General features: G+C 39.3%; 7 protein-coding genes across 11 annotated transcripts in view; 2 read left to right on the forward strand and 5 right to left on the reverse strand.

Annotated features, from left to right (window-relative positions):
• The window catches only part of LOC111238403 (F-box/LRR-repeat protein 3-like), a 5,920-nt gene extending 43 nt beyond the window's left edge, over positions 1-5,877 (reverse strand). Inside the window, exons 1-6 of the mRNA XM_022767882.1 lie at positions 5,593-5,877; positions 3,656-3,860; positions 3,117-3,281; positions 2,860-2,982; positions 2,102-2,273; positions 1-1,656 (exon numbers count right to left, since the gene is read on the reverse strand). The exon at positions 1-1,656 is cut by the window's left edge and continues 43 nt beyond it. Coding sequence (XP_022623603.1) covers positions 1,016-1,656; positions 2,102-2,273; positions 2,860-2,982; positions 3,117-3,281; positions 3,656-3,859 — 1,305 coding nt within the window. The 5' untranslated portion in view covers position 3,860; positions 5,593-5,877 and the 3' untranslated portion in view covers positions 1-1,015. The remainder of the gene's footprint in view (positions 1,657-2,101; positions 2,274-2,859; positions 2,983-3,116; positions 3,282-3,655; positions 3,861-5,592) is intronic.
• Positions 5,878-12,789: 6,912 nt separating this feature from the next.
• On the reverse strand, positions 12,790-26,090 carry tgfbrap1 (transforming growth factor beta receptor associated protein 1). 4 transcript variants are annotated; one of them, XM_022767862.1, is made up of 13 exons: positions 25,892-26,090; positions 23,714-24,424; positions 23,106-23,300; positions 21,883-22,037; positions 21,584-21,666; positions 21,077-21,257; positions 20,829-20,989; positions 20,207-20,264; positions 19,966-20,109; positions 19,155-19,298; positions 17,427-17,586; positions 16,650-17,116; positions 12,790-15,834 (listed from the first exon to the last, which is right to left on the reverse strand). In XM_022767862.1, the coding sequence occupies exons 2-13, from the start codon at positions 24,408-24,410 to the stop codon at positions 15,646-15,648; spliced, it is 2,634 nt and encodes an 877-aa protein (XP_022623583.1). In that variant the 5' UTR covers positions 24,411-24,424; positions 25,892-26,090; the 3' UTR covers positions 12,790-15,645. The 4 variants fall into 4 exon arrangements, with proteins under 4 accessions (XP_022623583.1, XP_022623584.1, XP_022623586.1 ...); XM_022767863.1 differs by having other exon boundaries at positions 23,714-24,429; XM_022767865.1 differs by having other exon boundaries at positions 23,714-24,429; positions 25,888-26,090.
• A 2,052-nt stretch (positions 26,091-28,142) lies between these two features.
• Positions 28,143-37,354, forward strand: cul4a (cullin 4A). The gene is made up of 20 exons (XM_022767847.1): positions 28,143-28,741; positions 30,415-30,530; positions 31,085-31,188; positions 31,846-31,915; positions 32,047-32,120; positions 32,197-32,359; positions 32,451-32,540; positions 32,663-32,745; positions 33,266-33,333; positions 33,696-33,814; positions 33,949-34,141; positions 34,276-34,380; positions 34,528-34,638; positions 35,085-35,170; positions 35,321-35,428; positions 35,541-35,654; positions 35,749-35,854; positions 35,947-36,119; positions 36,215-36,367; positions 36,460-37,354. The coding sequence occupies exons 1-20, from the start codon at positions 28,600-28,602 to the stop codon at positions 36,553-36,555; spliced, it is 2,274 nt and encodes a 757-aa protein (XP_022623568.1). The 5' UTR covers positions 28,143-28,599; the 3' UTR covers positions 36,556-37,354.
• Positions 37,355-38,865: 1,511 nt separating this feature from the next.
• lamp1 (lysosomal associated membrane protein 1) lies at positions 38,866-47,132 on the forward strand. Its single transcript, XM_022767819.1, has 9 exons — positions 38,866-39,269; positions 42,986-43,092; positions 43,195-43,414; positions 43,978-44,139; positions 44,249-44,460; positions 44,579-44,704; positions 44,819-44,885; positions 44,977-45,144; positions 46,011-47,132. Exons 1-9 carry the CDS (start codon positions 39,215-39,217, stop codon positions 46,148-46,150), a joined length of 1,257 nt encoding a protein of 418 aa, XP_022623540.1. The 5' UTR covers positions 38,866-39,214; the 3' UTR covers positions 46,151-47,132.
• Positions 47,133-47,210: 78 nt separating this feature from the next.
• On the reverse strand, positions 47,211-55,272 carry grtp1 (growth hormone regulated TBC protein 1). Its single transcript, XM_022767820.1, has 8 exons — positions 54,676-55,272; positions 52,169-52,320; positions 51,909-52,067; positions 50,642-50,766; positions 49,774-49,870; positions 49,253-49,425; positions 48,116-48,301; positions 47,211-48,027 (listed from the first exon to the last, which is right to left on the reverse strand). The coding sequence occupies exons 1-8, from the start codon at positions 54,744-54,746 to the stop codon at positions 47,935-47,937; spliced, it is 1,056 nt and encodes a 351-aa protein (XP_022623541.1). The 5' UTR covers positions 54,747-55,272; the 3' UTR covers positions 47,211-47,934.
• Positions 55,273-61,748: 6,476 nt separating this feature from the next.
• Positions 61,749-66,292, reverse strand: adprhl1 (ADP-ribosylhydrolase like 1). Its single transcript, XM_022767903.1, has 7 exons — positions 65,471-66,292; positions 63,955-64,119; positions 63,735-63,860; positions 63,423-63,563; positions 63,054-63,181; positions 62,809-62,941; positions 61,749-62,681 (listed from the first exon to the last, which is right to left on the reverse strand). The coding sequence occupies exons 1-7, from the start codon at positions 65,682-65,684 to the stop codon at positions 62,512-62,514; spliced, it is 1,077 nt and encodes a 358-aa protein (XP_022623624.1). The 5' UTR covers positions 65,685-66,292; the 3' UTR covers positions 61,749-62,511.
• Positions 66,293-69,221: 2,929 nt separating this feature from the next.
• The window catches only part of dcun1d2 (defective in cullin neddylation 1 domain containing 2), a 5,516-nt gene continuing 4,861 nt past the window's right edge, over positions 69,222-69,876 (reverse strand). For both annotated transcript variants that reach the window (XM_022767909.1, XM_022767907.1), the window contains exon 7: positions 69,222-69,876. This exon is cut by the window's right edge and continues 125 nt beyond it. The gene's annotated coding sequence lies outside the window, so the exon portion shown is untranslated.

Here is a 69,876-nt window from a genome sequence, read left to right on the forward strand (position 1 = left end):
ACCACCTTCACAAATAGCTGTCCTTAGAAAAAGAGAGATGGAACTGTCTTTAGCCCTGTCCATGTCAAATCAGAGGACGGAGGAAGAGACAGTTCTGTTGTTCTAAATGAGATGCAGTGACTCAGAAACACATTCAAAGACATTAAATAGAGACATGACAATAGACAACAACACATGGAAACCAAAACCAAACAAAAATATATGGATTCAATGTGGAATCCTTATGTGCTATTGCCTACATGACCGTAGTTACATGCTCGACCACCTCTATAACAACCTCCACACAACTGGTGACTGTCCCTTTAAAATAAAATGTTTCTTATTCTTGCACAGTCACAGCGTGTTGTTACTTGGGTTGTGGAGATTTTAACTGAATATCAACAAAACATATTAGCTTATAACGGTGATCATCCCCATCTAATGTGCATCTTTCCATCACACGTGAAGATTACCACAATGCCTGACCTAAAAGCCATTCTGCAGTGTGATGATGACAATCTGTTGAATTTATTCTATACGTTACTATAAAGTGTCTCAGTTAGAGCGATTTGTACTTATGCCCACTCGTCATATGGTAAACATGTTTATGAATCTGTCTGCAGACAATGCACTAATTACAACCTGTGTGGATGAAATAACTCCCAAACTTTCCCAATCATTCCTGTTAATTCCCATGGAAAAGCATCACCCCTGAATAAACTACAAATAACCAATCTGCAGGGTTTCACTGCCCAAGACATATGGCTCAGAGAACAAGGTGCTAAATGTGACAACAAGAAAAACAAATTTAGACTTAAATATTCATTTAAATATAAAAATTCTATACATAGAACAATATGGTAGAGTTGAAATCAATAAACAGATGTTTTATCATATCAAAACTCAAAGAGATGTATATATGGTGCTTGTGAAAGGACTTTTCTGAAAAGCAGGAGAAAGATGAGGACACACACACACACACACACACACATATATATATTAAAACTCATAGAAACTGACACCTTCTCCCAGAGCTCTACCAGGTAGGCATCATGTCTGGGAACCAAACACGACCCAAATGCTTTGACACTTCCCAGTGGATATCATCCAGCCCATAGCGGTGATCTGGGACCAGCACTTCCTCCATGATGGACAGCTGTGTCAGTCTGTCTCCACACATCTTGACAAACTCCACGAAGGCGCTGCAGGACACTTCACACTCTCCCAAGCCGATGGCCGACAGCTGCGTGCAGCGTTGGGCAATGCAAATCAGCTCTTCATCCAGCGGCCGCAGCCCGTTGGCGCACACCACCAGCTCAACCAGACGCGGGCAGGTGAGCCCAACGCGCCCCAGGACGTCTTTACTGACAGAGCGGCCGAAGTATAAATGCGTAACGGGGATTTCATCACGGAAGAAAGGGCCAAACTCATCCTCATAGAGAAAGAAGTACATGACCAGATTAAATTTAGGAGAGTGGCGCACCATGGCGTCCCAGCTGCTCTTCTTGATGGTGTGGAAATGTTGGCCAGGATTCTCACTAACCACGTCGATGCGAAGGTGCTCGAGGTGAACGTGCTTCTCTGAGGACAGGGCGATGAGAAGTTCATCACTCAACAAATGGTAGTTGAGAGCCAGTTCTCTGAGGCCATGGCATTGATCGGCCACACACAGGATGCCTGGAATAGAGAGAATAGTAAATTAGGAGCCTATAGATCTAACCTGCCTGTTTAAGGCTGAGCACAGGAAAAGATGAGGCAATGTTAGCCACCACTGTTATACCTTCCCATAGATTTTAGACTTAGGAAGACTGATTTACTGATCTGATGTATCATAACATTGTAATTAAAAGCCTAAAATATCTAGAATTCAATATCAATCTCCCCTCCCATCTACATTAATGTCCTCTTAGTCACTTCTGCCCAATTAACTCCTTGAACGCTAATTAACATACTTTTATATTCCTTTCACTTTCACCATTCCCTCTCAAGGTCTGCTAAAAACACAGATGTTACAGAGATGAACAAAGATTTGCATCAGTTATAATTGTTCTTGATCAATCAGATTAGTCATTATTAATCATTAACATTCCTAATATCTGTTATTTTTGCTATTATCCAGTACCTGCAGGTGAAACGTGAGGGCAGCTGCTCATTTTCAGCAGTTTGAGTGTGTCGCTGTTATTAGCCACCAGGACTTTGAGGGAGGGGTCGTCAACCGGTGTATCATCAATCTTCAGTGAGGACAAGGATTTGGAGTTGACAAAAACCACTGTCAGTGCTGAGATGAAGTGAGACTGGTGAACAGGGTGAAAGATAGAAACATTTCATCATCCTTTTTTTTTTTCGGTAAACATAGTCCGTCTTTCAGGCAGCCCAAGATGCTAGTTTTATTTCCCAAAGACATCAAGCAATCTGACAAGCAGACGTAGCTAGCGACCTCAGTTTAATTCTACTACACATTTCCACATTATCCCATCACCCCTGTCTAAATGTATGTGCATCTTTGGGCAGGTGCTTGTAAAGTACAAGATGCAAAAAAAACAGACACATGCTCACACCCACTTCTGCCTTAATATTATGTGCATCAATTAAAAAAAACAAACATGCAAATGTGCAGCCATACCACTTTGTTAACGGATTGTTAACAAGATTGACTGTCAAAGAAAATGGCTGAGTGCAATGATTTTAGCTTACAACTTAGAGATCCGAAACTATACACCTTGTCACAGGCACTTGACAATCAGAACGGCAGCATCTTAAGACACTGATCAGAGATTATAGCTTTAAATTGGAGAATTGTTTCACCATGGCAGTTGTTACAATTGTAGGCTTTGCTTGTAGATAGAGATGCACAGACAGAATTATCATGCTGCATCTTACTTTGGGCAGCTCCATGAAACTGGGCCGAGCTGTGGAGATGAGCCCCAATGTTTTCAAAGAACAATTCACGAGCTGAGAGAGGATGTCGCACGCTGCCTCCGCAGACTCTCTGCTGCTGTCCACCTAAACAGTATGGAGATAGAAAAACGAGAACCCACTGACACTTTCATTTGGACAGAATATAAGAACGCACTTCACTACACACTTCATTACTTTACCCATACACTCCTCCTCTCCTTTTCACTATCAGTTCATACCTTGAAGCTGACATATTGCAGGTGGTTGGAGTGCCTTTTGATTATCTGTTTGATGAGGTCTGGGTGTGTGGCCTTCAGGTAGGAGCTGGCTGGCTGGTTTAACTCGAACTCAAAACACCGCCACAGCTCTGGCATGTGAAAAGCCTGGTTCCAACCTCGACACACCTGTAGTGGCAAGATTAAAATCAAAATTTGTTTGTGCTTGACGCCAGCCTTTTTGGTATTTGTAGAAATTTCTGAATTTGGAGAACAATTTATTTTAAGTTTGCATTTCACATACTGGCAGTATTCAACTAAAAACATCCAGTTATTCCATTTAAAATTCAAAATCCTCTAACAGATAAAGGTTGATAGAATAAAGGTTGGTTTAATAAAGTCATATTGAAACAATAATGAAACAATCTCAACGTGCAGTCTGCATTGTTATTTCAGCAGTGTTAAATAAAATCCTCACATGACACATGCCACCACAAATACCGCTTGCTGTCAAATATTATCCACTAAGTGTAGCAATTGATGGGATATTACTACATGGGCACCTGAGAGGCATAAGCCCTGTCCAGTAGAGGCAGGTACTGGAAGATGTGGAGCAGGATCTCCTGAGGCAGACATTCCCAGCGGGCACCCTCCTCCTCCAAATCTTTCTCCCTCCTCTGCTTGCAGGGCCGTTTAAGGGTCTTCTGAGACCCACCGCTGGTGCCACCTCCTTCCTCCTGCTCATTCCCTTGGAGAACTCGTTTCATCCTGGGTAAACAGAAGAGTAGTTAACAAGATCCAGATGGTTGAGACGAGTGAATTTTACAGGGGAAAGAAAGTCTTTATTAGCAGTACTGTTTATACATGGCTTCTTCATCACAAGACCCGACATGCTTGGCAGACTAAATGTTGCCCCATTAAGACTGCAGTCCACGTCTGGGTAGGCTGATTCATGCTGACACATACTGAATACATATATGTGAAATGATGCATGGTTGTAACTGTTTTCATTATCGGGTAATCTATTAATAATCTATACATAAATTAAATATTAAGATAACAAAAGATTTTAATTTCACTATGATATGAAACTACAGCTGCAGCTCCTCATATATATGACACTCCAACAAAGAAATGTTTGGTAGTTTTATATGATAAATGACTTAATTGCAATTAACAGATTTTTTTAAATTGTCATTCATTGATTTTCTTAAGACTTAACGTTAATTATCGTTGAGGCACTGCAGGGTTGCCATACAATATCCTACTTTTTCTACATCGGCTAAGAGTATAATACATTCATGACTGTGTCACCCTGCATCTCACACCCTGCTACTACCTGCTGGACAGGCTCAGGGGCATCTCTGCAAAACCTGCACCTTGGGTCCTGTCTGCTGTGGTAGACCCTTGCCTGTATGGATCTGATGCTTAGGGCCTGTTCTGGGGCTGCTATGAACGGAGCCTGTCCTTCAGGCCGGCCTTTGCTAGACATTGGCAGGATTTCTTGATGTTAGCCATTTCCTTGTTTTCCGTGTGTGTATACTATACACGTTTTTCAGTTAATTTACACTTTTATCTCTGGTTGTAGTAGCCCATTGTTAGTTACTCACTGAAAGTAGACATTCATGTCTAGTTATCCAAGTTAATGTTATTTTCTTATGCAATTAAAAAAACACCAGACAATGATATTGCTACAACTCAGGGGGAAAAAATGGAAGTTGTTGCCTGTTATAGATGTCTGTCAGACTTGATGAACATCTTTCTATTAAGCAACATGGTAACATTTTTGTGAAGAGACTAAGACTGAAGTTAGGGTTTTATTTATCATTTCAGACACAAGTCCTGTTTTTCTTTAGAAGCCGGGAAGGCTGGCCTCCACCTGCCATCTTCTTACAAATTCTTGATTACAGTGACTTATTTAACTTCTTTTCTTTCATCAGTATTGGTCGATATTAATGGGATGTCGTTAAATATTATTTGAGAGTACCAGCTAAAAATGATTGGTTTCCCCTTTATCACGCATGCAAAAATTACACTGTGAAAGTTAGTCCCTTGGTTACAGTGGTGTTTATATTGTATTGCCCAGACCTGCCTGACAGACTGAATTACCTGCAGAGCTGCAAAAAGGCAAATCTGTCTATAACAAGGTGTCTTCTCTGCTCACCTGAGAATGAAATCACAGGACAAGAAAGGCCACGCCTCCCTCTGTCTCAACCTACACCACCGTCAGACAAAGTTCGCTTCTGTCCACAAAAACTGTCTTTAATTACCAATTTCTGCACATAAATGGCGCGATGTTAGCGACCTTTAATGGTTAGTTTACAACACAAATCCATCATACCAAGACAAGAGCTTAGCTTAGCTTAGCCGAACCGAGCCTCGGATCTTGCTAACTACTTAGCAAACAAGTTGTGATGAATGTTAAGTGACAAATGAAAAATAGCTTATTTGGACACGTAGTCGGGGTTCACATGAGTTGTCTACCTAGCGTTTTTCTTACCTGGCTTTCGCCTTCGTCGGATGTTTGTCAGAAAAAACGCTTACTCAACATCAACCGGGACCGACACAAGAAAACTGCGTTCGAGCTGGCCTACCGATCAAACACATTGGACCATAGGACAGCACGGGGTGTCGGGAGGTTAGCAGACACTGATTACAAGCTTATTCAAGGAGGTTTTCAAAAGTCCTTTCGTGTTCCGAGCGCCTGACCTAGTTTCTCTTCACAACTCTGCTGCTTCGGTAGTTTGCCTGTCAGCTAAAGATGGCGTTTGTGTTGTTGTGTCAAGCTGAGTGGGCTGGCCTGCAGCTTCAGTGAACTGTCGGCAGGGGGAGTCATTTCACTGTACTGGAGTTATTCCCCATTGCATTGTAATTGGTTCAGGTTCCAACATTTCAATAAAGATAGTATAATGAATCCAAATATTAGGCAAAGGGTAATCATACTCAACAATTGTACATACAAACAAACAACGGAATATATACACATAGTTAGGGGGCTGGTCAGTTTAATAGTGGTATTTAAAAACAAAAAATCAATTCTGTGTACAAAACACACCCATAGAGTTTCTCCAAGACATAAACTGTACACAAGGACTGCAGACCACACATTTCAGACCACAAAATTCAATGGAGGCACATTGATAGAAATGTGTCTAATCAAATATTCTTGTAATTAATTTCACCAGTGTTACCCCAAAATGTGCTTTCGCTGTTAATTTTCTGCCATTATGTAGGTGATCAGGGTCAGATTTAGCTTCTGCTTTTCCTCCACATAGATGACATTGACTCACAGTGCAGGTGTTTTAGTAAATTGCTGGAGTTGGCCCTGAGTAAATGCAGAGGAGGGTGTTGTGTACTGACATATTGGCAGTTCTGAGGTGGATACAAGGGCATACCAGGACATGCCTGGTACCCCTTATGATGCCCCTAAATCTTGCGTTGTTTTCTCCCTGAAACAGGGAATCCCCTTTTCAATGTAATATTGTGATATTAATAAGAACATTCTTACATGACAGCTACTATATTTTTGCTGTGTTGTGAAGACCATTTATGATCTACTTTTCATGAAGATTCTTTCAATTAATGAAATAGTGTCATTTTGGATTGCAACATGTGGCAACATCAGTTAGTTTGTGTGGGGAAAAGTGTGTATTGCACTTGGCCACCACCATACCACTGCTGCCAAACTCTGAATGGTCAGGAATATTTTTTAAAATGGTTGCGTGAAGCCACATGCATTGTGGCCTCTTACCAAATACTTTTTAGCAGCATTGAAAAAGCAAGCTGGTTTTCAAGTACTGTGTTTTTAAGACTACTTAAACATCATAGAGAGCAGTTTAAAAACCAGAGTTGAATACTGAGTCAACATTAATATCCCAACAATGACACTCATCTTTTATATCGCAGAATACATTCAGTAATAGATCACATTTTAGGAGAAGACATTGTAGTCCAGCACACATCAGGAGACTGGGACTGAAAGTAGACTACCACATCCCAGCTCTGTCACTCAGGGTGGTCCGAGAGCCATGGTCTCACACAGGTAGTGCCGCTTGCCACCACAAATAATGTCATCCCAGGAGTTTAACCAGTCCTTCCCTCCAGTGCCTCTCGGTGGCACAATGGCAACACAGTCTTGTCCTGACAAGTCGGTGTCCCAGTCGGGAACGGCATTGTTTGGCTCCGATTCCTTCCAGTAAATGACATCCCACTTGATAGTGTTGCCATTGACCCATAAATGGGTGCCCTCCTTCACCATGTCCTGCAACCCGATCCACGCTGAATGGAAGTCTTCTTGAGGGTGTGCCTGTACATACTGGAAAGTCATGTTGGTCAAGAATGCCTGGTCTTCAGCATTCAAAACAATAGCCAGGTCACCACCCATGCTAATGCACAACTGGCGAGCAACTTCCCACTTCTCTGCTACTGAGGACAGGAAGAAGCAGCGTGAGGCGTGCTCGACCCAGCCTGGCAGGCAGCGTGAACAGTGCAGTGTGCTTTTGTTGCAGAATCCCCAGAGGAAGGTCAGATGGTTAGAGAACAGGATTGAACGCTGTTTTTGATTTTCTGCTTCCAGCTGCATGGAGGTTTGCTGTTCATTGATTAACAGCTGGTGCAGGCGTTTGTTTTCTGCAGTTTCCGTAGTGATGATTTGCAGTGATTTGTTCAGATGCAGGTTCAGTTGTCTCTTCTCTTCTTCCACAAGGCTGTAGTTTTCCATGGTTGATTTTAGAAGCATGTTCAGCTCTTTGTTTCTCACTTGCAAATGTGTTTTTTCTTGCATTGTATTCTTCAATAGCATGCTCAGCTGTGTTTTTTCAGATGACATCAAAGTCAAGTTGTACAGAGTGGCATTCATGAACAGTTTCAGCTGGCCATATTCACTTCTCAGAAGGGTGATGTTTTCAGTGCAGTTCAGAAGTTGCTTCAGCTCACTGTTTTCTATTTGCAACTGCTTGGTGATGTTCCACATAGTGAATACCTCCTCTGCCGTATACTGAAATCCTGCTGTCACACTTTGGTTTTTATTTATCTGAGTAAAGAGAATGCCGGTCACACCACAAAAAAGCACCATCAAAACAGCAATCAAAATGGCTTGCCACATGGATCCCAGTCTCCTCATGCAGTTGTTTTGAGTGTCTCCTCTGTTTATCTCATCTTGAACTTCTGAGGCATTTTTTTCCGGATCCTCACCAGAATGTTCATTAGGAAAACTAAGAATACAAAAAAGACAAGGGATCAAGAGATGTACTGTAAACAAGAAGTTCTAAAATCACACTACCAGGTAAATACCACATTTTAATTACAAATTGGTGTAGTAGTATGCTCTCAAATTCCACATATCTTCATTACAATTAGCTTCTTATCTGATTGTCCCCAGCAATCACTGGACAAGCACCTGTGAAAACATTCCTCACCTGTTGGACTGTTGGGACTTATATACAATACATTTGATAATTATATTACGTATGGCACGTTACGTTACCCTATGAGGGAGAGAGAAAGAGGAGTGATCAAAAAGCAAGTGTGTCTCGTTTTGCTGCCTCTCTCTCATTGACTCCAAAAGTTCTATTTACAACCATAAAAAGCAGCAGGATAAGAAAGTGAACTAAATCACGTGTTCTGTATGTCTTTCGATCTCCACTACTCTTAAATCACAGACCAGCACCTACACACAACAAGCAGCTTCATTACAATCAGCTGATCGGATTTTGTGTGTGTGTGTGTGTGTGTGTGTGTGCGTGTGTGCGTGTGTGTGTGTGTGTGTGTGTGTGTGTGTGTGTGTGTGTGTGTGTGTGCGTATGCGTGTGTGTGCGTGCACGTGTTGCTATCATGGCTATATGTTGTTATATATGTTACACTGTGGCAGGGCAAATTAAATTTTGGATTCATTTAATACTACAAATAATAAGTTACTATTTTAATGGGAAAACAAGTCAAATATCATCTTGATATTTGCAGAGGCATGACCAATCAGCGATCATTCTGATGATCGTTGATCAGCGTTATCATCATCCATTGGCATAACCCTAATTCCCATCTCCTAAAATATTTGCATATTTCACTTGGATTGGACCAGGGGAAGGTTTAGTAATTTTTGGATGGGGGGAGGGGTGCACAAACTGTTTTTAAGAAGCGAGGCACATTTGAAAAATGAGTAAAAATGTGTTAAGAATTACATTCAAAGCTCTGTTTCTTGGTAATAACAATCTCTATCAACTGCTGTTATTTTCTTTATTTATTACTCAGTGTAGTGAATGAATGCCAAATAAATAATTTTTATTATATTATAATAAAAATAGAAATATTTTAGTATGAAATAATAGATAGATAGATTAAACAACAAGATAAAAGTAATCTAACAAGAAGTAGAGGAAAAGTGTTAAAAATTATTGAAAGCTCAACAAACACTTAATAGAGATTGAATAAAAATAGAGTAGATTTCAGGTTAACACTTAGACAAACCTGCAAGGTTGGACAGTGGGTCCAAGTGGGCCATGCAGGGGCATGGCTGAGAGCAGTGACTGGTTGTGACATCAAAAAGTTACGTAAGTCCTTACGGCTTGTTTATGGCACAAATTCTGAGTATATATTTTATGGATTGAACACTTTGATACTTTAACAGTATTTTTATAGCACCTAGACCTGCTTTATAATCAAAAAAGACATGGAATTCTCACTTTCTACAACATGGGACCTTTAAAGGGCCCAAGCTTCCTCACGAAGTAGGCCCTGCTCTGTCCCTTATACTGTAGACAGCCCATGTCTTGCATTTCAAGTCTGTTGTTAAGGTGGGCTCCAAGGTCTTTGTATCACCTTCACTTTCTCTCCAAGAATGATGACAAAGCTACCAAGCACAAAGAATATAAAAAACACCAGAAAAACCAAGAAAAGTCCTCCAGGCACCCAATATCCATATTAGGGTGTAAAAGCACAGCAAATAGAGTGTTTAAAGATAATGACACAAAAGTACAAAACACAACAACGTTAACTGGATCTATTGCAACAGGCTGCCACTACAGCAGCACCATCTTGAACCAAAATCAATAAATATGCTATTTGTAACTCTGGAACAAGACTAAAAAAAAAAGAGACAAAATGACAACAAACAACACATCCTTTGTAGTCATTTTGTGGTCATTTTGCGTAATTTAGCGGCATTTTGAATGTCTAGTCTTTTTGAGTCAATTTGTGGTAATTTTCGTCTTTCTTGGTCAACTTCTATTTATTTACTTTTTGGTCTCTTTGTGGTAATTTTGCATACAAATAGCCACCCCTCTGATTTCTGTGAATTTTGTCAGGAGCAAACTAACATACAAATAAACAGCATTTGTTAAATAATTTTCTTCTCTGCCCCTTCCTCTCAAATCTTCACTACATCAAACGCTCTCACGATTGGTAAATGTTATCGCCCAATATTCCCACCCTGACTACCTTGTCCTATAAATTATTGAATCCAAAAATAAGTAATTTCTCAAACACTTTAAAAAATGCCAACAGTCAGAAACGGCTCTAAACTTACTGTACCATGTACTTACCTCACTTGGATCTCCTCTGCGTCGCTGTTACTGTGGTTTTCCTCTGGATTTTCTGTTTTTCCTCATTCTTTTCCATTGTATAGCACTTCCATGTTTACTTCGGACCCGTGGTTGGCGCTACATGGAGCTAAAACGCCACCCGGAGCCCATTAGCAGCTCCACCAAGAAATTACCAAATGTTGAACATGAAGGTTCTTCTCTGATTTTCAGCGCCAGTTTCCATAGTAACCTCAACAGCAGAGCGAGATCGCGCTGCTGACGTTTTGCGGGATTCAACGTTATTTACTGGAGTAAACCGTTACCAAACAGTTCAGAGCATCTTTGCCGTTAGTTGGTTTCGGTCTGTGCATGAAGTACAATTCTTCTGCAGTTGTTCACGTTGTATAATGAAAAATACCAGCTTAGGGGCTATTCCCTAATTTCATTCTCCTACTTGGGCTAGTACAAATATATGATGATGTTTGTGAGCTCGTTCTCTATTAGCCGATGCTTACTGAACGTTGTTAACGCTTTGCGTATGTTATTGTCCAATTGAATGAAGGCGTGCAATTCAATTCAGCGCACCAAAGCACCAGTTTGTTCCATTATTCAACTTGTACAATGAAAATTGAACAAGGAAGTCGAGAGCCGGAAACAGAGACAGCCATTCAAGTAAAGGTTGCGCGTTTTGAACAAAGCAGCCAGCACGTTTGTACCGTATGTACCGTTAATTTAAGGAGAGCTAAGGTAAATAAATAAACAAACTGCAAAATAATGAACATAATTCATAACTGTTATAGTCTTTTTCTGCTAGCCCACAATGATCGGGAATATCCAGTGAGCACAGGAATTATTATAAGGTCTTGCGATTCATGTATTCATGTATTTAGACTGACATACAGATAGATCAAAAACTCAATCAATAACTAGAACTGGTTTGTGTTTCATTTTAGAGACTGAACACACAAATCCTCTAAAACAAGCAGGAAGTTAAGCAAAACTTAAAGATTGTGATCATATAACAATAATAATAATAATTGATTGATAAATGAATACTTCAGATCAAATGTGTTGTCAGACTTATTTAACATCAAGATCAATTCTGATGGAGTTCTTATGATCATACTGATCACAAAAGTTTTTTTTTGTAGCTGTGATGTTTGTATAAGCAGAAGAGCCATGATCAAAATGAAGGTGCAGTTTCGTGTTTGACCACAGGGAAGGAGCATATCCTCTGAAAATCAGTTTACATTGAACCACAGGCTGTGATATAATAATGGTAGTTACTTCTGCTATTACTGCTGTCACTGCAGCTGCCAGTAAAATCACTACATGACACCAATGTGACCTATAAGAACAGCATCAGACCAAAGCAGAGAAAAGTTCTGTAGTGTAACAGTTTTATTCCATTGTGACTTATGATATTCACTTCTGCAACAAAAATCAATAAACCAATATATGCCAATCAATATGACAAGCACTAATTCAACACTCTTTCAACAGGGATTACTTTGTTTTGTATTTTGTTATCTTACCATACCATAGTGACAAAGGAAATATCTATAACATAATTGTACAAAATCAGGGGTTTTTAAACCGTGCACACAGTCTTGGATCACTGTTAAGCTTTGTGTTGTTTCTGAAACTGGTTTTACGTAAACCTGTGTATTGGTTACACTGTCATCAATACAGCATCACTGAATGGGAATACTTACTGCACATGTACATGATGACTCATTCAGGTGAAAGATGTTTCATGTATAATGCCAGTATGTTATTAAGTAACTAACAAATACAGACAGTCTTCCCCTGATTCTTCAAAATTCATCACAGTGAGATGTCCCAATAGAAGTGGTGGTTGGCAGTATTTAGTTCACTGTGAGGGAAACAAGGCAGAACAGCTGCCATGTAGACCTGCTGACCCTCAGCTGAGTTAATAATAATTAAGGTCCTAACATTCTGTCTGACAATAATCATGCCAAAACATACATGGGAATTACTTTTCGGTGTGAAATGTGAAATGAAACTCCATGAGTTGATATACAGTTTCATGTTTATTAAAATGGGACGGATTTACAGGTTGTACACTCCATCCACATTGGCATTGATTAAGAAAGCAACAAACAAGTACAAATGCAGTATATACATACCAGTATACATATATTTATAAAATACAATAGCATTTTTTTCACAAATGTACTGTATTTTTATCATTATTATTATTATTATTATTATTATTATTATTACATGAAGTCATTGTTAGGAGGACCTTTAAGCAAGCTACACACAAATTGTTTGGACAGAAAGATGCTGTATATAAGCTGTGAATTTCTGTCATGGAAAGCAAGTCAACCGACAGTATATACAATATTCAGATCTCCATGTTAGAAAAATAGTCCCATGTTTGCACAAAGTCCCCAAAAGAAATTTTTGCTTGCAATTACAGAAGGCTAGCATCAACAGCACAGGCACCAGAGAAACAAGCAAACCCCACAACAGTGATGTGTTTTGATCCGTTGGACAATTGAATATAAGGTTAAAATTAAACATTTAGGGAGGGACACTATCTTTTCTTTTGAAAAAAGTTACAGTCCTTAGAGGCTTGATTTGGGAATCCTGAACAATTTCTCTCTTTCAGAACTAATTTGGATGAATATCTTGCAGATAATTTGTAGTGTGTAAAGGGGGAGGATTCATTTTTACGTCTTCTGATCTTAACTAAATCTGGATGGGCATCTTCAGACAGTGGCACATTTCAAGGACGAGAGACAAGTGTTAAATATGAAAAAGAAAACATGGAGCTGCACTGATTTAAGAGTGTATTCGATGTACAGCAGCTTTATATGACAATGTTGTGTTTTCTCTCAGTGCTCTGTTATGCAATTCATGCGTCCTCTGCCACCTTGGATAACCTCGGTTTTTCAAAGGGAAATAGTTTGACTTAGACTTTTTATTTTAGCAAAGCATCACCTCCAGTGGACACTGAGGAATGTGTCCCTGAATTTGACTGTTCACACAGTTGAGCGACACAAACACATTATGCACCTGCCATTAGTTTTGTGTGTCTGGGAGAAACATTTATCAAGTCCAAGCTGCCCTTTATTATTAACTGACACATACATAATATTTGGAAAGCACTAAAAAGACAAAGCAGTGCTCTGTGATGACAAGTCTGTAAAGAATTCTAGGGCTTCATTATGATAGAATAGGGCTGACTTCTGTTTCTGCAAGAGGTGTCAGGATTAAAAGGTTAAAGCCATAACCCCAGCATTTATGAGGGAAGCAGTTATGACAGCTGAGATGTATGAAGCTGTATTTTCTTGGGCCATCAAAATTATGGATGAAACTGTTTTTTAGTCCTCTCACAATTCCCAAACATTAAAGAAAAGGTTTAAGTGTCATGTGCAGTGCATTATGTGCATTATAAAACCATTTTCTTTGACAATCATTCATTACTTTCATAAGGAGAGTGGAGGAAATGCATCCTCGTCAACATGAAGCATTTAGTCTGGAGGCTTCATACCAATGACCATGACCGTCATAGCATTTCCTTTACACCAAGACCAGGGTATGCGTTGATGGATTGTGGAACAAAAGGAACAAAATGGAGAACATTTGGAAGATTTGTTCCAACCAGCTTTAAATTGTTTTTTCCCCCATTATTCAAAAGGCATATTCAGGGCACTGAGTAGAATAGTAAAGAATACGATAAAGTTATTTCCATAATGCTCCACCTGTGGTTCATTGCATTTGTTTCAAAAACTTTACACATTACTGCCATCTTGTGGTCACATACTTTTTTACAGCTTAAACAAAAATTCATAACAATATGTAAGCTCTGAAAAAGATAAGTGAATTTCTCACAGATAGTAATAACAGATAAAAACTAATTATCTTGTGAAAATTGACAGGGTTTATTCAGCTCTTTGGAACAATTTATCTCCTTTCCCCACCTGAAGTAAATTAAAAATATCTTTTTGTGGCCCTCCTAAATATTTAACCAAACAAAGTGGATCCATGATGGCAGGAGGGCAGTGAAGATCCCTCTAGATTTATTTAATGACTAGTAGTCACTCAAAATGAGACAAAAATCCTGAAGCTTGATTTCATGTTTCATTTCACTTTACATTGTGTGCCATCTATAACTTAGTCATAAAATTTGCTTTCATGTTTCACTTGTGTATAGTGACATATTATCATTAAAGAATATTTGATTTAGAAGGTCAATCAGATTGACCCCTGATGTAGTTTGAGTACTGATCCAAGTCTCCAGTCACACTTAATGATGATTAGTAAGCGAAATGCAAGATTTCATGTAGTGTTTTACACTGTTGATCTACAGACAATAACCCCAATATCAGGACATTCATAATCTAATAGGTTTGTATCAAATTGCTGCTGGTAAGTCACTAATTGAATTACTATAACTATAACCTCCCTTGCTCTTATAACAAAGGGAAAATAAAGCAGCAGTGAGACCAGATCTCAAAGACGGACATAAAACACTCTTTTTCCATCAATACTGATGAGTCTCACATTAAAACCTAACATTGCAATGAGCAAGTTATATTATTCATGCTTAAGAAATGCAACAGAATTCAAATACAGTGTGTTCTGTAGTCCAAGCAGTTTCTCAAATTTAGGTTTAAAACAGTGCGAGCGAAGACAAGGACAGGCTCAGTATTCGACCCACAGAAAAGGACAAGAGCCCATCTTTAATTAATTCTCTGTTTAAATGGATTAAAGGGCAGGGTGACTTAGCTGTTGGTTTTTTACTTCTATAAAAACTTGCAGTCTGAAAGTGTGGTATAACTGTGGCAATAAATAGCTGAAATCATCTGTTTCTCCCTCTCACACACACACTCACACTCGCACAGCTTTCTCTGTGTTTCTCATTAACTCCATAGCAGATTCTACTATGGCAATGTGTGTTCTGTGCTTTTTTTTACCCCCTCAGTCCTCAGTTATCCAAAATCTCAGCACGTCCTGCTTTAGTTTGGTGCCTCCGATCACAGGTCACATGACAGTTTCAAGTCTCACGTATGGTTACTGCTATTAGTTAATTGTCTCTTAGTGGGAGAGTCTCTTACTCTCTGGGCGACGCAGTGAGTGTGGACAGGTACTCCACCTGGCAGACACACCACATCGGGATCACTGAAGGTGTTGTGGCACAGGTGGCATCCCTTCTTTTCAGACACAATGATGGGTTTCTTGCGCTCTTTCAACTGGAGGAAAAAATATTAGACAGAAGAGTTACAAGTTAAAGCAGAAAAGAGCATTAAGACAACACCCTATATGTTAAAATCCCATGAGCAAATGGAGTAATTTATTATATGGGTTCCCTGTAGACAGAAGACACATTATTCACTGATACAATCATATCTGACTCAATCTGCCAATTCATGTCTGGTAAAATTTCAACCATTAAAGATGAATAACATACCAAGATTCTCCTTAAAATTTTGGACACTTTCAATTTTTTTATTTTAGAAAGGTTGTCAAGGTTCAGTTGATGACTGTAAGTGAAGATTATTTTCATTATCAAATAATCCGTCGATTATTTTCTTGATTTATCAATCAAACTTTTGGTCAATAAACCAAAATCAGAAAATGGACGTGCCCCTGGAGATCTTAAAATATCTCATTTGCATTCGACCAAAAGTCAAAAAACCAAATATGTTCACTTTACCATACATTTATCACACTAGAAAGCATAAACTCACATTTGAGAAGCTGGAACCAGCAAAAGTTGCAGATTACCAATTGCTTAAATGTCTAATCTTTGCAGCTCCATTTGAGTTGTTCACTGTTTCAGAGGTTTATTCAGGATTGCTCTATTGGAGAAGTACTTACAGAAATCATGTTAAGTTATCATCATTATTGCTGTTAACCCTTTGTAAAGCTGATGCTGTCTTGTGCTTTAAAATAACAAACTTGGTCACAAAACAAAAAAAAGGTCATAATATAATAAATGATGGTATGGTACCCAAGCCTGTTAAACTAATTTGTGCATTTTTGTATTGTGTTATGCGTTTCTCACCCTGTCATGCAGCAGTTGAAGGTTTTCAGAGTGGGCTAACCCCAGAGCAATCTGGGAGGTGCGGCAGGCATGCATACTGGCCCTGACAGCTCGACCCAGGAAGGGCCGCAGCAGCTGCAGTGACCAGTTTTCAGGGAGCATGCGAAGGACACGGACTGCATCAAACACCTCGCCATGACGATTTAGGAGGTCCACTGCTGCCATCTCCAGATCTCCACTGCCACCTCCTGTTGCTGTCTGGGATTTTCCAGGAAGGTTCCCATCTAGATAAACCCCCAGCAGCAGGTGAAACAACTGCTGTCGGTAAGCAGAATCCCGACAAGATGAGGCCCATATACAGAAGGCCTCAGCAGACGAGAAGTCTCTGAGTTTGTGCACCAATATGTGCAATGCTTTATCATGCTCCTCCAGTTTTCCATGTAGTGTTGCACGCTCTAGCAGCAGTTGTTCACAGTTCTCCATCTTACCTGAACAGAAAAGAACATGAAACATCACCACAATCTCCCCAGTCATTTAGAAACAAAGTCTTGAGAATAACGCATTGCTATGAAGGTATTTCCAGTCGCCTTTACACCCTGAACTGCACTTAAATCTGCATTGCATTTATGGTGTTATAATCTGCAATAAAATATCTGTTAAGTCTAAACTATTACAACTCACTACTAAATAACTTAATTAGCTGGTCAAGATACTGCAAAACAACATTCAAAAACACAAAGATCCCTCTTAAAATATTCAACTGTAATCATCTTCAGACATGAGGTGACATTGTCTCACCTAAAAGAAACTGTACACGGTATAGGTTGGACTCCCTGAGCAGGGCTTGGAGCCTCTCTCTAGCTCTAGTTAGCTTCTCTTCATCTGTTGGCGACTTTGACAACAGTGACAAGACCCTCTCCAGGTACAACACAGCCAGGTGTGTGTGGAACTTCTCTTTCTGCATTCACAAACATGGAAGAAAACAATCTGAATTAAAATCAAATTTTCTTTGGGAAGGTGCTTGGATGAAAAAAAAAAAAAATATTAGCTGCTAAATCCTCCAAAACGGTTATCCTTAAGAGACTATAGTTACATCGACTGCAAATTGAAATATTCCAATATTAATTTTGATTCATTACTCTCAGTAAAAATTTAAGCAGGATTTTGCTAATTACCTGAATCTGAAGGACTATTAAAGACAACCTTAAAAGTGCAACAAAACATAAAAAAGGAAGACTTGAACTCTCAGTGTGAATACATAACAACTCATAACAACTACTGATAAGATCACGAGAAAGCCCCTTGTTCCCCAACTACTACTGTAGTGCGTCTCTAACCAACAGGTCAGACTGTAGTATAAAAGAGCTTTGCTCTAAGTGAAAATATCTTGGTTGAATAAAGTTTTAAAAACTGCATTCATCCATCCATTTTCTCAAGCACTTATACTTATGTTGCATGACTCCTGGGAGGAGCCAGACTGAAATTAAGGGTGTACATTACTTTTAAAGTCAACCTAATTCACTTAGCTCACAAGTCAGGGTTGCAGAGGGAAGTCAAGAGACAGTACTAACCACCGAGTCAATGTGTTTCGTGACCAGGTTCATCAAAATACTTTCATATTGGGAATGTGGTCAATAGTGAGACTGCTGCAGTCCATGTAATTGTATCCACAATAATAATGCAATTCAGTACTTTGGAGAATTGATACTGCAGTGAAATTCCTCTTATGATGCTTGCTACGCTGCAGGGGTAGTGTTTGGATGAGCTACAACACATTAGGATTTTTCCTGGCTCAGTATGAGATGGAGGTGGCACAATCCTGATCATATGCACAGAATCCTGAGGAATTTGACATGTTTTTTTCTGTCACTGTTGTCTTTATCTAGGCTGATACTAAAAAACACACACTTTAAATTATTCCAGGTCTCAGGTGTAATTTAAAATCGGGCAGTTTAAAATGTCTTTGGTTGAGATGAATAAAAAGTGACGTTAAAATCACATAGACATCAGCATCGTGTTAAACATTCCTGATCACACGGCAACTGAAAACCCACATCCTGTCTTGCAATCTCATTCTGATCCTCTCCATCACCGGTCCCTTCCACTTCTTGTGGTTGTACACTACTTCTAGACCTGACAAATTCACTGCATCTTGTCAGTAACATACTTTTTAAATGCGCTTTTTCTTCTTCTGCAGCTTTGGCAGTGTCTTTCCCGGTGGACTGTGCTGATTACAATACAGCGCCACCGAATCAATGTAATGGCACAATTGCAGTTAAAAAATGACAGATGTCTACCAAGTGCAACTGGGGTTAGAAAATAAGCAGTTCGTTGAGAGCTGGAGGCAGCACAAAATTTGACAGAAGCGACCGCCTCATAATTCTCTATGCAGGAAAACCCTGCACATCTCTGATCTGATTTGGTCAATGACACTTGAACAGATCCAACACTAACACCTGAACCAGAATCTTCCAGCTCTCTGTCATCCCCCCACTAACAGCTGATAACTTCATCTTTTTATTGTACCTGTATCCTTCTCTCCAGCACCAGGTATTCCAAGTAGAGAAGCAGCGCCTGGCTGTGCTTTCCCAGGTAAGTGATAACATCATCAGGTTTCAATTGTGACTGATCCTTACAGAGAGGTCTCTTAGTAAAGATGTGGACGCCTATCTGCAAACAAAAAAGAAAAGCAAGGTTACTATGCACAATGTCAGAAAATTATGTTATGAACTGATATGAAAATGATGCAATGAAAGAGGAAGCATGCAGAATACAAGACACTCGACAACCAACAGTGTCACAAGAAAAGAGAAAGAAAAGAAAAGACTTTGTTCTAAAAAAATAAAAAATTAAAAAATTTAAAAAATCACATTTTTAGTCTGCTTTTTTCATTCAAGCCATAAATGAATGGAGATGTATGCTAGCACATACTCAATACAACTCAGTGTCTTCTTTTTATTTAATAAGGACCTGAAGAAATGGCTTGCGAGTACTGGAAAGTAACAGATTACATGTCTCCACCCGCCCTGACTGTCTTATTCTGCATGTCTATATGTCAATCATCCAATTTGAAACGTAGAGATCTGTACTTGTTTTGACCATTACATAATTATTATTTGCAGTTTTTTTTCTGTTACTCCATGGGCATTGTCCTTTTATTAACTATTGAAATTAATTATTGAAATGTAAATGAAATAGAAGGAAAAAAAATCAACTGGTTTACATTGTTGTTAAGCCTGTTAATAAATCAGGTTTACACAAAGTTGACTGGCACCAGTTATCTTTGACTTACAGTACAGTTACATTTTTGAGGCAATTTAAGGTACTCGTAACCTACGGTGGGATCCTTCTGCAAGGCCCAGTCTGCATACTTCCATACAAGATCCAGATTGGAGATGGAGCAGAGAAAGTCCACAATGTACTCATAAAGGTCAGATCTTGTGGAGTCCTGCAGATCCCCATCTACCACGCGAATCCACAACTGTCAGAAACATAAAGGGGAAATAGGTTCAATTCCTAAACATTAATGTTGGTGCCGATTCTATTGTAAGAACCAGTCATATTTTAGGCATATGTACCTGAAGTGCTGCTGAATCCTGACCGTTAGAGTGATAGAGCAGCCCAAGTGCAAAATATCTAAGAGGGGGAAGAAGAAAAGCTTATTTCTCAAGATTCAATTTTTGTACAAAATAATTAAACTGGATTGACTAAACTGGACACAGTATTAAGGCTTAACAATTTGGCAATTAACAGCTAGAGGCAAAAAAAAAAAAAAAAAGATCCAACAAAGCCTCATCGTCCCTGTAGGATTTTGCTAATTTTATGATCGCATTAATTGGTGAAAATTATGCTGATCCCCACAGTGTCCACAAGAGTGTTAATTTTTTCTCTAATTAACACAATTTTAACCATGATCTGACATGACCAAATTGAGACTACTAATTTACTCTAATTACTCTTTATAAAGTAATCAAAGCAAACACACATGCATTTAACATGTTCACAGTGCAGCCAGTTTCAAAATGTGTTTTTGTATTTATATATCCAATCCAGTAACAGTGCTTCTGCAGATGTGAAGGCTCTTAAGATTATAAAATGCCTGTGGGTGTTGAAATGCTGCGATCTTTATAGGTGATCAATTCTGTTAACCTTTTCTTAAAAGGGAGCATGTCGAAAACAAAAGAATGATAGTGTACACACTTGTGATATTTTTCTAGCCATGGGACGCTGTCTGCCAGCACGCAGGCATTGTCTGTAGCTAGCAGGTCTAGAAGGCTCTCATGGTCCTGTTCAGCATACAGCTTTAACAGTGCTGTGTCCACATCCTCTTTACAGCCATTTGCCACCTCTGTGCTCCGTACCTGTGTGTGGAGATAAAGAAAAACTTTTTGTAATACATAAACAATGTTACAATTCGGTGTAAATTAATCTTTTTTTACTCCATTTACCTCTCCCAAGTAAGTGATAAGGAATTTCTTGCATCGCAGCACTTTTTCCTGATCACCCTGTGCCAGGTGGTTGAGATCTGCAAACTCGTGGAGAGGAGGGTGGCAGCGTGTGAATGACGAGGAAGCTGGCAGCAGTAGCGGGTAGAGAGATATTAGCTCCCGCACATCTAGCTGACCCTTCCTGAAAACACAATAAGGTCAAAAAAAAAAAAAAAACAGCTGAGGAGTGAGGCAAGTGCACACAGATTCTTGGGTTCAAATTCACACCAAAAACAAATCCTCAAAAACAAATCCAAAGTCATAATTACATAAATTATGATTATTATATTAGTAGTAGTGACTCTCTATTGCAGCATTAATTACTAAAATATTTTCATAGATGAGGTAACGTAAGACTTTTGTAGGAATACCTTAGGGCCTGAATAGCATGACTGCAGAGTTTAATCTCATGAACAAAGCTGTTTAACAAAAGCTTGATATCAATCAAACACAGAGTCAGACTCTTACCTGAAATGTTCTTTTGCCTCTAGAAACTCAAGTTGGCCAAAGTTTATGAAACCTGCCTGCTGGAGGATTCTTTTGTGCAAAATCTGTACATGCAGACAGTGACAATATATGAGACAACTTTGTTTTTTAGTTTAGAAAAACATTGTAAATTATGTGGTTCCACTCAGATTAATGTTAAAGGTCTTACTATGGGCAAAGTATAGGCAAAGTTATTATATTATCATTGATTACTATGATACCAACATCATGTTATCACACACAATGTCATCTTTTCAACATACTTTCACACAGTTTGTTACCTGGAACTTGTCTTTGGGAATATTTCTCTGTGCTCCCTCTGTGAGGGTGAGCGCCTCCTCCACTCTGTGACTGGCCAGTAAGTCTTGTATCTGTCTCTCAAGCGGCAGGGGTACCAGGACATACACTGCCTTAGTGGAAGCCAGAATGACCTTCCCTAAAAACCACAACACTCGCAGGTCAGAATTTCAGCACTCTCAAAAAGCCAGAAAAATGAATATTGACATCACAGGTGGCCTGTCAATAAACAACGATGAGTCTGCTTAATTTTGATCCTGTGTTTTACACAATAGCCACAACAGCTTCATGTGGACCCAGTATTTTCAGTAACTAAATGCAAACCAGAGGTACAAACAGCATGTCACAACCCTCTGATACTTTCCAGCTTCAGCTCAGAGCTAGTTGTCTGAACATCAACTATAGGAATGTGCGTTGTACTTGAAATCTAGTATGTGCCTGTATCCAGAGCTTAATATCTTTCACTTGCTTTTTTTTTTTGTAGCTCTGTAGAGTGATATTTTCTATTCTAACAATGAGCTGAATGATGTTCTGTAATAGGAAATGCTTCAGATCCCATTAAGTGTAAACACCCCAGTGTACAGCTCCAGCCACATTCTGCTAAAAGGTTTCGGTTTCTCAGTCTAGCAATCCAAAGCAATGACTCTTTCCATCCCAGGACTATTTAATAACAGAGGCCTGTTTTCCACCAAGGAGGCACTTAACAGTTAAAGACATAATTTCCCTCCATTTTTACTAACCTATACAAAATGGCCAAATTGCAGTCTGTTTACAGGTCTTGCAGAGCACTTCTGCATATGTGAAAAAAAGTTTTATAACACTTGAACCAGCGTTGGTTTTTGGTAAAGTTTAGAAAGTTAGAAAGAAGACAGAATCGACTTTGATTTTTTACTTTTTGTAACTGTCCATCATGAATTCAGAAATATTGTAGTTGTGCAGTGCTAAATTGGTGGAGTACGCAAAAGGCAGGACATCCAGTGAGATCTAATGCATAGGAAGCATCATGCTGCTGTCAGGTGAAACTTAATATATCAGGTCTTCAACTTCTTCTTACATCATTTCACACAAGTTTTTATTGTTAGGGGAGCTTGTTGACCTTTGTAACCATTAAACCTGTTACAGTCTTTATGAATAATGTCAAAAATGCATGGTCATCATTTTGGTAAATAAGTGGTTTGATTAAACGAGAGAGATTGTGCGATAATACCTTCAAAGTCTTGCAGAATGTGTCCATCCCTGAATGAAAGGGTCTGTTTTAGCTGTTGGTCCAACATGCTGTGGATGGTGATGAAGCTCTCATCCAAGGCCACCACATATGGAAAACAAACAGCTGCACCAATCACACTCTCTGACCAGTTGACAGGAGCCCGCTGAGATACCCCTTCTGCATTGGCAAACATTCCTGGAGAGAAAATTTAAGACAATTTGTAAGTAGGGATGTGTCAAGAAATACTCTTCCCAAAACTTACAGACTGCCATTAAGAAACAAACAGATGCACAAAGGCTGTGAAAATTAGTTACTAAAATTAGTACATTATAAATACTTAAATATTAAAATATTTACATTATGCATTTCTGTCAGAACTTCTCAGATGTTTATAACAATAATTCATACATATGACAATTGATTAACGTGACCTGGACTAGGATAATTGAAAGAAAATGAATGGATGGTTTAACCATCCATAATTTAGATAACATCTGTTACAAGTAATGTTACTTCCCATGGCACACAAGAAAGAATATTCAACACCTTTGTAAATGGATTTTAAGACTTTTAAAGATCTGAGATACCCTGTTTATGTACTGACTTACCCAGACCACCAGGTGCTGCTAAGAGGAATTCCTCCCTGCTGATCCTCTTCACAATAGGTCTCCTTTCTTCACTGTTGTAAGGGAAGAGATCTTGGGAGGCTCCTGTGTTGTAGTTCACGATCATGTATTGTGTAGAGAGGGCCAGGCACAAAAAGTAACCATCAAGACTAAGGGCACAGGGCTGCTCAGGAGTGGTCACCTCTTTGACCAGCTGGACTCTGTCCACATACACCATGTAAATCTGGACTGTCCGCCGCTTGGAGGAGAGTATGCCCATTTCCACACAGAACGGATCACCATTCACCGGGTTCTCATTAATACAGAATTCTGCCACACCTCTGATCTTGGCTCCACCTCCTGCCGCCGAGGGCACAGTCTCTAATGTCTCCATGTCGACGAGGAACACTATTCCATCACAAAGCACTATCAGACGCTCCAAAGCAGAAGCAGCCCGCAGCTCAGCGACCGGTTTCTTGAGGCCCAGGTATTTGTGCAGCTTCTTTTGAGCCAAGTAACTCAGTTTCCCTTTGGAGGACGTGACCTCATCCAGCAGAAAGTGGTGGATGAAACAGTCATTGGTGCCCACATACAACTTCTTTCCACAGCATTCAATGCACTCAATGTTGATGCGAGCTTTGTCACCCATGAGGAGATCTCGCTCCACAGCGGGGACTAGCTCAAAAGCCTTCACACTCATCTCAGCCAAGGCATCTACACTAGATGATACAAAACAGAAAGGCATCAACAAAACTGCAGACAATATAATCTATATGAGAGTATACAGCAAAACATTTTATTGAGATACATTATTAATTCACTAGCAATATCCACTAGCAGGATATACTGAGGCATGATGGGTGTGTCCCTCATTCACAACAAACTCTAGATCCATTCTGCTTTTAGGAAGGTCAGACTTTTGCTGGATTCTGAATCATTTAACTCTGAATAATGGCTCCAATAAGTGTGAGTCTTTAAAATGCCAAACGTTCAGAATACCCTAAGGCTATTTAGTTTTGGTTGGGCAAAACATCACCTTGGGCTTTGGGACATTTTGACAAGCATTTCTCACTGTTTTCTGTCATTTTAAAGCTGAAACAATTACTTACCTAATTAATAAACACAACAAGCTGTTAGTAGACTTATATACCCTCAACAACGCACAGAAGTCAGTTAGGATCAAGCACTTTGCTTTGGCTTTGAACTTTCCCTACCAGCATGTAATAAAGTTACTAATCAAAACCTCATGTGTAATGTCTTGAAGCTAAGTGGGTTATTTTTCCTACTCGGTATTCATGCCAGAAAGGGTTAATGGTAACACTTTACTTTAAGTACCCCTATCTAGAGTTTGTAAATATCTAATAAATGGTTTATACCACAAGTTAATGTAGTTATGTGCGCATATAGGCGTTTTAAATGTATTTTTAAACATCTATAACTCCGCCTGAGGACACCCATGAGCTGAGGCTGCTGTATAATAGATAGGAACTGACAATACAGTTGTAATAATATAAATTATATCTTGATAGAAGTTCTAATGGTTATCAAACACTGTGCATTCATTAGCACTTACAATGTCCTTATATCTGCTACATAATTGTGTGCAATAAATGATTTATTAAATGTTTATATACTGCGTACGAATGCAACTTAGGGGAAGGTAAACTGTTACCGGATGGGATTTATTTTCATTTTGAAGAATATTATCAACGCTGCTCATGTGGTAATGGCTAATGACGTTAACGCTAGCTAGCTTGCGAAACCCATAGAAGCTAATGGCAGCAACAACACAAAATTCACTGATTAACAGTGGCTGTTTGGAGGTGGACTAATTTGTTTGTAACGTACATTATTCGTGTGAGGAAGTAGTGGTCGCTTTTTGATTAATTAGGTAGCTTCTGGGCCAGCATACTGAGCTAGCTAACGTTAGCTTAAAGAGGCTGTTCTCCAATTATGCCAATGCTAGCGAGCTAATTGAGGCTAAACTACATTTTTAAGAATGACTAAGGAATGGCTTGTTAATAACGTGAACAAACAAGCAGCATTATTACATTACAACTCTCGTGGGGTGTGTGTCCGAAGAAAAAGCACCAAATTTCCAACCGGCCTCCCCTCCCTTGAGATGATGCTCTGCGCAGCAGCCTCCTGCCTAGTCTCTCCGTGAGTTGTTAGCATACCTACCGCTGCAGACAGCGCTCAGGACGGCAGGCGGGATTACCACAAACAGGCAGGCCTACTACTCCAAAAACAGTGGCCACGACATATATTTACACTTTGACACTATTCCCATGCTCCTTGGGACGGCCCCGCACCAACTAGTAGAAATTTTAGCTTGAATGGCAGCGTTGGGTCCTTCCTTGTCCCGTATAAAACACCGCCCATTAGGACTGAACTCTTGCTGGCTGCAGGTGATGCAGGGCTGCGTTCAAGACTGTCGAGCAAGGAGGAGTTGTTGACGAGTTCTCAACACATTTCAAATTGACTTCTTAGTTTGTTATATTTTGTTTATTTAATCTTTATTTAATCGGGCAGTCTCATTGAGATTGAGCTATCTTTTTCAAGAAACCGAGAACAAGAAATAATCAGTAAACAATGCAACTAACAAGAGTCATAAAAAATCAGATAAGAAAGTTTTAAAATCTCCAAGAGCTATGCAGAACTCTAGTTTGAGGGGAGTTTACTATTCATTCTATTAGAAAAGTGCATATTACCTTAAGCAAGTTCTGCCAAGATTATTGGGCACATTAGAAATATCTAAGGTTTAGTAGTTGTTGCATCCCTAGGCGACTGTTTTGGCTAGACCAACAGTTGGGTAAGCCCTTAATGCAAATGTACATGACTGACTGACTGACTGATCATGGATGTATTACAGACTGACTGACTGACTGATCATAGTTCCACCATTCGTCACCCAAATGCCATGTGACTGAGTTGGAGCTTCCCCATTGGCTGTTGCTCTTTCAAAATTAATTGGTGCAAACAGTTTAGGGCAGCATTTATATCCTGCAATTTAACACATTTGTGCTAGATTTTGAGACTTTTTTTCAAGAGCCCACCTAGTGACAAATCTAGCAACTATTTGGACAAACCTTGGCTTCTTAGTAGAGAGTCTTAAATAATGCTCTTGCACCATATGTCCAGTTGTTCAGGAGGATTTGATGCTTCAGCCATGTACAAGCGAAATGTGGTATAAGAATTTAGTATAGTCAATTTATTCTTTTATGATCAGGAATAGCCCATCTGTAATTTGGTGCCCTATCCCATTTTACAGTAATATAGATAACCTCATACCCAGCTTATGATTATGCCTGGTAGTATACACGTAAACCAGGATACTGAAGCATGTAAACACCATCCTGTTTGCTGTTTTGGAACCATGCCAGCCCCACACAGGCCTAATGTTTTACACCAACTTTCTGGCCTTCAAAAGCATTGCATCAGACAGAATATGTCAATACTGTATGTAAGTAGGTATCAGTAAACAGGTTATTCAAGGTTCATGAAGTTTACCATCATTTATAAGCATGCATAGTACAGCTACAATGATTGTTGTATTGAGAAACCTTTTCTGCACCTTTGGGTTTGAAGAGAGTTCAATACCCCATGAGACTGTTTAGTCTGACAAAACATGTTAAATTTACTTTTTGAAATTACAAAGCTTGCAATAAAGTCAAATGGAAGCACTACAAAGATTTACAAAGACAAAGTATGATAGACAAACATACATTACTGAGATTAAAAGAAAAAAAGAAAGAAAACCTTGTTGTTAGTCCATGAAGTAGTAGTATGACTCAGCAAGAGCGATGTGGGTGCCATTTAAGGTTTTAGTAGGAGGTTAATCAGGTGTATAATCAGATGGAGAAAACCATGTACTTGGTCTTTTCTGCATTTAAATAAAATATGTGTTATAAGGCACTAACCAAGTGACATGGCCTTGATAACGACCCCACAGAGGCCAAATACCTGGGTCTCCTCACCAGCCAATCACTTAGAACTTAAGAAGCCTCTTGGTACCTACAACCAAGTCCAGAATCCCTCAATTCAACTTTTCTTGGACATATTAGAATTGCTTCTTATGTCTGGCCGACAGTTTAAACCCCAAAAATTTTTAGTATAGAAAAGTGAGAAACTAGCAAATATTCTCATTTAATCATTCAAACTTGCTGTCAGTTAATTTTGTGTCAGTTAACTTATCATTCAATCTTTTCTTTTCTTTTTCAGTACTGGTTGGTTTCTGAGTGTCCGGGTAATAGGGGTCCTGTAGGAGGTGTAATCCGGCCACGCCAGCTTCTCAGAAAATGAGAAAATGAGAAAAACGTTTACAGACAGTAGAAATCCAAACTACCCCTGAACGCAACTCGGCGCTTTTCACCCAAGATGCACCTGTCCAACTGAACTGTCTGAGAAAAGCCATTTTGTTGTGCTAGCTAGCTATGTGCTAAAGAAAGCCACCAAAACATGGGTCTGTCATACCAACGCTAAATATGTCGCTTTTATGTTTTTGTTTACTGTCGCAAAAAACAATAATTGAACTCGTGAAAATCTGTAAATAGTCAAGACTGGCATGGACTAGCCTATGAAGCTAAAGTGTTTTGGAGAGGACGAAAACTGGTAGCTTAAGTGTGCTGCAGTTTCAGATAACATACTGTTAGCACGTTTATTTAGCTGACCGTAGTTATGTTTTCTGATTGATTACCTTGCATAAAACGGTGTTTGTTTTTGAATGTGTATTAAATAGACTGCGACTGTCTGTGCTGTCAACCAAAGACAACTGGTTCGACGTAGAGGCTGTGTTGGTGACAGTAAATAAACAGGCAACTGAACAATCCAGCAGTAACTTAGCAAAACACTTGGACCATACAGCGTTAAGCCAAAGCGCTAATCTGATAATGGCAGAGGACACCCGACAGGACAAGAGAGCCAGCTTCTCTGCTATAACGGAGCACAACACCAACGGGATGGCCAGGACCTCCGCTGTGGCCTCAGGAAAAACTGGCGCTTCAAAGAAGTTAGTGATCAAAAATTTCAAAGGTATCGTCATTGACTGATCTCGTCTACGTTATCAAACTGCAGAGCATGTTACTCAACTTCATCGTAAAGTTGTCTGTCTCTGGTTGTGCAAGTTTTTGACAGCAAGTATAAAGTCGTCTGCTGACCTAACTGCTGCGATTAGTATGTTGCCTCACATATGGTTTATTTGTGTAACAGCACATAATCACATCCCCAGGTGATTGTTATTATGCTTGATGCATTGATTTTTATGGGCAGTGATGATTTTAAAAGCCCCTCACAACATCTGGATTTTGCACATATAGGCTGTAACCAATGTTCCAGGTACTAGTCAGGTGAGCGAAACCTCACCTCAGTCAACAAACAGGGGTCTTTCGCAATCTGAAATAAATATTATTTTTGTTTATTAAGTTAAATGGATAGAGACAGACGTTTTGGCTCAAACGTGTTGTCGCACCATATTAAGCCTCAGGTGCTACTGATAACACTGATTAGTACTGACTCATGTCAATTAAAAACGCTCAAGACAAAGGCCAAATCAGACCAGTGAACAACTGAAGAACCAAAAATCAAAAATGACACAAATGTACTGCAGGACAAAATAAAATCACATATAAATTACAAATATACATAATCATACAGTTGTACAAATACACAAATATATGAATTATATTTTAAACTGCAACTATTAATCTGCAGGCAGAGCTGAAAATATTGGATGGTTGTACAAAAAAGGTGTGAGAACAGTATAAACTAGTTAATCCACATATTGGGTGTAGCCTACTTCTGGTCTTAATAATGGTATAAGACAGTGTATGTGGGTTGACACAAGTAATCGGTGAGGGAATTGTCAGAGAACCTATCTCCTGGAAGTGATTATTATTCTGTCAATCCTTTTATTAACTCCACAAATTAATAAAACAAATACTAGTTTTAGCATTGAATCCAACCAGCTGATTATTAAACTTGTCTTAAAATTGAATAAAATAAAATAAATTGATAACTGCATTTTTTTGCCTGTTGGTTAGCTAATAGCTAATTACATGCAATGACTTGACAAACTGCAGTAGCTTTTCATTCCTCTTCACTTTTTAGAGTAAGAGCAGAGCAGTTTAGCAGGCATGAGCTGATGTGCATATTCATACTACAGTCATCTTAGACAAAACTGTCTCTGTTATGATTTTACTAATTAAAGATCCAAGATGTAAATCTTGAAATATTATTAAAACATATTTCTGTGGCTACAAAAACTCAAAAAAGTGAAAAACTGTAAAACTGTAAGCTTTCTTTAGGACATCACATGTATATACAAACATATTCGGGACAATAAATGTCAAGATTATATAAAGTAAGTTAAAGAAACCAGCAATGGAATAAAAGTGAAAAGTCTCAAAAAAAAGTTCTGAAAGCAGGAAACTTGCTTTTTGTCATTTCCACCATGAAAAATGATTATTTACCCACTTACCTGTGGGTCCAAAGTGTGTGGTGTAGGAGGTGCCCCTGCCTTAGTTAATTGGACAGACAGATACAATACTGCATTGTTCAATTAGGGCTTATTGTTATGTGATGTTTGTGTTAAACATATGTTTTATCCTAATACTAATATTGTTTCATATGCAGTAATGAGCTCCTGTTAGCTTGTTTGGCAGTTTGTGTAGGACCTATAAAACATTATTGTGGGCTTTTTGTGACAGACAGGCCAAAACTAGCAGAGAACTACACTGAGGACACGTGGTTGAAGCTACGAGATGCAGTGGGTGCCATTCAGAACAGCACCTCTATCAAGTACAACTTGGAAGAGCTCTATCAGGTTTGCTGTCTGTCTTTTTAAACACCTGCAGTTTGATATTTTTGTTCGTGTGTAGCAGTATCTGATTGTAGAAATGGGTCAGTGCAAAACAAATGAACATAACTAGCACAAAAGCTTTAAAGGTTATCATATTTAACACATCTTTCAGCAGAACAGTCAGTACTGTTCGAGGTTGCAAGTGGTTAGTTTCAGATCAGGATTAAAATAAACTTGTAGAGATTGGTGACTTCCTTGAGATGAGTAATATATCACATCATCAACAAAATCTCTACTTTTGTTTGTTACAGTTGGTGTTCATCGATATACATGATTTGAAAAGTGTCCACTGCATTGCCACATAACAAACGTGGATTTACATACTTACAAAAATGTTCATTATAGCATACAGTACATGTAATTTGTATTAAATCACCAAAAGCGCCTGTTTGGTCCTTTAAAATCAAGACATCATCTAACAGGTGTTCACTCGGTCATGGCTGTTTGTGTAGAATTGTGAACAATCTGTGCCTCTTGTGCTTTTGTCTCCTCTTCTTGCTTTTTCGAAACACTTGAAGGCGGTGGAGAACCTGTGTTCATATAAAGTCTCCCCCACACTGTACAAGCAGCTACGGCAGGTCTGTGAAGATCATGTGCAGGCCCAGATCCACCAGTTCAGAGAATATCCTTTTTTTTTGAAACACTATATCAGGTAAGATATGTGTCAAACCTGTTGAATCATTTACTGAGCTTGGGATCAAAGGGACAGTGTTTTTTTTGTTTTTTTTTTAATCACAAACCTGCAATTTTGACTGATTTCTATGTTGGTTTCATTTGGAGTTATGTTGGCAGCTTTAAACTTAAGTTAGGGAAGTCTGGGCTCTGCTGACACAGTTGAGGTGCTATTGCTGTCATACTGTATCTCACAAGGGGTCAATATATGTCAAGTTTGGCAGTTGTGTTTTATGTCCCGAAATCACACACAATGGGGCTTTATTAAGCAGTGGCTGTGACTGGCAGATGATGTACAGATGGTTGACATATTGTAAAACAGCAGCTTTATAACACAAAAACATGAAGTCATTGATTAACAACATTGTCTGTTTGTTTGTACATAAACTGGACTTCTTTCCTGGATTTGAAATATAGGTTTTCTTTCTTTCTTTTGTTGTCTCTGATAAGAGCCTGGGTCTGCTGAGAACAGATAAGAATAAAAGTCATTAGTGTCACCCAGCTTAAAGTTCATAAGTTTATACGTGCTTCCTGTCAAGTATGGTCATTCAACATTTTGGTTCAGTGACGTGTGGGTAAAAGATTTTTTCCTTAACATGGAGCTCACAGAGTCTTTGGACAACCTTTCCTTCCTGAAGCGAATGAATCGCTGCTGGCAGGACCACTGCAGACAAACTGTAAGGTTTGATGTTTGTCACATATGCATATCAAAATGGCTAATTTAGTTTAGTTTTGTTCTGCTGATAGGAAAGTGTCCTGTAAGAGTGTGAATCAAATGCTTAGATTGTCTTTGCTTTTCTGGTTATAGATAATGATCCGGAGTATCTTTCTCTTCCTGGATCGTACATACGTGCTTCAGAACTCCCTACTGCCCTCAATCTGGTAAAATGACAGTTTATTCAAATGATTGTGTTTTTTAATGTGTACTTAGGAGGCTGATGCTATATAAACGTTGCAGGGACACTGGGTTGGAACTGTTTCGTACCCACATTGTGAGTGATAGTGCAGTTCAGAAGCGCACAGTAGACGGCATTTTGGAGCAGATAGAACTGGAGCGGAATGGGGAGACAGTGGATCGTAGTCTGCTCAGGAGCCTACTGGGCATGCTGTCAGACCTGCAGGTACCTGATCACGTGTTTACTATAATTAATCAGTAGATGGACTGAATGTGTGTCATTGTTTTTACCTCCTGGTTGTCTACCATGTGTTCAGGTTTACAAAGATTCTTTTGAAGAGAGATTTTTGATTGAGACCAATCGCCTGTATGCAGCAGAGGGACAGCGACTGATGCAGGAGAGAGATGTGAGCAAGACTCTTAATGGATCTGTGTCATGTGATCAGTAACCTGTCATATACATAAGCATATGCAAGGATGCGCTTCTGATTGGCAAACGTACTGAATATGTGTGTTTGTATGTGTCCAGGTGCCTGAGTATCTGCACCATGTGGCTCGTCGGTTAGAGGAGGAGAATGATCGCATCATGAGCTACCTCGACCAGAGCACTCAGTAATTTTTTTTTTTAATTTTCAATCGTGTTGTCATAGATATTACTGAGACAAAAATGATGTCATGCATAGACATTAAAATCTAATAATCTCATGTGCATACAAATAAATTGAAACATAAATATCCATTTATTACCATTTATTCCAACCAGGTAAGGTGCACCACCACTTCCGATGAGCACAGTGTTGTTTTATAGAGTGATATGTAAACTTCCAAATGGTCTTTACTTTTGGACCAATAGACAAATGGTGCCAATAGTGTCATAGTGACTGCTTATATTCCCAGTACAAAGGACTATCTTCACTAAATGTCCAGTATACTGTGTTTCTTATTTTCATTTATTCTTCAGCATTTTCTGAGTATTAGTGTAAAAAGTGTGAGGGTTAACATGCAGACTTAATTTTGCACTTTTTGTATATATACATATATATATGTATATATATCTATATATGTTTCTATTAAGTATAGACTTTGAAAACACTAATTTTTTCCCTCTTATTTTCTCCTCACTATTTCACAGGAAACCACTTATTAGTTGTGTTGAGAAACAACTTTTAGGAGAACATATGACTGCAATACTACAAAAGGGTACGTCTGTGTGGAAGACTTTGCATGTGTGTTTGTGGGGCTAGTGTATACTACATATGTGAAGCTTATAGTGTTCATTTTATGTTAAACTGTGCCAGGAATATTGATTTCACACAATGTTAATTTTTCCAGCACTAGTTTGAATGTAAATAAATAATGTATCGATTTGTTTTCTGATTTAAATCTTAACGGAATTCATCGACTTTGTTTTGTGGCTTGCTGTTGAATAGTTGTGATTGAAATTTACCAGACCACAGTCAATGATCAATTGTAAGATGTAGGTGATTTTTATTTTTCAACATATTAAATATACAGTATATGCATATGTACATATGCAATAATGTGTAACATTTTTGTGCCAGGTTTGAGCACCCTGCTGGATGAGAATCGTGTGACTGAGTTGGCCCTCCTTTACCAGCTGTTCAGCAAGGTGAAGGGAGGACTTACCACACTGCTGCAGTTCTGGAGGGATTACATTAAGGTATTAATGCATCAACCAACATACACTGTACATGAACATGAAATACAAAGCTATACCATCAAGAAAACATGTCCAGGTCCTTTTATGTCTGAGAAATGCATATACACATTATTGTAAACTGTCTCTGGTCGTAGTCCTTTGGTGGAGAGATTGTATGTACTCCAGAGAAAGACAAGGACATGGTGCAAGACCTGCTGGACTTCAAGGACAAGATGGACAACGTGGCCCAGAGCTGTTTTGCACGGAGCGAGGGATTCATCAACGCCATGAAGGAGGCCTTTGAGACGTTTATCAACAAGCGGCCCAACAAACCTGCTGAACTTATTGGTAGGTCAGGCGCAGACCTACGTGTTTTTAACAACTTGGTAAAAGTACAAAATATCAACTCATTTTACTCTCATTCTATTGTGGTTTTTTATTAATTCCAGCTTGTGATAACAGCTTTATTGTTTCCCATCCAGCTAAATATGTGGATTCAAAGTTAAGAGCAGGGAACAAGGAGGCTACAGAGGAGGAGCTGGAGAGAATCCTGGACAAGATAATGATAATCTTTCGTTTCATACATGGTTAGTTACAGTTCTGTGTGTGCATGTGTTGTGTGTGTCTGGTGCATAAGTTGGGGTGTTTGCTTTCCCAGTCAATTACTGTTACTAACCACTGTGAAGCTTGTTACACTCTAATGAGACCTCTTCATCTCTGTTTTCTCACTCCAGGAAAAGATGTATTTGAAGCATTTTATAAGAAGGACTTGGCCAAGCGTCTGCTGGTCGGCAAGAGTGCTTCTGTTGATGCGGAAAAATCCATGCTGTCCAAGCTCAAACATGGTGAATCTCTGCTCCGATGTCTTATATCTTGAATTAGCAAGTTGTCATGGATCAAACTCTTTGTCCGAGCCGTGGATGCTTAAAGTTTCTGGGAATACTGGGAAATTGGCTCGCCTGTACTTTATTGGACTTAAGGGGATATTTAACTTTTAATGTTAACCTGGTCTGTACAGTATAACCACATTATATTCTCAATAACATTTAGCCTAAAATTTGAATGCACTTTTAAATCCTTCAGTTGAAGACTAGAACATCTTCCCTTGATGAACATTATGCTACTATGATACATGTAGAGAGGATGTTTGCATCTGCCCAGTGCTCTAGCAGCTGAAGCACTTAAGTATAATCTGCTGTAGTATTAATGTAACCTGCCAGTTGTGCATATGTGCTGGTGTGAGGTGTGAGAACAAGTCAGCTGTGACATCAGTGGTTTTGACTTCCTGCAGAATGCGGAGCGGCATTTACCAGTAAGCTTGAGGGGATGTTCAAGGACATGGAACTGTCTAAAGACATCATGATCCAGTTCAAACAGGTACTTAAAGTCTCAAGCTCGTAAACATACATGTGTAGCTTTAAAATGTTGATGGCATGTTTACAGTGTGTATATACATTCTACTGCACTATCATGAAATGCATTTTCCATGCATTTTCCATGCATAATTGATGTGATATTTCATCTCAGTATATGCAGAACCAGAGTGAGCCCAGCAACATAGAACTTACTGTCAACATCCTCACTATGGGCTACTGGCCTTCATACACACCCATGGAGGTCCACTTGCCCCCAGAGGTGAGCTTTTTTATGTCTAGATGCTGTTCTTTGTGTACACTATGTTTTGACTCTTAAGAGACTGTGTTATGAACAGTCTTGGTAAAAAATTCATCTCTTTATGTTTTGGTAGATGGTAAAACTCCAGGAGGTGTTCAAGCTGTTCTACCTGGGGAAGCACAGTGGGAGGAAGCTGCAGTGGCAGCCAACGCTAGGCCACGCTGTGCTAAAGGCAGAGTTTAAAGAGGTAAAGGCTTGGGACATCCTAACAGGGCATAGAGAAGAGAGACGGGTTGAGAAACTGTCTGAACAGCACTTACAATCACTACTTTATCCTACAGGGTAAGAAGGAGCTGCAGGTCTCGCTGTTCCAGACACTGGTGCTGCTGATGTTTAATGAGGGAGAGGAATTCAGCGTGGAGGAGATTCGTGCTGCCACTGGCATAGGTTACATGTCTTTAAATATGTAGTAAAATTATTCTATTGTGGGAGAGAGGTACTTGCTGTATCACACTGTCAATCTGTCTTGTCCTGCACAGAGGAGGGAGAGCTCAGGCGTACGCTGCAGTCCCTGGCCTGTGGAAAAGCACGCGTCCTTAACAAGAACCCTCGAGGGAAAGATGTGGAGGATGGAGACCGTTTCAATTTCAACAACGATTTTAAACACAAACTGTTCCGCATCAAGATCAACCAGATCCAAATGAAAGAAACGGTAAAAAGTACTAGCACATTCCTTTCTTTCTCTTTTCATTCACTCCTGCTCAACCAGGGCTTACTTTTACCCATTTTTTTGCATTTTCCTCCCAGGTAGAGGAGCAGGTAAGCACCACAGAGCGTGTGTTTCAAGACAGGCAGTATCAGATTGATGCAGCTGTGGTTCGCATCATGAAGATGAGGAAGACCCTCAGTCACAACCTACTGGTATCAGAGCTCTACAACCAGCTGAAGTTCCCTGTCAAGGTTACGTATCTTAAGCTTCTAATTCGTATTATTCACACACACGCACACACACAGAAATCTCATCAGCGTCTGTCTTGCCTTCCTCTCTACAGCCGGGCGATCTGAAGAAGCGGATCGAGTCACTCATAGACAGAGACTACATGGAACGTGACAAGGAGACTCCTAACCAGTACCACTATGTTGCCTGAGGGGGTAGCACTCACTGCCATGCTTTCCTCACAGCAAGCGTAAAGCTGGCCCCCCAAAACAGCATTACAGCCCTTCAGCCACCCACGACTCTCCTCTGGTGCCCATCTTTCCCTCCATCCACAATCCTGGACGCAGCATCCAGATCACACAGAGCTCCAGAGAGACGAGAGAGACTTGGCTGTACTGTTCCCACTCTGCGATATCTTTAGTGGGACTCTGAAATGGGGCTGGAGGAGTGGCCCGGGTTGTTGATGGTTGGTTTATGTGACTTACAAATCTGCTAATGCAAAACTCAACTGAAAATAACTAGCACTTTCCCCTGTTTTTGTTGTGTTTATCCTCCTCGGGATTGGGATTTTTTTTTTCTCCATCACATTGTTCTAAAATCACTTATTTTCTACTATAGTTGGTTTGTCTTGAGTTTTAAGATTTTTTTTTTTGTTTTTATTTTAATTTTTTGTTCATGAACGGCTGCATAAACTGCTGAGTGTAAACCTGATTGGTTGGTTGCTTGATTTGGCAGAGAAACAGCTGTTGAAGACAAAGAGAAGAGACTTGAGGACGAATGAAGTGGTCCTGAGGGGCCGAGTCAGATGTGTTTAGGTCAGAGGGCGGTGGTCATTGCTCGTAACACAGACGCTAAATGATATGCAGGCAAGCCACTTTGTCTTTGGGTATCTTGTATGTTTTGACCAAAATGTCCAAATGTCCAATGTCATGTGCTGACGTTTTTGTAGATCAGATTGTATTCTATGTACGAGTGAGAAAAGTGAACCTGAATAAATGGATATTTAATGATTCAAGTAATTATTTGTAGAGTTTGTAGATAACCTGCTAGTGGTAGTTTTGTTTTTACAAAGCCTGAGCTTGTTACATAGTTCTTGATGCTGACAACTCCTGCTGTCTAATCTGACTTTATCAAATCAATCTTAGCAAAACAGGGAAAAAAAGCAGAACTAGTTAATAGTGAGTGAGCAAATGAGTAACAAGGAGGATTTTTGTCTGAAATGCAGCTCTGTGGTGTGCATTTTAGGCATAAGAACAACATAGCAAAATGAGTTAGACCTGAAACTGCTATACATCACAACACTAATTTGTCCTTTTGCACTTTGTATTTCTCAGCCCCGAATGATAAAATAGCCAGTGGATTGTTGTCTGTTCTCTTTACATACACCTGATTTTGATCAATTTGGAATTTAAATGCACTGCTGTTTTCAAAAAATGATAGCCACCACTTTCATAGCAAGAGAAATGAGCCATTCAAGATTTGAATATCTCAAGTTACTGGAAGATGGAACTGAAAATGTCCTTGGGAATGTACAGCTTATGCAAGATTAAGAAATAGATGTTCCAATATTTCATCAAGAGTTAGTTGTCTAGCATTATAGTCACATATAAAGACAAGAAACCGGCATGTCTTTTGTTAAAAATCATGGCTGAAGAATGCAGGAAGAATGTAGCAGGGTCCTGATAAGTCTTGGACAGCAGCATTAAAGCAGCCTCTGCGTTCCTTCTAGGGTTTTACACGCCCTCGTGAATTGATGATGGTGTCAGCTGACTACCCACAACACATGCACTTGCAGCCTGCACAGCTCAGTGTGCGTGTGTGGACTCTCACATGCTCCCTTCCCATACAAAAAAGTATATGTTGTGCTCAAGATCATACATTAAACACATACATATATATATATATATATATATATATATATACACAACTGATCTTTTACATACTATGTACATTTAAATTATTACAGGAATGTTGCGTTCAAGTGTGCACTTAAGTCTAAAAGTCACCCCTCAATGCTTTCATTATTTTAAATACAACCATTGTATTTAGAATTATATAGGCTACTTATACTTAACGTAAATTTGAGTGAAAGCAAAGCCAATGAATGTTGCACTAGCATTTGGTTTGGTGTTTTCCCTCCGACCTCATTACATTTTAAATACTTTAGATTAATCAACAGTAACATGTCACTAGTGTGACTTCCCCGAAAAACGAGGATTCGTTGTTGTAGTATTATTCCTGGAAGTGCACTGTCTTTCTCAACAAGCGTCTCTTAACGCCTTGTTGGTATCACCTTGCCTACATTATGCACAATTATGTAATTTTGAAAAAAGTCCAATTTAACCATGATCAGTTTTTTCTCCCACAGTTCCACAAGACAAAATGATGTGTTCTCTTAGGCTACTGTTTATTTGTGACATTGTTTTTAATATGGGGCAGGGCTGATAGCCCTGAATAGAACTCACAGAGAGAGGCGGGGGGGGGGGGGGTGTGGGGGTCTCACGTGACTGGAGAGCTCTAAATGCTACCAGTTCACATGACGAGATATGGCTTATTCAGTCAGTGTGGCTATGACCGACACATTACTGCATCTACTGAGCGTTTTTTCTCAACAGGACATGCTTTGTGAATACTGAAGTAGTTTTCTTTCTATCTTCAGGCCGCAGAGAAACGTAAACAACAACAGTGACGCCACAGTTTTAGCTATCGGCCCGTGAAGTCAAGTGCAGTTTGTGCTGCGTCGCACCGAAGACCCACCTGCGCCTGCAGCGGCGACACAACCACACTTCTCCGGGCTTTTTTTACACTGTTTCTGGGCTACAGAGACAAAAAAAGTGAGGTCTGTCCTGTAGTGTGGTCAGAACCGAAGGATGAAACTCTCTCGCGCTTTGGCCGTGCTCATCATCGCCTCGTTTGCTGTTTTAGGTGAGTGTTTTTCGGTTTAAAGCTAGTCGTCGCCGTTTAGAAGTGACCGTTGGATCAAACAACGTCAATACATATGTCAGTGGTTAGTCGAATATGGTTGTTGACTAGGTAGATAAGTAGTGATTAATCTATAATCTTACAGTCGATTAATTGGCGACCAGTTTGCAGCTAAATTAATTTTACCACTGCAGCTGAGGAGTATTTTCATTATTGACTAATCAAACGATTATTTCCTTTTAATCATATGAAGTCTATGAAATGTCAGATAAATGTCATGACAAAATCAAAACACCCCAGATGTACTTATTTTCTTTTCTTTGCTTCGTCTACTCCACTACAAGTTAGAGGGAAATATTACTCCATTAAATTTATTTGACAGCTTTAGTGATTGACTAGTTCCTTTTATTAACAATACATATGAAGAGCTTATAAAATATGATGCTTTCTTTGTGAATTACAGTATTGTACCTAAAAATATATTGTATAGATGGACAGAAAATCAATTGATTACTATTTTGATAATAAGATTTCATGTTTCCAGCTTCCCAAATCTAAAGATTTGCTTCTTTTGCTTTTATTTTGATAATTGTAATTATTTTTTAAAATAATTTTGAAGTTTGGATTATTAGTTGGAAAAAAAACAAGCTGTGTTTTCTGAAATTTTACATATGAAACCATCAGTCGAATCAATTACTCAAGAAAATAATAGTGACATGAATCTATAATGAAAATAATCATTAATCACAGTCTATATTAAATCAGCTCCACCACAACCAACTACAAGAAAAATGTTGCTTACACATTATTGCATAAGTAATAGCTAATATGGTAGATCAACAGTCACAGAGGTCATGTGTCTGCATTGAGTACTTTATAATTTTCAAAGCAGAAATTTTACTTCGAGTTTACTTAGAGTGTTGTATAGTGGTATTATTACTTTTTATATTATAATATCAGGATCTGAATACTTCTTCCACCACTGGTAGCAACCATTTTGATAATAAGTTGTTTTGTGTCATTTTTTAAGAAAACATGACACAGTTTTTTGGTTTCACCTTCACAATTGTGAATATTTTCTGGTCTCCTTAATCTGCTATGATGGGTTTGGGACATTTTGTTAGTGCCACCTTAGGCCTTGGGAAATTGGAATCTACAATTTTTAGAATTTTCTTACATTTTATTGGTCAAATGACTTATCAATCAATTATTTGATAAAAAAAATAATTGACAGATTAATCAATGATAAAACTAATTGTTAGTTCCAGACCTGATACATTTAGTAATCAAAAAAATAATTGGGAACTGCAACTATCTTGGTAGGCTATTATTTAGCCAAGATAAGAGGTCTTTCTATCTTCAACAACTTGCTTAGGATGTAGAAATTATAGTCATGCACAGTTATTTAGTCATTATATAGTCATTCACAGCTTGACTTAATATATAAATATAAACTAGGGACATCCTTGTGTAGGTCAGTAACCAGTGGAAACTAAGATATATCCCTCCAAATTTGACCAAGTGGATAAGAGGACCTACAGCATTACAAAGTTTCACAAGGACTTGTCTTTCCAAAGTCCTAAATCCAAAGGTCAGTTGTCCTCAGGTAGGTGTGTCAAAACAGACCTGAGAAATCCCTGGACTTTATTCTATTCTATTCTATTCTATTCTATTCTATTCTATTCTATTCTATTCTATTCTATTCTATTCTAATGTAATGCCCAGGTTTTGTTAATGTTGTGGACCAGCAGATTGGCCTCATTGTTGTGTCATTTGAGAGCTTCATGTGACTATGATGGCTTTGTGTTGCACACAGCCCAGCAGGGGCCTACTGACACTGCTAGTTTATTACCAGTTTGATCATCCTGAACACACACACAGGCACCTGGCTGCTGACACAGGAAAACAGGCCAATGCAGATGTAGTTAGAGCAGTTGCAGTATAGGTTTTTTTTTACCTCTTAATGCTCATTATAAAATATATAATTGGATTACTGTATGCTCAGTTTTGACTTCCACTCATCAACATGATGAGGACTTCTGCTCAAGACCCTGCTGACCTTAGAGAGCATTTCCTCTCAACAGAAGGAGTAGTGTGGAATGCTGTTATTTTTTTTTATTATTTCTTCCACACCGACTGTCTAACACTGCTATCTGTAGCGTCAAACTTTGTACACACAGCCGCGTTAACCTCATGATCAGATTGCAGTGTTGTGTAAAGCGTCTGCTGTGTGTTTACAGGGTGAACAGAGAGGTGACTTTGTGGTCAAGTTTCAGCAAGGCAGCAGGGGAGATGATGTGTAACCGAGAGAGACTTTCCATTGGGATCATTAGATTGAATTAATGTAGAAAGTTGAAGATGAAGGAAGGAAGTGAGAAGCCTGTGAAAGAGGGAAGAGTTCAGTCAAAAGGCTGTATAATAAGTTACTTATGAAAGTAATGCCAGTAACATGGTGGACATCTGACACTACCCACAGGCCAAATGCTAAATGAATCTGTCTCTCAGGTAACCAGTTACTATTTGGGGCATGTTTTCACTTTCAAAAATCCTTCTTATCAGTACAATATTGCTAGTGGTAGGTGAATTTGGAACCTGAATTTTTTCCCTGACAAGTAGTTTTTATTTTAATGATCCTAAACGGTTGATACATACTTTATCATTAAAGTCTGACTAAACAGATTACAGAATTACAACATCTGTTCTGGTGGAAAGTCAACCAAAAAGGGAATAGTCTCCATCATGCACCAGCCACATTTGAGCTGAACTTCTTTGTAGACATTCTGGGAAGTGTGAAGCAAGTGGTGAAACTCCTGTGTTGCATTACTGTATTATAAAATGGGTGAGAACTTTTTTTTAAGGATATGAGTTGTAGGGTTGATAAGTACATGAGTCCTGAATAGCCACCACCATAGCTTCCAGACAATATGTTTGAGAAGTACAGCCACTATCGCACACACATAGACACCGAACAGTGAGTTGGCAGTTTCCAGGGAATAAAGGTATTAATAGCATACAATGCAAGTGTGAAAGTTGCCAGGTTGGCTGAGTTGCTAAATACCACTTGGTAATTCTGTGCATAGGAGCCACATTTAGTATACCTAACAAGTAAGGCTCCTGCCTCTATTGGCTTTGTTCCATTAGGTGTTCCAGGAAGTTTCTCCAGTGAGCAGTGTTGATCTCTCACTTTTAGCTGTTTGTAGACCTCTGGTGGTGGTTTGTGTGAACTGTTTTAGTGTATATGTAACACTGGTTAGGTTGTAATAATCATCCCTGTTACAATTTGCACTCATTTTGTAACATGTATCCACCCAAATACATTAAAAACAGATAATAAATACTTATTCAATATAAGTATGTATTCCAAAATCAGTGCAGTAAAGTCATCCCAATGCATTTAACGGCAAGCTGACCTCTATTAGCAGTTTTGCTCATCATCAGGTCACACTGTGCATTAATAATTTGAGCTGAGCAACATAAGAATATTTCTTGTAATGAATGTAGGATGTTTTCAGTTTTGTGAATTATGGCACACAAATGAACAATTCAGTGTAATTACCACGTTATGTATTTGTCCAGAATATGGAAGATAGAAAGCTGAAAATATGTATTTTCCAGTATATTTTCAGATTGTGTGAGTTTGTTTTTAAGATGTTAACTGTTAAAGTTTTTCCGTATTATTTCAATATTGTGGCTGTCACGTCACTATGTTCTCCCCGCAGGTCGTATTCAGGCTGTTACGCTTGAGGTGAATGAGGGGAACTCCACTTGCATTAAGGCTGAGCTTTCTGCATCATTCTCCATCACATACAACACCTCCAGCAGCACAGTATGTACAGTGACAACAGTGTTCTGGTTTCCATCTCTGAAAGCATCATAACAGTGCTGTAGCTCCTCATGAACACCAGTTGTACCACTTGTCTTTCATTAGACAACAGTGCAGGTCTCTCTGCCTGACTCCGCCACAGTCGATACAGGCAGCAGCTCTTGTGGCACAGACGGCAGCTCACCATGGCTGGTGGCAGTGTTTGGACCGGGCCACGCACTGGGGCTGAGCTTTTCAACCAATGGAAGTCTGTACAGTGTGGCTAACCTGACGCTACAGTACAACCTCAGCGACACTTCCTTCTTCCCTGATGCCAACAGCTCTGGTGAGAACAAACACTGCAACAATAATAATATTACAGTACAGCGAGAGAGCCCTCATTCTATCAACATTTCATATCCTCTGCCGCTTATCTCAGGTTTAGCTACAGGTTGTGAAAATTAATTAGGCTAGCTTAATTAATGTTATTTCAGTAGCTACCACTAAAAACTGTAATATTTCTGGTGTCTTGCCCAGTAACAGCTGATGACAGATCTGAACTGAATCTGAGTTATTTATATCTTTAGTTACTTGATGAGATTAGTAAGGATTAGGAATTGGAATTGATACTAAATTCAGATTCAATAAAATGCTATTGAACCCCAACCCTAACTATATGTCGGTAAGAAATTAAATTAATTGCAGTTGTGTTTGGAATAAACAATATTTTCAGTTGCCATCAGCAACCAAAATCTAACTTAATAGTACAGTAGTACACAAGGTATGCTGTATATCTGAAGATCATTGTTGTACTTGCTAGTATATACAATAAAGAACTAATGGGATCATATCCGAGAGGTAATATATTAAAGATGTAACTAATTTGTTGTATGTTTGATTGTGTCCTAGATGTGGTCACTGTGGTGTCGGCTTCAGTTGGGATCTGGGCGCCGATCAACACCACCTACCGCTGTGTGAGCCCCACCGCTTTTAGAGTTGGTGAAGAAAATGTCACTTTCTCTGATATGAGGCTAGAGGCGTACATGCCCGGAAATGACCTGAGTCCAACAGGTAGGGCACTGATTCTGTTTTTGTTTTTGAGTGGATGGGTTTCTAGGGTGTTTGACCGGCTCCTTAATGGTTGATTAGATATTTCTTAATAATTTTTCTCTCGTGACAGAAAGCGTATGTGTGGCAGATAAGGCCAGTACTACAGCTCCACCCACCACCACCACTGCTGCTACTACTACAACAGCACCGCCAGTACCAACCCCTCCAGGATCACCTGAACGGGGCTCCTACTCTGTGAACAACAGCAACGGAACAGTTTGTCTCCTGGCCCAGATGGGACTGCAGTTCAACATCTCCTATGTCTCTAAATCTCAGAATAAGGTAATATAGAGCTTCATGAGCAGGGACCGCTTGTAGTAGAATAATTGTTGAATTCATTTTTTAATACAAGTTGTTTTAACAAACTTGAAATGAACCAACTTTTTCTATACTTTGCCAGACTGTCCAAGATATAGTAAACCTGACTCCTAATATGACAAGTTCTTCAGGATCATGTGAAGCCAGCAGAGCTTCCTTGGTTTTGACACAAGAGCAAGCAACCACGCTCAGCTTCACCTTCACTTTGGTAAATCCATCGCTCTTTTTTTTTCTTTTTTTATGAATTTAGCTACATGGTCAGTTTGTTTTTGTTTGTGCGAGTAGATACAGTTATCCACTGAGCTCTTCCTCTAATCCACAGAACTCCACGACCAACAAGTACCACCTGAGTGGGATAGTTCTGTTCGCCAATTGGCCAGATATGACTGGTATGTCATTTGTACTGTAATAAGCAAAATGCTTTTTTCTTGGCTCTGACTTGTTTAATTTAAAGAAATACTAATCCAATTCTCTCCACAGCTCCCTTCTCAGCCAGAAACATTAGTCTGAACTACCTGCGGAGTACACTGGGCCGCTCATACATGTGCAACGCAGAGCAAACTTTGATTGTGGAACCAACCTTCTCTCTAAACACATTCAGACTGCAGGTCCAACCTTTCGGAGTCACCACCAGTCAGTTTGCTACAGGTATTACTGCTTTTCTTTCCTTTTGCCATATTATTCCAGCTTTTCTTTATCTTTGTCCTCTGACCTCCATTTTGTTTGTAATGGTGTTGTTTGTTTGGAGTAAGTAGCATCCTGTGGCCTGGGTAAGAAGCTGTAGTCTGATAATCAGACTGAATTACCATTTCACTGAAGTTTTTTTATGCTGGGTGAAGAAATATGCAGGTTTAAAGGAGTAGTTCGACATTTTGGTAAATTTGCGTTATTGCTTTCTTGCCAATAGTTTTACATGTTAATCAATGAGCTTTAGAGGTGTTGTAAGGTATATTTATTACTTGAGAGAGAGTCAGGCTAGTTGTTTCCTTCTGCTCCCAGTCTTTACTCCAAGCTAAACTCAGCTGTTGCTTCATATTTAGCGTACAGACATGAGAGTGGTGTCAATCTTCTCATCTGTTTCACTATTCACAAGAAAGCAACGACATGTAATTGCTCCTTCCTTTGAGAGTTATTTCTGTATGCTGTCTTACAACTCGTTTAGCTGCATCAAGCTCATCTGCACTTGTTGCCAATTTTGTGGCTATTATTCTGTCAATAATTTTATGGCTCTGGCACAGCAAGATCACTGCCACTGACAAACATCTGATTGGCTTGGTCATCTCTCCTAATGGCTGTTAATGAGCACACCACCAGAACTATGTGAATCACTGTAAAAGAAAAGATGTGTGTAGAGAGAGTTTCAGTGGTCTGGAACTAGGCTCAGGCATACTTACATCAACAAGGTCAACACTTCTGAATCACCCCTCAGTAATCCATCTATTAAAGCTGCAGTTGGATAGGGCATTTACTGATTCTGCAATCCAACTGTTGATTCTCGCCTTTTCTGTCTCTAGCGGAGGAGTGTCAGATGGACCAAGACCAGATGCTCATCCCCATCATTGTTGGAGCAGCGCTTGCCGGCCTGGTGCTGATCGTGCTCATTGCGTACCTAATAGGCAGGAAGAGGAGCCATGCTGGATACCAGACCATCTGAATGGACCCTTCATTTAACTTAAACCTGACAGACTCAATAGTGGAGAGATGAACCTTAGTGTGTGAATGAGCAAGTGGACACGAGCATGAGTGAATGGAAGCAGTTGTTTCTCTGTGGTGAGTGCATGTTTTTGCATATCCTTTGTGACCTCTGGATAGTTTATTTTCCCTTCCATTTCTCTGTGGAATGATGATGAGAAGCCAAATACCTGCTAAGTTTAGATGGTGTGCATCTTTATGACACTTGAGAGGACTGAGTCTCCACATAATCAAAGATGGATGCAGTTTGAATTTGCTTTAGTAAGTTCACCGCCAGCTGTTCGGCTCTACTCTTGTTTCATTATGTTCTAGGGATTTGAATTTGCTTGAACTTCTGTCTGTTGTTGTTAGCTATGTAAAATAGCATTTTAAGAGTGAGAGTCAAAGTAACTTAAGACAAAGCAAATTTTTTAAAAGTTCCAATGGCTTGGCCGCTATTGGTCTTAAGTTTGACAATTTAGGATGTCTGCACAAGTAAAAACATTCAAAGTGGAGTTTTATTCTTACACATGCTCACCAGTATTTTTTTTAAATTCATGAGCATAAGATAATCCCAGTTACTCCAAGAGAAGGGAACACTCTGAATGTGTCTTTTTCAATCATATTCCTCCACAGTGGAGACAGATAAAGTCTGAACTGCCCCATTGGTGCACTGAGGCACAATAAAGTAACTGGTAATTGTGATGATGAAAATGTGGATTGCTGCTTTGTGCGTAGTGGTCCGACCATGCACATAGTGCGACTCTGCATTACTAAAATGTATTTAACAGGACAAGTGAACAGGTGCATTGGTTAATTTTCTATTCTTGCTTTTCCCCACCCTCTCCCAAAAGAAATATCAATATGAAGTGTAGTGATTTGATCTTTTATTTTTATAGAAAATGATGTGATCTCGTTTTCTATTATGCATCTTACTGAAAGTTAATAAAAATCTTAAAAATCCAGCACAGTTTTGGAGTATTTCATGCAACAGCACCTTTTTTTGATTTGTTTCATCTAGTTTTGTGTGAAATAAACATGGCTGTTTACTCATAGCTGTTCAACCAGGTGTACATCACACAGAATACCCAGAGCTGGGATCAATGCCAAGGTTATTTCTGTCCAGTGCAACAAAATCTGATATCAGTACTACAGAAGTTTAAAGGGCCCCAAAACCCAAACAAAGGACAGACTGAACACATCATTGTTATATAAGTAGAACAGCCCTTTCAATTGTGCTTATATTGCTTCAACATAGTGCACTTGAATAAACTGCATCAAATCAATATAATTCACATTGGATTACCACAGCATGTTCTGCCAGCATGATATGTCATAGTATAGTCAGTTAACTATCCAGATGACAATGTGAAATACAGTAGGTAGCTTCCTCTGGGGTGTGTTAACATTGTGCAACACATAATTTATCTAACATACCCATTTGCTGCCAAGCCTGTTCTCTTCAGTGTCTGACTTTTCAGAGTAAAGTGCATAATTCCATGCTTTAACAAAAGAAAATATTCATTTAAGATGAACTACATGTTAATTTCAAATGGAATTGTCAGCTCATACAGCACATAACTAAGAATATTCTCATGATCATATATATACACATTTAGATTGTATGGCTGTCTAAACATATGATTAAGACAAAAACCTCACGTAGTATTTATTGTGAAATGTCAGTTAAAAAAGGTGCAAACGAGCTGCTGGGTGCTTCTCCCAGTGGAATGTATTGAGTTTGAACAACAGGTGAGTAACTTTGTGTCATGACTCCTCCGCAATGATGCGAGATTGACATGTCACCCGCAGCTTAGTCAAGGTTGCCATGGGAAGACTTCCTGGTTCTGTGAAGATTTTCTAGGAAGGGAAAGAAATGGGATTATGTGATTAAAGAAGGCAAATCACAAGGAATGTTTATAATTCCATTCATCAGTTCTTAGTTTACCTGCATGAAAGTGTGGCATTCATCAACAAATGGTCCATGGGTGATCTGCTTGAAGATTTGGCAGACATCTGGCAGCGACTGGGCCTGTTGAATCAGAGTCTGGTTGTGGTGGATCAATGTCAGAGCTACACGGAACAGGATTTTCGAGCCCTCGTAAAACAGGCAATCCCAAATCCGCAGAACTGTCTGCAGAAAAACAGCAACAGAGAAGTAAATCCCACCAATGAACATGCATCATGATGTACATTATGAAATGTTACCTGTGGTATGCAAAAAGAGGTTACTAACAGTGATAGGACTGATTACAAACAAAAACAACAGGTTGTAGTATGTTGTATGAAGAGTCACATCCAAGTGCAAGTAAACTACTGAAAATGCATAAATACTCTTGTCGTCATTGGACGAGTGCACCAAAAAAGCAGTGACTTTTTGCATTGTAAAGACAGGGGATAAGGAAAAACTAAGAAAACTAACAATATATTCAATAATTGGCCTTCAATTTGTCACTTGGGTGCTTCAAGAGGAGGAACTGAGGAAAAACTCAGACATTGCAGCAGTAACCTTGAATCGATCTTGGTGGGAAATCAGTGAGGAATCATGTTTTAACAACAACTATTGGTTGGCCACGGTGCCTGAGAATGGGAGTGAAATCTTGAGGGAACTGCAAGAACATCTGCAAGTGTTACACCCTCCCAGTAAAGCTCCATGTGTGTTTAGAGAACTAACACAGCAGTCCACACCCTCTTCAGGCCAACAGAGGGAGTCAGCAACAACAAGGACTGTTGTATAGTGGATTGGCCATTCCCAATTCAAATAAAAGGAGGAATAAAGGACTCATTTATCAATCTGCTATCTGAATCCAATAAAAGCAGCACTGGCACACTGGAACACATGGATTTAGTGAATTGTGTAGTATGGTGAGTGGTGTTTTTTGACAGGGCTTTTATTGTTTGAGAGATTAGAGGATACAAAACATTAAAGTTTAGAATGATGTTGCTGTCATTCACATAATGGGAAAGTGGTCTCAAACTTTTGGACCCCACTGTATATGTATGCCTGACTTGCCCAATCAGTAAGTTATCAAGCTTTCTTAAATGGCTGAAAAAAAAAAAGATTGAGGGATGTCTTGAAGCTCACCTCTACTGGTAAGATGTCTATGTAGAGGCAGATGAACCATCGTGAGACCACCAGTGTCCACATAACGTTATGATCCACCATGGTCTGCCAGACTCCGGGGATTTTTATTTTCACTAGCTCCCCTAACACGTCCTGGTCTGTCTTCAGCCCCAGCATAGCTGGACTGTAGTAGTCTGTAATCTCACACATAATTATGAGTTATATACATTGCTCTTAATTAATGAACTGCAAACAGAAATAAACAAATCAACTTCTGTGATACAAAACAGGTAAAATGAAAAACCCAATTCAATTAAATTGTTGCTACCAAGTTTTTTTTCTAATTTATAGAGGCATTCCCTTGTTTCAGTGAGTGTAAGTTACAAATGAAAACATGTTGTCGGTCTTAAGCCACGGAAAGATATAGACCATGTGACCTCTTATGAGATTATTCTTAGTCCAGAGCAAAGGAACAACCGGAACACCTACACACATGCACCTGTCAAGAGACCAGAATGGTGCCAAACAGTGTACATACACACCTGGTAAAATTCTGCTGAGTAGTGCATCCATCAGCCAGAAGGATTTCTCTTCATCTTTTGTGATGATAAGCAGATACCCAGCTATGAAGTTCATCCCCTGAAGATAAAAGAGACTCAGGTTGCACATGAAGAGAGCATGTAGAGCTCTATAATAAAAGAATCCAGGGGAGAGACCAGTAAGTGTGCACTGAACATGAAACAAGGAGACAAATAACCATTCAAATTAAAACAGGCTACCTGAGCGTGATTAGAGATGAATGGGTTCTAGTTATACTACATAAGAGATGTAACCATAAAAACAGCCCTGCTGTCTGTTTGAATTGCAAAACAAGCTGCATATGCTCTGGTGAATGAAATTTGCCTTTCAAATGCTAATAATTAGCATAGGGCTAAACTGAGCTGACACTGACAAAAACATACTTTCTTTGGATACATAAGCCTGGGAGTACCAACTGGAGTTATGCGCAAGTATTGATAATGCTGTAAAAAAAAAAACAACAACTACTTCTTACATACAGTAAATGATTGCCTGTGATATATTCCCTTCCATTAAGCACACAAAACTTTGCATTCTCAACTTCATTTTGCATATGAAGATTTAAAGACATTTTGAATAATTATTGTTCAATTATCCACAACAATAATGAACTGAACCCTTGAGTGCATTTCAGTAATACAGCACTATACAAAAAAATGAAAAAATGTTCACTACTGTGTCGTTCTAACCCACATTACCAACACAGAATCACAACACAAGGTCCTTGGCAACACCAAATACAATCCCAGTAACAAGTAAGTATCCATGGGAATAGGTATGGTATTATGCCTAAATCCACTTAAGGCTGGATGCTCAGTAGTTCAGTATTACCTGGCAGTAGCCCACAGCTGAATTGTGGTGACCATAAGCCACCAGCACATTGTACAGTGCTTTCTGCAAACATGGGTTGGATGTCTTGCGGAACTGGATGTTGTCTGGAAATGTTCTGTTCAAGTCTGAAAGAAAAGAGACCACAGGGACACTCATCATTACTCTGCGCTGTGTTTGTGTGTGTATACAAACACAAGAGTGAGGGAAGACTCAGCAAAAAATAGATTATAGTCTTATGTTAAAATTATATTGAAACACTAACTAGAAAATCTTTACTTTTATATATGTTTTTGGCAGCAGATGTAACACTGTATGTGAAGTGGTAAGAAATTCACCCTGCTCAGGCCAATAGTGGAAAATACTATAGTACTTAAAGGAGCCACAGAGCAAGAAACTTAATTTCTTTCCGCTGCCAGTGCCTGCCCTTCAGTTCAGGGAGAAGGATCATTTTACCATTTTTTATGGAGAACAGTTTTTTTTCTATAAAGGATAAATTATTTGTTGTTGTGATAACACAGCTGTAAAAATAAAAATGATTTACTCATAGTATTAAAAACCACTGTGGACCTTTAAAATCTTTGTCTCTATTACTCTAATTGGCCTTATCATTTCAGCAGTACCCATCCCTTGTGTTCTTTCAATGCCGTGCCATTTTCATTCTGAATGCCTGATCAGTATTTCACACAAGGAAACATCAACAGTTTAGCTGGTCTGGTTGAAGAGCAGTTTCTCTTATTCGCAAAGCCAAACATACTGTATGTCACATTTAAGACTAAACAACATACAGGCTCTGAAACACCAAACTGTGGGACATCATTGTGCCCTGTGTGGCTGAATGTAGGTTTTCCAGTGTGTCCGGCACTGCTGGCTATAGTCAGCCTTTATCAGCAACTGTTGAGCCGATTCAGCAAACTGAATCAGCCTCAGTGGCAGTCATCGGGAAAGAATTCCCTGACTGGGTGTTCAAACTAAATCTGTTATTTTACACATTTAGTGCAGTTTCTCCTTATTGTTCATCTCCAACTTATATTTGCACTTGCAAAAGACCACATGATGTCATTGTCAGTGCAAAACAAACTTTACAATGCCACTTGCAACATTTTGTATTCCACACTTATGTTTTGTATGTTCATGGTAGAGATGGGACTTATAACAGAGGACATGAGGTGATACATCTATGTGTCTTTTGTTTGTGCTAGTTTTTTTTTTTTAGCTTGGCTTGATGTGTGCCAGGACTCTCAACTGTTGAAACTGTTCACAGCCTGACCTGTGCAGATGGTCTCCACCAGTTTGGGGTCATGCTGGGCTCCGAGCAGGGACTGGTAGTATCCTGGGTTCTTCTCTAACTGGTCTTGAGCCCCACTGGCTGCCATCCAAATCAGAGCTCGGTGCTCATTGGGAATCCCCTTACGCACATAACGCTTTACTGAAGGAGAGGGGGAACATTTCAGTTTAATCCCCACTTTTATTTCATGCAAGACTCTCTCCTTGAGCAAATGTGGGTGTGTGTTCAGTTTTCACACTTACATTTTACATTCTTCTGCACCTTGCTTTTGCCCTTCAGTAGTTTGGACCATTTGATGGACCGTCGGGTGAGCACAACTAGATACTCAGACATGAGCTCCTCATATGATTCATAATCAAAGTCCTCTGAACGCTCAAAGCCATATGGATCCACCCTGGGCCAAAAAGCACAAGGTTAGAAACTGTTAACATGATGAAACACTTTAAAGGACTGTTTTCAGTCAGTATATCACAATAAACATCAGAATTGCCAAACATTCACATCATAGCACTATAAACCTCAAACAACAATCTTTAGTAGCACATGTCTCTACATTACCTACATCTACTATCTGGTTCTAGATGAAAAAGTTGTGGGTGTAGGTAGCTCAACCTAATGCCTTTAGGTAACACGATAATCTTCCTGCAGCTTAACCCTTTCATGAGAACAAAGTCATCCTAGCAGAAGAAATGCACCTACAGACCAGCAGTGTGGTAGGATACTAGATCTGTTTTGAACATGTTCAAGCACAACAGACCTTCCAGCATGTAACCCCCTTACTATGTACCAAAAACAATCCATGCTTTAACTGGTGTGGCTGTGCAAATACTGGGTGAAAATAAGTATCACTATGCAAGATTTTTTTCCTCATCAGGGAATGTCCTTGTTGGCAAAACAAAAGCAAGGGTTCACACTGGATGTTTCAGGGTAGAGTTTGCGAATGTGGCACCTGATTTCAGGTGTTGGTTCGGGTTATCAATGTTTGTTTGAACAGTGCAACAGCCCTCCTTCTCATTGAAAATAATAATTTATGAGTTATGTATTGATTTCACATATCTACAAAAAAGCCACAATGCTTAAGCCTAAGTGTATATGTAGATAAAGTGGATTAACTGCACTATTTCAAGTGCAATTCCACTGAAGTCCAATATACACTCAGTTGCCAGTTTATTAAGTTCACCTTGATAAACAGTCTTATACAACTGTCCTGCAATAATCTAACCTTCATGAAGGTCCTAATGTTCAGTTTTCTTTTAGAGAGGTGCTGATTAAACTTTATGAAGGGTGTCTCTTAAATTTAGTGTACCCTTATGAATATAAAAGTGGTGAAAACAATGTTATACTTGGAATTGTTTTTATCTGGTCTGTCCTTATTGATATTAATGTGTCTATAATACTAGAAACACCACTGAAATTCAACAGAACCAGAAACTACAGCTTCCAATTTGTCCATTATATTAAATTAACACCACGCTAAGACAACAACAAAAAGCTAACATTATACAGGAGGATTTATTATAAAGCTGTTGTATCAGACTGCATTAGTTGTATCCAATAAATGGAATCTGAGATAAACCGCTTTGTTTCCTATATGCACAAACATTAGTTAGTTATATTGGTACATTTTGAAAATTCTAAAAATTTCTAATGAGCATACAACAGCAGGCAAGTGCAAAACTCCTAAAGAAGAAATACAACTATGTAAATCAGATTATTCATCACCTGAGTCCATTTATTCAGGAGACCTATGAAATGCAGTCTGTCCGGAGTATACAGAGTACAATAATTTTGCATTATCCAAGCAAAGTTGGATTGCCAACCAGGCAAAGTCGCCAACTGCCCAGGGAACCCAGACACTTAGGGGGCCCAGAACCTCCAGGTTTACTCTACTTCTAACTACATAATTTGATTACTCACAGATTTGTTAGAAATGTGTACCACTTGAAGTACAATCAGCTATGACCAGTCGCCCATCCTTCATCTTCAATTATTTTCACTATCAAACTGACAGTTATGTTCTTTAATAATTAATTTATTGTTCGGTGAATAAAATGTCTATCATTATTTCCCAAAGCACAAGTTAACATATTTAAATTGCTTCATTTTGTCTGACCAACAGTAAAAAAACAAAAAAAACCCAAAGATGCTAAGTTAACTATCATAGAAAACTTGAAAATATTCACAATTGAGAAGATGGGACAAGTGAATTTTTGACACTGTGCTTAACCCAATAATGAATTATCAAATTTGATTTGTGGCAATTCATTTAATGTCAGCCAGTTAATGGACTGATGAACTTCTCATCTCAGCTCTAGATGATTGGTTGGTTTTGGTGCCAAAGGAAATAATAAAACTACCATCTATAGTAGGGGATCAATGGGGGCCCACAACATTTTTTGCTCCAGGGCCCTTGAAGGAGATTAATCCAGCCATGATCCCAACAAATGATATTACACTGAAAATAACTTTTTTTGGGGAAAAAACTACAAATAACCTCCAACCGTTATCGAGATATGTTGAAATACAACATGTACAAGTAGCTGTAACGGCTAGAGTAACGATCGTAAGTAGTTAGCTAACATTTCTGTTTACAGCTTCCAGGAATAAAGTAATAACCTGTTTCAGAATGTACTTATCTCGTAAGTTACTAAAGTACTGTTGACTTTCCACAATAGATAAAATATGGTTTTAAACGTTTTAACAGGCTGGGTTAAACGTTAAAGCCCAACGTTAAGTTAGCTAACGTTACCTGTCCACTCTGTCTTTAGCTCTACCGTCAGCGGAGCGGGTCCGGTTAGTCGCCTTGTTCTTCCTCTCCATCGCCTCTTCTGCTCCGGTGATATCCTGAAAATCCGTGCTAGAGTCTCACCATGTATCCGCCGTGTTCTTTTTCTCCAAAAACAGAGCAAAAGTTTACAACAAAGATGAATCTCGAAGTCACAGTTTAAGTTGAGGTAAGTTAGCGTTCACTTTCTCCATGTTTGCGTGCTCTCCGGGACGACACGCTGCTGCTTTTTTTTTCCACACTGGGATTAACATGCTATTCTCGAAGAGGGGAAGCCGTGAGAGGCATGCTTAAGCTGTTTCCACAAACCAAGAACTCGTTTTGGCTCGAATATTTTATCCGCTGATGTTCAAGCCGTGTGGAGATAGTGGAGTTTGCTGAGCTTTATCGACATTCACATGCACCTGCTGCTGGTGGTCCCCCTCTCCTCGGAGTGCAAGAAACTGTCTGATAGCTCTAAAAGCAACAAACAAACATAACGGCTAGCTAGGTGAATTCTACTCAGTGTAATCCAAATAACTCAAGTCACTTCTACTCCTCTTGTCCGGACTACTCCATGGAGGATTTCGGACTCGTGACGTTTGCCCCGGGACACACACGTCAATCAGACATAATGATGTGTTCAAATAAGTCCCGTAACATCCTACTTTAGAGCTCTCATGGGATGGCAAAATGTGATTTATGATGCATTCACGAGGCCTTGGATAGAAAAAAGTGGACCTGAAATTATTTTAAATAATTCAGGATAACCCCCAATATCCCTTCCCATTATAACACAACTCAACTCAAGCCCTCTCTACAGACAATACCGTAGACTTACAGGCACTACGTGGACTGCAATGACCTACGCGTCACTTTAAAATTGTAATGAAGCCACCAGTCATATCTTTACAGTAATGAGCAATAAAACAGTAAATCGTAAAATGAGCCATCTACGAACATGCCAAGTTGTTGCTGCTTGATGTAAGAATGCTCACTCTGTGGTCCATGAGGAATGACACTTCCCTGTATGTTTACATGCATATGTGTGGAAATGACAATAAACCTGAAGAGGAACTATAAAGTATTAAAGCTGGTAAAACCTATCCATAACCTTACTTTACCCTGAGTCTATCAAGTTATCTTTGCCTTAGAATATCTACCATTTCACTGTGAACTGTTTATAATTAAGTTCACTTCAATTCTACTATATTTATACCTCAAAGGTAATTGTATGCAGATCTCCAACCAGAACAACACACACAAAACTAGATACATTCAAATACTTTATGTGAAACTGGCAATAAATACATTAATAAATAACTTCAATATGTAACTATAACATTAACATCTCTAACAATCTAAAAAAATACAAAAAGTAATGAGACTGTGCATAAATGCATTAAAAACTGAGAAGCCAACAGCAGAGGAAATAAAGGACTTTGAGTAATGATTAGTTTTAATGTTCAGTGATATACATATTCATAACTTATTCATATATTGACTGTATATGAGAATACAAAACAATCCCTGTCTGGCACTAAGCAACTGCAACAGTGAGAAAAAATAGGCGTTTCAGAGCATTTTGTAAAAATATCTAGTATTCTTTTGGTATATAACATATGCACACATTAATGTCAACTGTTTACACAGATACAGCCTGCAATGTAGCTGCCATTGGCAACTCCCTCCTCATAATCTAGAGTCCCCCATTTGCACTTAACGGTGTAGAATGTCCGATAACACGTGAAGGCAGCAAAAATTGTAAGTAGCCGCGCCCTCTTCAGCACAGTCACGTAGCACAGGTAAATACAGGCATCTGTTAACCTGAGCCTCTCCTGGTCCATGAAAATATACCTGGATTCAAATATATTTGCTGCATGGGTGTTTTTGTCCTTGAAAATCATTGGAAGTTTGCACATTTCACAACAGAGAGAAAAAATAATACTAAATAATCATAATGATAACAAATGAGGCCAAGAGTTTTTGAAAATAAATGCACGAACTCAAAAATATGGCCCTCAAATTCCACAGTTTATTTTAGCTCTTTCTGTCCCAGCATCTGCACTGCTTCACTTCTTTAGGGAAACATATGATGAATTAATGATTTTTTTTTATTATTGAACTAATATTATTAAAACATATATATGTATCATGTATATTTAAAATGACTTAAAAGTCTTGCACAAGTAAGAATGAAAAAACCTTGGTCTTACTGGAAAAGGTGGTGAGCATCAAAATGAAGTCACCAGATTTCAATTTGATTATGAGCTAATGAGAAAATCTGGAGCAGAGCTGCAGATACTCTGTCCCAATGCTGTCATCCAGCTTAAGGCAGAACTGTCCCAAAAATCATACTAAGGCTGTTCCTGGTGACTCTTTCTTGTAGTAGTTTCTTATTTTAAAAAAGTTGGAAAAGGGAAAATCATGTAGGCCTAGGGATAGAAAAGTGATTAGTGTAAGTTGTACTCAAAAGAGGCTAAGTAAAGGACACCTCAATTAATCAAGCTGAGAAACTGTTTCACGTATTGTTTGATGTGGCCCTTTTTGGATTTGTTTGCTGTCAGAAATAACTACATCTTTTAGTTGTAAATTAAAAAATACAATGATTATAGTGACATAAAGAGCCAACTGTAATCACCACAAATCTCCAATATAATTAATGGTGTGGGTGTGTGTGTAAAGAAGTGACTATACAGAAATTCACTACATTTATAGAAAGTCATGCTTAGCCCAGTCTAAATAAAATTACTTAAAATTTGATTTATACGTTTCTGCCCTACATACACACATAGACACTCAATAACAACACCATACTTGTCATCAGAATAAGCCTCGGGATAGACAGATGATGGATCATAGGCCTTGAGGTTTTATCCTCTTGTGAAAATACCAGACTAAGTCGAAATTAAGACTCATATTTCTGTAGTGATGTAATCCTGCTGGCAGGCAGGGTTGGAACAGTAAATTGGATGAACCTCCAGCCTCTGACATGTTTGGCACTGCAGTGTGACCATTCAACTGTTTTCGGCAGTTGCCCCTACATGCTTTTTAGACACACTACAATTCTGTTTAAGTGTGTTCTCGGCACTGTTCCACAAATACAAAAGGTCATCTCAAAGTTCAACTCCAATTAGTCCATCTAGTGTGTAAGAATGTCTTCATTCATGTGGGGGATTGAAGATCATGAACAAAACACTTTTCCTTCTTGGTAAACAACTTTGCAACCATTATGACCATTTGGCCAGTTCTCCACAAAGTGGTTTATAGTTCGTTTGTAAAGAAAATCATATTAAAGTTGTTCTTATATAGTACAATGGATTTCAATACATGGTTAGCAAATCGACTAAAATGACCATATTGCACTGTTCCAATAATGAATAAATCACGCAGCATGTGTACGTGCTAATATAGTTTTGATTAATTTTTTTTTTTTAAATATACAAGCTCCATTCATACAAATAAAATACTGTGTTGTATCTTAATAGTCACAGGGAAAGAAAAGAAAAAAAGAAAAGGAATCTTGCATTAAAGATTCCTTTGCATGTAAATTATTTAGGGATATAAGGTATACAGTCAAACTTGAGCAGTGTGCAACAGACAAATAACAATTGAATTAACATAAATTCTTACTGAATTAAATTGTATTACAGCTTCAAAATGAAAAGCTGTTTTAAGTCCAACTAGTCTTCTGTTGCACAGCCCTGTGAATGCAGTGTGAATGTTTGTGCACTACTTGTTTATCCCCCATTTCTGGTAGCCTACTATGATTACAGTGTTAAACCCTTTTAAGTCTTGCTAGTAGAAAAGATGATGATTCATTTGTGCATGCTGGTTTTTGTACAGAAAAAAAACACTAATTATGTTGGCAGTACGGTTTGCAGCAATTCAACCTTGACAAGCTCTTGGCCAGTCAACTGTTGTAGGTCATTTGGAGGTTATCAGTGTTACTATCTATGCAAATACGCTGAATGGCATTTAATACAAGCCTATTCAAATGAAAAATATTTTTGCATCAACAATGTTGTGACAAATACACAAGATAAGGGTTAGTCATAGGTTTGTACTAGCTTGTAGATGATCACATGTGCTCATTTGCTTCAACCTTTAAGGAAAAACACCAGTGTTATTTGTTGCTTCCACCATGTTTTTTTTTTTCTACAACTGTGACTGCTGATGTATAAAGGTACACTGAGAGAAACCTAAATCTTGATTTAAATTCCTTGTACAGTATCTGTGAAAGGAAGCAGTGCTTGACTAGCAAACACTGACTCTAGATCTGAGAGTGTGCTTTGGCGTCCGTCCATTGGCACCAACCAACCTAAAACGTGAAGGTGTCAGTAAAACGTATGATTTTGGGTTTATATATTTGTTTGACTGATGGATCCCCATAGTTGATTGTTGTATACTTTGGCTTCTGTTTTGGCTTGTCTCTTTCAGGTTTAATCTCAGGTAATGTTAAAGAAAATGTCTCACTGTCTTCAAATGCAGCCTTATTGGCAGTGACTTCAGAAAGTCTAAAACTTTGTCGCATATTAGTATCTTTTATGTCCACTAGTGTTACATCTTCTTTTTCCTCCCTGGAATCCTTGTCGTTTTTTTGTGGTTTGGCCTCTGTTGGTTTCTTTTTTGTTGTTATATGAAGGGTGATGTCATTAGGAGGGCATGTATCAATATCTTGAAAGGTTTCCATTGTCATTGTCATCTGTGCCATCATAGATTGTGATGGTGGAATTGCAACCGAAGGCGTTATAGTATCTCGTTCTGGTGCTGATTGAGAGGAGGAGTTAGTCTGATCAGGAACTTGTTGACTGTAAACACGTGGGATGACGTACTTGGGCAACCTTCTTTGAATAGTCACTGTTGAGTCTTCCACTGCTCTGTTCTCCGTGGAGTCATGACCTGTTTCTGAAGAAAGTCCCTCTATTTGGGGTTTTACAGTGTCTTTAGTTACTGTAGTGGAGGGTTCACCTACAGATGAGTCGCTGTGAGAGTGTTGTGGAGCTCCATGAGGTCTGTCTTTATTCACATATGGTATCTTTTGTGAAATCTCAGGTTTGGTTTCTTGCAGATATTGTTTAGGAGAGGAATCTACACATGTGGACCACACAGTAGAACAGGTCATTATGGTTGCCATGTGCCAGTTCAATGGGACCTCTACCTGAGGAAAAAGCCTGTATGGCTCTGGTGTTGACCACTCTGTGACAGAAGTTAAACAGAGCAGCTCTAGACATCCATATTTTAACCTTTCATCAACTAAGGTTTGAATTTCACCATATTCCCCTGACCTCCAACCCTTAACATTGTTATTGTTAGCTTGGCCATTCATATGTTTTAATGAACAATAACTGTCAGCCTTTTCATCTGAAGGCTGGTGCCCCATTTGCCCCATTTGCCCCATTTGCTCCACCTTCAAATGATCTTTTTCTTCCAGGTTTGAGTTTACATTTGTCAAAATGTCTACTGCCTGCTCTGGTCTTTGTTCCTGCCCATTTGTAATTTGATTTCTTTTCAATTGCTGACCAACAGATTTACTTTTCATCTGCTTGTGTTGGTTTTGTTTGTGGATTGTTTGGTCTCTTTCATGACAAGCTACCTTCTCTTTTATACTACTTGTCACCTTGACTCCTCCAGGGGACCTTTTATGTGAACATTTCAAGTCACTTCCCTTGCATACATTGGCCATGGTCTCAAACCTTTCCATCAAGGAAGACAAGAAGATCCCTCTCCCAATGAGTTTCGGTTTGATTGGCTGTTTCTTCTTCTTCATATTCAGGCCCCTTTCTCTCTGTTCAGCCATGGCAAACTTGGCCACCATATCCTTCACACTGCCTCCTCTCTTCAGTCCTTGTTCTCTTTTAGCTCGGTCCTTCTTGTGCATGTCGTGCTCACTGTTTTGGCTGTGGTTCACCTTACCTGCCACACCTCTGCCAGAGGATAGAGTTCCTACCTCCCTTTGGTGGGTGACAGGAGATTTGGGCGTGGACCTTAAAAACTTAGATTGGAGGAGCTGGAATGTGGTAAGGCGCCGGGGAATTAAATCTTCTGCACTATGATCTTCTCCATACTTGCATGGCAATCTGTCTTTTTGTGGATCCAACCAGCATTTTTCAAGAATCTTGGAACTAGTCTCAGCAGTTTTTCCCTGCATCATTTGATGCTCCTCAGGGAGCTGAACCATAGTGCAACTTGTCTGAAGTTGAGTCTGCTTCATTGAAGTTTTAGTTCTCTGATCAGGACAATCTATGTTTCTTGTGTTTCTTTCTGCTCCAATACCAGACCCTGGCTTCTCCAGGATTCTGTTTCCTGTGGACCACTTGGGCAGATGCTGTGTTAGGTAATGCAGGAGACTCTCGAGAATCCCTCGGAGCACTGGACGGCAGTTACGATCTCTAACCAACTTCCTCAACATACTGGAATCAGGGCCGATACTGGTGTTCCAAGAATCTGGTCTACGGAGAAGAGGACATGCAAAACTTAATCCCTGTAGCCATCTGCAGCCAAGTTTCTTTTTCTGAAATTGATAGCACCATCATGAACAAGAATTTGGGGGTAACTCTTGCTTAAACCCACCTGTTACACCTGTTAAATGGGGGAATATTCAATTAAGGTTGGCTATAAGTCTCTTTTAACCCATATACGTAAATCTCTGAGAAATGAACATCAATGAACTGGACAGGGATTCGTTTTTGGAGCATAGTGAATTTGACCTTTCACTGTGACCATATGTCACTGTAACTTGGAGTAATCTCCAAAGAAACAGTTTTTACCTTTTACTTATTATTCTTCCACCCCTGTGATCTTTGAGTCAATAAACATTACTTCTACTTGAATTGGATAAACCAGAAGTCATCCCAACCATGCAGCAAAGTACGGTACTTGAAGTGAGGTGTTCTAGCAGCGTGAACTTGTTACAGGTGATTAGTTCAAGGGATTGTAGAGACAGTTGTGCAACAAGACGAGGAAATCTGGTCGAAAATTAAGAAGCTCTCCATCAAAATAAATGATGCAGTTAAGATAAAGAGACACTTCATGAGAGGCACTTCATGCATGATATATAGTCCATTTTAATTGTCATATCATATTAATATTCACCATGTACTGGTGCTTTCACAATATGTTACACTGTACCTGTAGAGCATCACAGTGCAAATAATATAATAAATAGTATGAGAAAACATAATTACTATTCTAATGTTATGCATAAAAGTTAAAATCATTTCATAATTTCAACCAAATTTCACATGCACTGATACGAAAGATAGGTTGAATCCAAATCGAAAACTATTCATTTATGAGGCAATAGCAGGAAATCAGGTATGCTGAGCCTCCTGTTGAGACTTTTAAATCAATTAGGCTACTACCCACAGTAGATGATATTTGCACAAAATTTTATGCAGATTTTAAGGAATTATTCCACGATAAAAAATAACTGAGCTTAATGTTAATACAGGTTAGATTTGGAGAAGGAAAATGTCAGAGAAGGAAATTAAATTGTATAAAGGCAAAAGAGTTTTCTTTTCCGAGAGACAAGTCATTGGAGCATTGGCCTTAAAGTCATCCTGTGTCATATCCCCTGCCATAAACTGATTCCAGATGTTGGAATGGAGAGATAATCTAGCAGAAAGCGCTTGTGTCAGATCTGTGGAAAGTGGACAGCAAAATCAAGGAGAAGAGGGCAAGATAGGTGAGAAGAGAAAAGGAAGCTTCTTAGCCAACTGAGACAGGACTAGAGGGTAGTGTGGGACAGAGAGAAGCAGTTTTAAAGTCATGTGCAGTTCCGCTGATAGCCAGTAGGGTTCAGGCCAGTGAAGGTCAGGATTACTTGTCTATGCATTTCTCTGCAGATGCTGCCTTGTACAGTGCCTCTCCCAGCTCCTCCAGGCGCTCTCTTTTGTCCAAATCCTGGTGTAGGCCCGGGGGTACCTGGCTCAGGCCGTGCATTAGGCCATAGAAACAACCTGCGATCAGGCCTGTGGCTTCACTCTCACCTAAAACAACACAGTGTTTTCACAGAAGTCTACAGTGAGCATGGCATGTGTGAAGTTTGTCTTTTGAAACATCTTATCTTATCTTATTTGCAAAATGCAAAATGGTGCAAAATGGCACAGTTCTCACCTCCATGGAACATGGCTCGTTTACACAGTTCAGTCCAGTCACTCCCTGCAGCCAGAAGGGCGTCGTAGGCTATCATGGGGGCATCGTGACCTCTGCGGCCAGCACGGCCCTCTGAACTCCAGCGTTTATACATCTGTATGGACAAGGAAGCAAGACAGGAGAGAAGTGCACTGTTTGAATGAAAATATGACGGTGCGCTTACATTTGTTTTTTTTCGTTTGGTGAGTCAAGAATGCAGGACTTACCTTGTCTGTCTCTTCGGCATCATAGCGATCAGTGAGCAAAGGTTTGTCCTGTCCTTCCTTGTCTATCTCTCTCTCCTCAAGGTAAAACTGCCACTTGGCCTCAAAATAGAACCAGTTTTCCTGATACTCTGCACAGGAATACAAAATCACACACATTACTAGCATTAGCCGACAGTCATGCTCTCTCAGACACACGTGCATACATACCAAACTGAAAATTGCTATAGTGTATATACCGATATACACCTATTGATATTACTATTTGTGTTATGTGTTTTACATAGAAGCTTTAATTGACTTGGGTTAATCAACCAAGCAGCAAGATAATGTACCTCATGTAAATTAACAAAGACAGAAACATAGTCTAACCCGCCATGTGTCGTATGGTCTTCTTGCAGTACTCCTCAGCGCGAGGGATGACCTTCATGAGCTCGCGGCCCCAAGCCACAAGAGGTTTCCCCTGGATCGCAAAGGATGCAAACAGTGCTGTTGTCAGGGAGCCGAGGAAGCCTGAAGCAAAGTGAGTGACACCACAAGTCACTACGCCAATTCTGTCCACTGACATCTCAAACTCACCCAACAACTAAGTATTAAATCAATGATCTTGAAGTTAAAAGTTTATCAGCAAAACAATAATCAGCCTAGAGTTGCTAGATTTGTTAGAATAGGTTAGGGAGTCACCTGTGGGATGGTTGTGTGTCATTCTGCCGATCTCAATGCTGACTTCCACCAGGTTGTCTAGTCTCTCAGGCTGCCAGTATCTCATACCCACACACATGGCCTTGGCAGCTGCCCCAAACCCAGACCCTGGAAATAGATGCATGTGCACACATTTTCATATACTGCAGTTATGTTGGACTCACAAACTTTGTATATAAAAATATATAAAATCTCCAGTGACCTTTTTCATTGAAGGGTGTATGCCAGGCAAGCAGGAAGTTGTGAGGTTTGAGGTGAACACAGCCCTCCACTGTGACAGGATCAGGGGCTCTGCCCTGGAGAGACACCATGGCTTCAACATACAGACGCACCAGCTCCCGGTATAGGTCCTCCAGACACCAGTAATCTGGACACACATACACATACACACACACACACAGTGACTGAGAGTCATTCATGACTGGCATGCAAGGCGAGATGAGTGGTGCTGTGGAGGGCTAAGTTTAGACTCAGTCTGCCACACCATAGATTAGGGCCAGCATGCTTGTGGGGCGAGTGGAGTCACTTCTACACACCATGAGGTCAACTGGGATCCACGAGCAGCCCCCCAGCCATCCTGCTAGAATTTGTTTATATGCGTGTGTGTGTATGTGTGAGAGAGAGAGAGTTGACAAAGAGGCATCACCCAAGTTAGTGGTCTGGGACTTTGATGAAAGACAGGAACTTTCACCATCTAGACTGGACTGTGGTTCAGATTATGTTACACAGAGGGTGAGGCAGGACAGACCTAAAGTTGTCAATGAATGCGTGTAAAGAGGTAGTTGAGAAAATAGTGTCTTTGTGGTTTAATTTAAGTTTTTAATTTTTGCTTCAGGTGACTAATAATTGAACCATTAGAAAATGCCTGTTAACAGAGGAGTCAATTTGTTTTTGTTTCTGCTGTAACACTTGCTTTTTTTTAACATACTCTAGTTCTGTGTGCTGGTAAAGAAGATTGACAGAGCCATGTCAGTGTTCATTATGGTGTTTAAATTAACACCATTCATTCCACTCCATACGTTTTTGTCCGGCTGGTGTGTGTGTGTGTGTGTAGGCATGCATCAGTGTGGCTAAATAGGGCGTCCTAATCTCAAAAGATGTCATCGCCATTACTCGGGACCACTGTCATTGGCTTTGAGCCGCAACTGCACCCAAACATGATACCGGCAGATTATGGAGGAGTCTGACCTGCCTTTGTTCAGTAAAGGATAGCTCAGGTTTTCCAAAGTAGTCTATTTTAGACTCTTCTGTCCTGGCAACTCTTGGCCATTGTTGATGGCATGACACGGCTTGTGGGTGTGGGAATTCACATTAAGGTTTCTACTCAGATTTTATCTTTGATATCCGAGTTGCAAGGGTGGATTATGAGTATCTCAGTGGGTTTTGTCATTCAGGTTTTGTCTGCCAGGAAGTGATTAGCAGCTTTCATTGACTGTATAGAAGAAGCTATTCTGGTCCTTCCAAATGTAGAATGATTAAATACCTGTGTGTCTATATTTTAGGGACATATAAGGGCATGTTTATAAATTACTGAACAGATAAAGAGAGAAAGAGGTTTTCGTTTTATGTGTAGTTGTATATGTAGAAATAAGATATGTGAAATTTTGACACAACATTTTAAAACAGAAGAAAAAAGCAACTTAGTTTGTGCTTTTACTTTCTAAATCTTTTTCATAAATCCTCTTTGACATTCTTCACGAGATCAATCCTAAACGTACCTGTGATAAGTGCTTCTGCTGTGGTCATGTGCATCAGTGTTGCATCACTCAGGGGCCAGTTATCAGGGTCCAGTTTTAGGGCTCCCAGTCCCCCCAGAGAGGCTAGTTCCTCCTGGATCTTCTTGCCTGAGGTGAAGCCTTCCCAGCGGCCCTTTCTGTAACCCAAGGCATCACCAGCAGCACCCAGAACCATGGCTGCCTTGAATTTCTCCATGACACTGGGCTCTGCTCACGTGTTCTCACCCAGCTAATCACGAAATCACGATCTTCTCTTGAATGAAGTCGTCGCACTTCTCTTGGGCTTTAGATGGCTCCTAGCACAAACAAATGCCAATCGAACTCCTTTCAGCTGAAAGTCTTCTTCACCAACTGAACAGACTCATGGTCATAGAACAGTGAAAACAGTACAAACTGTCTTGCCCCAAAACATCCTGAGGAAGTTCAAACAGCCTCTCCAGCTCTCACAAGTAAGATATCCACTCGATGTGGAACCACAGAAATCTGTCTCTTCTACATAATAGCTCGACCACCTTCCCACCCTCGGGGCTCTCTTCTAGTTCCTCACCTCGCACTCAATATCAAGGGTGGACACGCATACTAACACACACACACACAAAAGCATCACGTTATCAGCCACAGCTTCTTTGTGTTGGGCGGCGGTGAGTTCAGCTGTGATCAGGTGTCTCCTAAAAAGGCAATCCCTATGTCCCCAACGCTTTAAAGCTGGGTGGCTGGATGTGAAGGGCTAATAGGGGGCTGGGCGCACTAGAAGAGATGCTAATGTGCTGTTGGGCTGGAGTGCAAGCTTGTCAGCTGGTGCTGGACCTTGTTGACATCCCAGCCCACCCCATGGGACGAGGGTAAGAATGGAGCATCATCCCAACTGATGCGCCCCCACCCACTCCATGAGCCCCTCTAATCCTTACGTCACTATTTTAAACTTTTTTATGAATCATCCCCTGCCTTGCCATCAACTAAGCTACTTCCCAGTTATGTGCATTGTATCCAAGAGTTCATCTCCCTTTCACTTTCTTTAATCCTCATCTTCACCCAGTGCCATGAATTTACCCCTTTTTGAGTCCCCGAGTCATCAAATGACACAGATCTGTTATTCCCGACCCTTTAAACACCTTTCTTGTCCATTTCGCTGTTGGTGACTGTAGAACTAAACATACTCAGAGTAACTGTGGACAAGTCATCACCAGAAGAGTCAATAATGATGATGATATGCAACAGGAATGCAACCTGATAAGGGACAACTGTTACCAAGCTGACACTTTACCTACACTTTCAAACACACACAGTGGCTCTCAGCAGGAATATTGAGATTTTTTTTTGTTCCAGTCACTGCCAACATTAGTTAATGTGCATATCTCAGAAATCAGCCTGTGTTTTGCCTGGATAAAAACCTGCTGACTCCTCGGCCTTCATTGAGCATGAACAACTTCTGCATAGAGAATGGTATAGTAACACAAACTCAAATATTATCATTTTGAACTTTTAGTGGTATCAGAACAGTTTTACAAAATACTGATATCCAAACCAAAGTCATTATTCAAAAGTAAATAAAAACTAACAAAAAGAGTTGCTGAAGTCCTTGTTTTTAGATGATTTAAGAGTTTCGTTTGATGAAACACATCACACACAGGTTCCCGCACTCAAGATCAAGCTGTATATTTCACCTCCAATCTTGCAAACATTTGCCATGTTGTGATTCATACTGAGTTCATAAAATGATTGATGTCAGGATACTGATTTCAGCACAACACAACACATTTGCATTCAATATCTTAAACCATCTGGCAGGTCAATTCATTACTGACAAAACAACATATTGTCAACTGCTGTACTTGACTACAAGACTGTTAAAAACAACATGCTTTATTAACAACTTTTTTTTTTTTTTTTTTTTAAAGAAAACAATGTCATGGTACACTTCTGTGACAAAACATAAAATTCTGTAAATACCTGTTTTCTTGCCGGGAGAAATAATACTGTTTTGATAAGAATGATCTGCATGGCTAGAAACAGTTGACCACACACTTGACAAATAAAAAATGTCTCAAATGTACCATATTAGCGTACTAAATACTGACAGATGTCACATTTTCTTGCTTGTGAACCACAGACGACGTCAGATCGTACAGTCAAACAACAATCGACTGGGAAAAGCTTTCACACTATCTCGCTTTCTTCACCATAGATGGGTTTGCACACAACTTTAACAGTACTGACAGTTCGTATATATCATTGAACCAACACATATCTACCTTGTTTAGCTACAAAGATGAACAACATGACACATTTACCAGCTCCTGCACTGTTTTACAGTCATCATGAAGCTGATTTCTTTGCCACTCATCTGCATTCATTCTGGGACAGAAATCGTGATCAACTTCCATCCTGATTTGCCTCAAGTCCACTTTCATGAACACCACCATAGTATATTACTAACTTATGTTTACATAAATATAAGAAGAAAGTTTGTCAACTTAATAATACCTAATAAAAGATCATTATTTCCCCTGTAGTTAGCCATTGAGAGGGAAATAATCCATCCTTATTTCACATGGCAAAGGTTTTATCATGGTGACAACAAGAATTGGCAGAACAAGATCAGCGTAGCTCGTCACTCTTTAGAACAGAAAGCATGGCTAACACTGATGTAAGTATAAGAGGCCGCCTGTTGCCAGCCGACAGGTACCTGAGCTCTACCTTCTGTCACACTCTTTAGCCAAGAATGGGGATGCATTTAGCACAAACAGAGTTGCTTAGTGTTTATAGTTACACTTACAGAGCAACATTAAATCTTATATGGTGGGAAAGCATTGCTGCGCTGACCTGTATGGGTTAAAAGGCTCAAGTCTTTTGATCATGTCTATCCTTGCAGCTGGATTGGGTCAGGTCTTCTCATATATTTGTGACCACATCTATCTAGCACTGGACTATAGTACATTGAGAAATACTATACTGCACAGTCACCCATAGATGGCAGCACAATCTTAAGTAGTTCTGTGGTACTTTAACATGCCACCATTGCCCTACAGTTGCTAATACATGAAAAGCAACAGACTAACAACTTAAGCAGTGTAAACAAACAGTTAAAATACTCTTAGCTGGGATGTAGATGTTCATTTGAAAAGGTCTAGTGTGTAAGTGAAATCTACTGTCACGTAAACTCAGTAGCTCTGTAGCTGTATACAGTGCTGCCTGATACAAAAAATAAAATAAAATCCTAAAACAACAGCAAAAGTGTAATTCAGTGCAGTTTGCAGAGTTGGCAAGTAATAATCACCTGGATAATAAAAAAAAAAAAAAAACAGTCAATGTGCCAGTCAGTTTCTCTTTGTGTACAGCAGTTGACACACTGCAAAGCTAAAGAAACTAAAACTAACAAATGTAACGCAACAGCATTTTAAAAATGAGGCTCCTACTGTAAATGCTTATGTTCAAATCAATGATTATAAATGTCATCACCTGTTTTCTCAGATATACATTTTTGTTCTTCTAAAATTGAATCTATTGTTATTTCTATGAGTACAGTATTTTACAACTGTAACGGTAGCGATTTTGCTGGTGCTGAGCTCAAAAAGCATGCTGCTCTGTCCAACTCTGTCTGAATACAAAGTGTGGATCCGAACCTTTTCACTGTCGCTTCACTTCTTATATTAATAAAATAAAACCAAATGAAAATATTTAGCATTGTATTGTAAAAGAGGCAATATGTTTAACCCCCCCACCCCCACCCCCACCAAAACACACGCACACTCACTCTCATACAAACATACAATAACAAGCAAGCACGCATTTTCTCCACTCTCAATGATTGTTAGAGAGCTACACATTCGCAATCTAGGTGAAAATAATGTAGATTACTTTTTTTTCCTCCTCAGAATCCATGGCACTGCTTCACACCCAGCTGACAAAAAACATGCAGATTTCAACCCACGGTTCCATTCACAATTGACAAAGAGGCCACATCCTACTGCATCTATAACTTAATCCTCTGCATGTGCTGAAAGCTCACTCTTACTGTCACTCCTCATTGTGCCAAGAGTGCAGGTTAGTGAGCCAAGTCCACAGCAGCAGTTCAAAGCCACACCCATTGGTGATTTGCCCATGAGTTTTAGGGTACCCATTATTTTTCATATTGCAATTACAAAGTCTGTCTTTGCCAGCAAAAAAAAAAACAACAAAAATCATCATCATCTCTCTCCTGTTGATTTCCCTCCTGCTTTCCTCTTTGAGCTGGTTTTCCAGGTCACTGCCCAACCAAGGCATCTTATGCAGTTGGAAGAAGAATCTTAACAACAAGCTGCAGACAGGCTTATTGAGAAGTAGTCTCTTTTTGGCTCATTTGTATAAAAATTCTCATTCAAAAAAAAAAAAAAAAAAGAAAGAAAATT

The sequence above is a fragment of the Seriola dumerili genome, unplaced genomic scaffold, assembly GCF_002260705.1.
Source record: "Seriola dumerili isolate Sdu_G_001 unplaced genomic scaffold, Sdu_1.0 BDQW01001299.1, whole genome shotgun sequence".
In the NCBI taxonomy this organism is placed as follows: domain Eukaryota; kingdom Metazoa; phylum Chordata; class Actinopteri; order Carangiformes; family Carangidae; genus Seriola; species Seriola dumerili.

Bases quoted from the DNA above. Each gene is read 5' to 3' on its own strand.
- tgfbrap1 (XM_022767862.1), bottom strand. From the start codon at position 24,410: ATGAGTGTGAAGGCTTTTGAGCTAGTCCCCGCTGTGGAGCGAGATCTC. The intron at 22,038-23,105 runs GTATTATCGCAC...TGTGGTTTTTAG, and splicing joins CATTCTGCAAGACTTTGAAG to GGAAGGTCATTCTGGCTTCC. The intron at 15,835-16,649 runs GTGAGAAACGCA...TTTTTCCTCCAG, and splicing joins TTCAACTGCTGCATGACAGG to TTGAAAGAGCGCAAGAAACC.
- cul4a (XM_022767847.1), top strand. From the start codon at position 28,600: ATGGCAGAGGACACCCGACAGGACAAGAGAGCCAGCTTCTCTGCTATA. The intron at 31,189-31,845 runs ATATCCTTTTTT...CATGGAGCTCAC, and splicing joins CAGATCCACCAGTTCAGAGA to AGAGTCTTTGGACAACCTTT. The intron at 32,746-33,265 runs GTAATTTTTTTT...ACTATTTCACAG, and splicing joins TACCTCGACCAGAGCACTCA to GAAACCACTTATTAGTTGTG.
- lamp1 (XM_022767819.1), top strand. From the start codon at position 39,215: ATGAAACTCTCTCGCGCTTTGGCCGTGCTCATCATCGCCTCGTTTGCT. The intron at 44,461-44,578 runs GTAATATAGAGC...ATACTTTGCCAG, and splicing joins TCTCTAAATCTCAGAATAAG to ACTGTCCAAGATATAGTAAA. The intron at 45,145-46,010 runs GTATTACTGCTT...TTCTGTCTCTAG, and splicing joins CACCAGTCAGTTTGCTACAG to CGGAGGAGTGTCAGATGGAC.
- grtp1 (XM_022767820.1), bottom strand. From the start codon at position 54,746: ATGGAGAGGAAGAACAAGGCGACTAACCGGACCCGCTCCGCTGACGGT. The intron at 52,321-54,675 runs GTAACGTTAGCT...TTTTTGGCCCAG, and splicing joins GCTAAAGACAGAGTGGACAG to GGTGGATCCATATGGCTTTG. The intron at 49,426-49,773 runs GTGTGTATGTAC...GTGAGATTACAG, and splicing joins ACTCAGCAGAATTTTACCAG to ACTACTACAGTCCAGCTATG.
- adprhl1 (XM_022767903.1), bottom strand. From the start codon at position 65,684: ATGGAGAAATTCAAGGCAGCCATGGTTCTGGGTGCTGCTGGTGATGCC. The intron at 63,861-63,954 runs GTCACTGGAGAT...ATCTATTTCCAG, and splicing joins TACACCCTTCAATGAAAAAG to GGTCTGGGTTTGGGGCAGCT. The intron at 62,942-63,053 runs GTAAGTCCTGCA...TTGTCCATACAG, and splicing joins ATGCCGAAGAGACAGACAAG to ATGTATAAACGCTGGAGTTC.